General features: G+C 39.0%; 1 protein-coding gene across 3 annotated transcripts; it reads left to right on the forward strand.

Annotated features, from left to right (window-relative positions):
* The first annotated feature begins 618 nt into the window (after window positions 1–618).
* On the forward strand, window positions 619–32,185 carry GPR63 (G protein-coupled receptor 63). Of its 3 annotated transcripts, none has more exons than XM_026666586.2 (3): window positions 619–1,279; window positions 24,201–24,360; window positions 26,176–32,185. In XM_026666586.2, exon 3 carries the CDS (start codon window positions 26,313–26,315, stop codon window positions 27,567–27,569), a length of 1,257 nt encoding a protein of 418 aa, XP_026522371.1. In that variant the 5' UTR covers window positions 619–1,279; window positions 24,201–24,360; window positions 26,176–26,312; the 3' UTR covers window positions 27,570–32,185. The 3 variants fall into 3 exon arrangements, with proteins under 3 accessions (XP_026522371.1, XP_087799269.1, XP_087799264.1); XM_087943143.1 differs by having other exon boundaries at window positions 656–786; XM_087943138.1 differs by lacking the exon at window positions 619–1,279 and having other exon boundaries at window positions 23,600–24,360.
* Window positions 32,186–72,089: the final 39,904 nt, after the last annotated feature.

Consider the following 72,089-nt stretch of genomic DNA (forward strand, 5'->3'; position numbering starts at 1 on the left):
ATAATTCTGTATCTCTGTGCAACGGCAGCTCTTCCATGCTCCAGTGAGAAAGACAGTGGCAGGACTGGCCTAAAACCAGATCGAAAGTGCGGCCATCCCCCATCACATCTTTTCCTATCTGATCCGAAGAGCTTCTGCACTTAGGGACCACAGGCCCTTTTTCATAATTCCAAGTCTTTCCAGTCCTTCAGAGAAGTACCGGCACGTACAAGTCCCCCCCACCCCCACCTATTCACACGAGGAAAAAAAAAAGGGAGCCGGAATCTTCACGCGTTACACCTGTTACACCTGTGTGTACCCGTGGTGTTCTCTTGTGGCTTCTCAGCCCTCCCCCTCGCCGTCGATCTTGCACACAGAAGCTTGACTGGTGTGATCCTAACTCCTCCACTCCACCCCCCTTTTTTTCCCCGCTCTTCCAACTTCCGAAACAGATAATCCGTTTTGCGGGCGAGAGTCACCCACCTCCAAAGAGGAGCAAGGTTGCTCTCTCGGCTCAAATAAGACGCTGGGCCAAGCCAGCTGCATTTTTTCTCTTTCCAGAGGGCTGAAGGCGGCGGCGGCGGCGACAGCTGCAACGCCCCCGCTTCCCATTCTGTTGCGCACGCACGAGCCCGGGTTGCTCTCACCCACATTCCTCGCCACCGGGTACGGAGGCGCGGAGTACTGGGAACGCAGACTGGGCCTCCACAAGCGGGAATCCCGCACCCAACCACCCGCCCCCTCCCTTCCCAAAGACCCTTCCTTCCGTAGCTCTGCCGGCGCCTCTACCCCGAGGCCCTCCGGAAGGTGCGCCCTGGGAGAGCGCTCGCCTTGGCTGGCGCGCACCGTTGGGGGCCGGAGCCCGGAGTCTCCACCTCTTTCGGCCTCGGACTCCGCCCCGAAAGCTGGCGACGGCGAGTTGGGGCTAGCGAAACGACGAGGTTGAAGCGGGCAGGAGGAGGCTGTGGCGGGCAGACGGGTTCCTTCGCCTTCCCCCTTGCCGCGGGGCGATTGTTTCCGTCGGCTCCGAAGCGGGGAGGCTGCGCTGAGGAAAGGGGTGGCAAAGGCGGGCTTGCGCTGCAGCCGGGGAGACCCTCCAGCTTGCAGGCAATGGTCCACCCTCGCTGCCTTGCTCGTCCCCTCTTTCCCCCCCCGGCTTGGAAGCTTTTGTTCTCTCCAGTTCGGGACACAAGAGAGCTACCTGCTGCCGCCGCCGCTCCTGCCTCCCGACGTCAGGAAAGTTCGAGGAGAAAACCCGCCTCGGGTCCGACCTCCTTTGGGCTGCGGCGCCTTCAGTTTGGTGAGGTTTAAACCTCGGGCGGGGCCGGGCTGAAGGGGAAAAAGGAAAAGGCGCGGTGGGTCTCTAGGCAGGAGCGGCAGGACAAGCAAGCGAGCAAGAGGAGCTATGGGAAGACGCGGGGGGGAGGGGGTGTCCAGCAAGAGCTGACTCTGGGCAGGGGATTGAGAGGGGGACACACCGACTTCGCTGTGGGCACTTCGGTATACTTTTCCCCTGAGTTCAGGTCACCTGCTGGCTTTTGAGGGGGGCAGTGTAGATTACTTACTCCTTAAGACTCAAAGAGCTATAAGACACCCACATACACAGAGAGACCCAAGGAAAGTTGAGATTTGAAGCCGTCTGGTGATTTCGAAAAAGGTAATGAAAAAGAAAGGGCTGGATCAGATACAGAATGCGATGTTAGGCGATCGTGTGATTACGATGCCTACGCCGAGTTGCTTTAAAAGCGGGCAGCGCTGTTGTCCGGATTCCTAAATTCCCAACCAGATTTCGAAACGGCGAGGTTTGGGTGAGGCTCCAAGCTCTTGGCATCCTTCGGTCTGCCAAGGACTACCTACCTGTGCCTATACCTGTGTGAAGTTTAAATGCTGTTGTTTGATATGTCCCAGGTTGGCTTCCACAACTAAGCTATGGCTATGGGGGAACCTACCCCGCCTGTAATTAATTCATCTCCAGTGATCGTTTGGTTATCATAAGTAATGAATAAAGTGTGCGTGTGTGCATTCATGCATGCACCTGTGCTTTTTCTAAAAAGCCAATGTTGTTAAAAGGTATTTAAGTAGAAAATACCACTAATATCTGGTTTAAAAAAGTGTTTATTATTTCTGTGCCTATACTGTGCTGGTGTTGTAAACATATAACTGAGAATTGAGGAATGAAATAGTATTAATGTGTTCTGGTAAAAAATGCTTGACTAGTTTTTTTTAAAAAAAGCCTTTCAAATTTCAAGGAGTTGTGCTGACTATACAGAAATCTGCTCTGTCTCTGGAAATAATAGCTGGCTTAATCACATTCTAAAAGTTTTAAAAATTTGTATCTTAATTTCTTTCAAGAATCCTATATTCCAGAAGTCTTGGTAGAAGTATAGGGATGCAACCAGAGCCAACAATTGTTTCATTAATCCTTTCCTCCTTGTTGGCATCTACCTTACTATTAAGAATTGTAGCTACACAATCTGAACAACAAAATATGCTACTTTCCTAATGGCATTCATACAGAAAAAGAAAAATCATCCAGAATCTCAGCTTCATATAGCCTTTCCTAGCTTGATGTTTTCAAGATGCGTTTGCTTATTATTCACACCACAGTTTCTCAACCTCAGTCACTTGTAGGTGTGCAGACTTCAATTCCCAGAATTCCTCAATCAGCATTCCTGGCTGGGGAATTCTGGGAGTTGAAGTTCACACATCTTCAAGTGGCCAAGGTTGAGAAACACTGATTTATATGATCCCTTACACGCAGGACTGTCAAATTCGCGGCCCACGGGATGACTCACGCACTGGTCACGCCCACACCTGGTTTAGCGAAGGGAAAAAAAACCTTGTGATACATCACATGACGATGCTGTGACGCGAGTTTGATGTCCTTGCCTTACAGCATTCCAGTAATACAGGGAATAATTGCTATACCTGAGGAATGTCAGATTGGCAAAAGTCTAGAGTAGAAAGGGCTGCCTGTTATTTTGCCAGCAAGAAAGAATAAAGCAATTTATTCAAATTTTCACCATCTCTTGATTGTTCCTTTTCACAATTTTCTTGTTTTCTTTTTATTCTGAATAAACAGTTCAGCTGAATTATGCATGACCGGAAGTTTATAGTGCTAGCCAGTGTCTATACATACTTGTTTGGAAGTCAGATCACTGCGGCATTTAGGAAGGAGATTGTTTATTTAAGAACACGCCTCTAGGCTGCTATGCGAGGAAACAAATATCTGTGTGTCCCACACCTGTTTCTGGGGTAGAACATTTTTTGCTAGTTTTATCAGAATATATTTAAAGTTTAAAGAATATGAGCTTGGATATGTTTATTGAGGATGGCAGAAGATTGTCAAATTTGATGCTCTAGAGAAGTGAGTGAGATACTAAACACAATTGTTTAGTTTTCTTGTTAGCAATAGCTTTCTTCTTGGGTTTTTAAAAACTCTTCAGTCTAGTCTACAACCCTGAGATTTCCTTTTCCTCAGCGAGATACTGGCCAATCCAGCCTGCCTAGCTTTTCTTAGCTAGCAGATGGCAGAACCTGTGACAAATTGGATCCTAAATGTTAGCTTTTTAAAAGCATCCATATTCATTGTTTAAATAAATTAGTAGTTTTTGTTCATGACGGAATCACACATGCACTTAAAAGTATCTAACTAATGGGTGAAGTTGGTGGAGGAATAAGGTACAAGAATGGATGACTTCAACGGATTAGGAAATATAAAATAATTCACATAATTTTTTAGCATCCGCACAAGACCACCACATATGGTAATATGAGCCAGGTGTCTGATGACATTTCCAACATTTTTCGGATTTATTCTTGAACATTCTTGCTATTCTTGTCGGGGGAAATGCCACCTGTAAAACATCTTATACAAATTTTCTTTATATGCTGTTGACATTGCCATTTTATAATTTTGAGACCACAATTTTTGCCATTTCTCTAAATCAATCCCATATCCAAAATTCTTCCCCCAAGCAATCATAGTTTCTTTAACTTGTTCTTCTTCTAATTTAGTTTCTAATACATACAATTTTTTAATCACCTTTTCATCAGTACCTGTCAAAATCTTATCTAAATCAGTCAATTTATCATAGAAACCTTCTATTTTAGAATCTTTATCATACCTTGAATGTATTTGCACATATGAAAACCAATTCATCTTTATACCTTGTTCCTCTAGTTTTTGTATAGATTTGAGTTCACCCTTTTCATTCAATATTTCACCATATCTAACTGTTTGTTCCTTTTTGTATATTATAGGATAAGAAAATGCTTCAATTGTCGATAACCAGACTGGAATTTTCAAATAACATTGTCTTTTAGTCTTCTCCCAGTTTAACCACAGAGACTCCCGTATATAATGTCTTCTAAAGTACCCCTGTGTTTTAGTTCCTTTATACCATAAAAAAGCATGCCACCCCAACAACAGATCATGTCCTTCTAATGTCAACAATTTAGTATTTCTTAATGTTATCCATTCCTTAACCCACATCAAATTTGTAGCTTGGTAGTACAACTCCCAATTAGGCAAACCAAATCCTCCTCTTATTCTAGCATCTTGCAAAAGTTTTAACTTTATTCTCTCTTTCTTACCTTGCCATATATATTTCAACACAATTTTATTTAAATCTTCAAAGCAATCTTTTCCAAGCCTAATTGGAATTGTTTGGAACAAATATAAAATTCTGGGTAATATATTCATCTTGATTGTTGATATTCTCCCTATTAATGACAGTTCTAAATTTTCCCATTTCGCCAGATCTAGCGCTATCTGCTTCTTAAGTTTGATATAATTATTCTCTTTTAGTGTACTGCATCTTGCTGTCAAATATATCCCCAAGTACTTGATCTTATTCGTGACCTGGATTTTCAATAGATCTGCCAGTTCTTCCTTTTGTCTTGATAACATATTCTTTGTCAAGATCTTTGTCTTATCTTTATTTATTTTCAAGCTAGCCACCTTTCCATATGTCTCTATCTTTTCTATCAATTTTGATGCTGTTTCTAGTGGGTCTTGTAAAATGAAAACCAGATCATCTGCAAATGCTTGCAATTTAAATTCTTCCTTTTTAATTTTCATCCCTTTTATGTTCTTTTCATCTCTAATATTTCTATTTAGCACTTCCAAGGTTAACACAAACAACAGAGATGATAGTGGGTACCCTTGTCTTGTTCCTTTTCTTATATCGATAGTCTGTCAGTTCTCCCTCTATCATTACCTTTGCCGTTTGCTTATGATATATAGCTTCTATTGCTTGAATAAATTTTTTAGCAAAGCCCATCTATTCCAGCAGTAATAACATGAATCGCCAATTCACATTATCAAATGCCTTCTGTGCATCTAAAAATATGAAAGCCATTTGTTTTTCAGGATATGCCTTGTAGTATTCCAAAGTGTCCAAGATTAGTCTCATATTGTCTTTAATTTGTCTCTTTGGCAGAAATCCATTTTGATCAGGATGGATAAATTGTTTAAGTATTTTTTAAGTCTGCCAATATTGAAGCAAAAATTTTATAATCTGCGTTTAGTAAGGAAATAGGTCTATAGTTCTTGATTTGTAATGGATCGGCCTCCTCTTTTGGAATAAGTGTAATATAAGCTTCTGACCATGATTTAGGTATCCTCTTCTTTAACATAACTTCATTCATAACTTCTAGCAATGGAAGGTTCAACAATTCTTGTAATGTTTTGTAAAATTCTGCCAGAAGTCCATCTGGGCCTGGTGCCTTTCCATTATTTTGCTTCTTGAGTGCTTCAGTTAACTCCATCATCGTTATATTGCTTTCTAACATTGTTTCAATCTCTTTAAGTATCTGGGGTAGATTAGCATTCTGTAAATACTGTTTAACTCTTTCCTCATCAATATTCTCTTGTGTGTATAGTTTCCCATAATAGTCTCGTATGATTTCCTTCTTCTCTTTACTACCATAGCAAACTTGGCCTTGGTCGTCTATTAATTGCAATATTTTCCTTGATCCTTTCTCCTTTCTCAATTTATATGCTAACCATCTACCTGGTTTTATTGTCTACAATTCCATTAAAATCTCCCATCATAATTATATTAGCATAGTCCAGTTCAATTATTTTCATATGTAATTTTTAATAAAATTCTTCTTGATTGTCATTCGGGGCATAGATTGCAATAAGTGTTTTTGTATTATTGTCCATTATTTCCACCATTAGTACTCTTCCTTCATCAGTATAAATAAATTTCGCTGGGATAATATCTTTAATGTATAAAACCACTCCTCTTTTCTTGCATTGTGTCAAAGAAGTAAATATTTTCCCTAATTTTGGCTGTATCAACAATTGTTCATATTGCTTTTTAATATGTACTTCTTGTAGGCAAATTATATCAATTTTTAATTTCTCTAATTTATGGAAGGTTTTCCTTCTTTTTAACAGCTGAATTAAGTCCATTTATATTAATTGTAATCAATTTTTTCTCTTCCATGGTTATATTTTGTAGTTAAGTTTAGCAGCTCTCGTAGATCTTGGTTCACGCTGTTCTTTGGCTTCCTCCTTTCCACCTACTGCACCTTCTTCTTTTTCAGTCGTCATTTGGCCAGTCCTCTTGGAATTCAATTAGTGAAATTTCTTTTTCTGCCTCTTCCTCTTTCCCTCTAAAAAATTCTGTGTAAAATGATTCAGCTTTCTCAATTGAGTCAATTCTATATCTCTGTTCTTGCCATGTAAACATTAAACCTCCTGGAATTAGCCATCTATAATTCACCCCCTTTTTAAGTAGCATTTTGGTCAGGAATCGGTATTCTCTTCTCATCTCTCTCACTCTTCTGGGTACTTGTTTCAAGACCAAAATCTCCTTGTCTTTGTATTTCAATGTTTTCTCTCTTGCCACTTGCAATATTTGCGTTTTAATGGCTTTCTTTGTAAATCTGATGTGAACTTCTCTTGGTAAGCTATTTCTCATTGCATATCTTGTGAAGAGTCGATAGACCTCATCTATTCCATCCATCATCTTCTCTTCAGTTATTTCCAAAGCTTCAGCCAATATTTCTATCATTATCTCAGCTAGGTTTTATCTCTTTTCTTCCTCTATGTTTTGGAATCTAAGATAAAATTCTGATCTGTCCATCTCTCATCTCAGCATACCACTTTTATCTTGTTCAACCACAGTTAATCTGTTATCAATATCTCCAACCTTCTTGTCTCTTTGTTTATCTTCTTCAATTTTTTGGAATCTCTCATCGTACTTCATCATCATTTGTTGGATGTTTTCCACCTTTTCATCGGTTTTCCCTGTTCTTTGTTCGACATTCTCTGTTCTCTTTTCAATATTCTCTGTTCTTGTTTGAATATTTTGAATTCCTTGCATAATCATCTGCAGGGTCACAAAAATAACTAAAAGGGAGTCTCTAGCCTAAAATATTATAAAATCAAAAAGGAGAAAAAGAAGAGATAAAAGAAGAGAAAAAACCAGTCCAGTTTCAAAATATAAGATCGTGTGTAAAAAATCCACCAATGAGAAAAAAAAATGAAAATATTACTTTGACATTGCTGTTTAAAATTGCTGCTTAGTCACTTCTGTCAAAACTTTTACAGATTCTTTCTTTTCCTTAGGGTGTCCTTTCAAATCTTAAAATAAAGAAAAAGTTCTCACCAAACCGGCACACTCTCTCTTTCCATTCTCTTTCGTTTCGGAGCTGTCCCAACTTCAGCAGCTTTAATGGCTGCCTCTTTGCCGCTGGCAAAAAGAGCTTCTCCTGGATCTACCAGGAACTTTGTGGTATCCCTGGGATCGACAGGATGCGCTCTTTACTTTCACCATCTCTTCAGGACGGTTTAGATCCGATTGAACCATCCAGGAGCAAAGATATCGGCAGTGATCTCAGACCTCCAAGATCGCATGCCGTATCATCGCGACGCCAGCTCCCTCAGTCAACAATACAACCTTAAAGATGCATCCTTCTATATACTCTGGGCAAGTTGGATTGTTTCATTTTTTGTAAATCAAAGAAATGAAAGCTTCTTGCCATGAGAAAGGATTAATCAGGCACTGCTGAATTTTATTCATTACTTGACCTTTCCAATATGCAAAGGATAATATCAAATATATTTTGAATGCTGTTAATAACATAAATAAGAAAAATACAATGATTTTTCTGGACACAGTCTTTTGTGAAGGAAAGTAGACCTGGCCTTGGGAATGGGGAAGGAATGAGTGACTCATGATGGGAATAGTTTGAGAAGAGATTATTTAGACCTAAGAGCATGACAGAGAAATCCCAAATAACTTCCTATTCCTTGATTGTTTGGAATAAGATGGATTAGAGAGAAATTGTGACAGGCCTTCAAGATTCTGAAATTCTACCCTACAACAGTAAACAGTACTGGAATTCCTGCTGTGACTGTTCCTTGCCCTTGTCTATCTCAAAGACAAACTTTTAAATTTTGGGTGGCCTTTTATATTCACAATTCTGAGGAAGATGAACTGAAGATTGAATTTCTTACCTGAGTATTTATAAAGAATACGAAACTAAAAATAACAGTCAATTGACTTTTTCTTTTTACAAAAATGTATTTGAACAAAGGAGATATCCCCTTCCTTATTTATCTTGGCATTATAGCCTTTCCCAAGAAAGTTATGACAAGAAAATAAAGTGTCAGGAATCAAACAAACAAATAAAAAAATAGAAACTAATGATATAACTAACACTTATTCATCCAAAGGTTTCTTTAGAATCAATAATGGAATGCGTACAGCAACACAGTTTTGTGTGGGAATATTGGACTAATAATAGCAAGACTCAAATACTTCAGTGGAATTTAACTCACGAATATAACAAGTTCAGTATTCCTGTTAAACAAATTAAGTACAGATAGTCCTCGACTTACAACCACAATTGAGCCCAACATTTCTGTTGCTAAGTAAGACATTTGTAAAGTGAGTTTTGCCCCATTTTACTACTTTTCTTGCCGCAGTTAAGTGAATCATTGCAATTGTCAAATTAGTAATGCAGTTGTTAAGTGAATGTGGCTTCCCCACTGACGTTGCTTGTCAGAAGGTCAGAAAAGGTGATGACATGACCCTGGGACACTGCAACTGTCATAAGTATGAATCAGTTGCCAAGCATCTGAATGGGGAAGCCTCATCGGACTAAGTGTGAAAAATAGTCATAAGTCACTTTTTTTAGTGTCATCGTGACTTTGAATGTTGTAAGTTGAGGACTATCTGTATCTGGGAGTGTATACAAATCATTAAAGAGCAATTAAGAAAAAATATTCATAGACTTGGAAAAATACCATGGAAGATATTTTAAAATGGTGAAAATTCCTGGTTACGAAAAATAGCAGCAGTAAAATGAATTTACCATATTCAATTTTCTATTTCAAATGATCCTGATAAGAATTGAAGGCATGGTATTAAATATGTAGCAGAGACAAATAACTATATGCTCAGAGGGAAGAACAAGGACTAACCTTAAGATTTTATAAGACTTAAAAGAATAGGGTAGACTATCAGAATTAAATTTAAACTCTACTATTAGCCCTATAACATAGATCACGGATTGGATTAAATCACATTACAGAGGGTTATTTTTGGTGAGAAAGCAGTATTCCCAGACAGTTTGCATAAATATATTTGTCCTGAGAGAAGCAGAAATGCACAACCAAATAGAAATAATTCAATGATAAGTAGAAATTAAAAATATGGAAAAACACAGAAAAATTAACTCAAAGTGAGCACAACTTGCCTTGGTATTAACATGGCTATTTTCATGAAAATTTCACTCCTTTCCAAAATATTAAAATAATTCATATGGGCTGCTAGACCTAATTCTTAATAAAATGAAGATGACACATTTGAGATTCTTACTTCAGAATTTTAAGAATTACCTTACAGTTTTTAATATCTTAAAATAAACAGTATAGTCCAAAAGAAGTTATAAAATAGAATGGAATAGTTGGCTATCTGACTTGATTTGTAGGACATATAACACAAAATTCAGAACACTTGTATCTTATTTATAAATTGTTATTGAAACACTACTCAGAACTTAAACAAGTTAAAAACTATGATTAAATGGATGCAGAATTTAAACAGGACAATAATACACAACTATGCATATGTCAGTGGAAGACAACTGTTAAATCCCACCAGGATTGTTATATCTAGAGAAAAGTGATATGTTTTAATGTGTGTGTATTTTCTAAGTAATAATTGTCAAAATTCTAAAAATCCTTAGAAATCCAATAATTAGGTATGATCATTAATGTCTGATGGCAGTGTTGTAAAGAAAATTCTTGAAGATGATTTATTATAGAATGAAACAAAAGTTAAACTTTGATTTCTATTTCCTGTCAGCTAAGATTTTGTTAAGCATTAATAAACCTTTCTTCCTACAAATATATATTGAATAAGCTCTGTATATGATAATGGCTGTCAGGACATTTTATCCTTTTTAATGGAAATCACACATCATTTTCTCTTAGAAGAATTACAAATTAAACTGTGGGAGTATATATCAATGTCAAAAAACCTGGTTTGTATTTGAATCATTATATAAGAATGGAATTTTTAGGTTTGATAGAACATTTTCTTAATAGTTCATTTTTATATTGGCCCTTGGGTTAATTATTGAATATTAACTTTATTTTAATAATAGTTTAAAATTTTTAAATTAATACTACAAACTCTTAATATATGGTTTTGCCATATATGCCCCTTGAAATTTTATTTTATTTTATATTGCTTGTAAATATATTTTTTCTGCATGTCTTTTTGATACTTTTTAAAATATCCACTAAAATAAATAACAAAATGAATAAAAAATTGAATAATAAAAGAAAAGACACAGCCTCCAAGAGGTGTGTTCTGAATGGGAGAAATGAAATCTTTAGCTCAGAGATTACCAGCTTTTTTTGGCATTTCTTGTTTTAAAAATAGATTTCTATAGCATATGTAAAAATCTGACCTGCTTTTGGATTCAGATTGAAAGTTTTGATATGTATGGTCTTTCCTTTTTTCTTTGCTTTCTGAGAGGTAGAATGCAAAGTATGATTAAATCTCGAGATTAGATGCCTATTTTGGACATATTTGGGATATTTTGAGGTATGATTTGGAGACACAATATTGCAGATAATATTCACAGTCAGAATATGTCCAAGTTTTGACCATCCCTAGATCAGGCAAGCTTCTAAATTCCTCATAGGGAATCCTGTAAAATCTGCCTTCTTGTAACAATATACCAAAAAATGCTGAGTCCTGTTGTAGCCTGTATTATTTCTGCCAGAAAGCCTTTGGTGTATCTTTTTCTGCGCTTCAGACAATGTTTATAAGGCCCATTCATTTTCAGAACTTCATGAGAACAGCCGACAATGAGCTGGCCTTAATTTTAGGTAGTAATGAGTGATGTATGTGGTTTGTCTGTTTTTTAAACTACCATTCCACTCTTGATTGAATTTGTTACTAGATTTCAATCCATACCAGTATAGCTGTTTTTGTTATTATTAATTAGGAAATCCAGTTTCCTGTGAATCATTCTACTCAAATGGTCCATAACTGAGTTCTATATAGTAGAATAGTTTTTGAAGTGACCAAAAATATTACATCTCCCATCTCAAAATCAAAATAGACTGGAACACAGTCTCACTAAAGTTGTACTACAGCAGAAGCTAAGAGTTAGAATCAGTGAAAGGCAGTTACTTTCCAGGAATATGTATTTCCCTAGATGTCCATCTGTTTTACTAATTTAAGGGAAGCCATGCTGTAAAAAACAGATGAGATTTTATACACTTATGAGCACAAACTTAACCTATTTGCCATTAATGCAAAGTAAATCCTAAGTTATCTATCGTGTCTCAGAAGAAGTGTATGCATACGTAAATAAGTCTTATCTTCAGGAGCTGGAGGAGAAGCTGTGAAATCAGAGTCTTGTCATTTGGTCTCATTCTAGCATTCAATTTTTCACTGATAATGTTGAGTGCTAACCAGTTATCCCTTTTATGCATTGCCAGTTGCACACACATATTTTCTGATAACAAATTCAATGTATTTATTGCGGTCATAAATCTTTCAGCCCAGTAACACAAAGCACGCTACAAACTGGATGCTTTTGGCATAGGAAACAGTTCCAAGAGTGTATTTTAACAAAAATATTTGGAGAATCTTAAGTTCAGGAAGACCCAAGAACAGTCTGCTTCTACTCCAAAATTCAGATAATCCAACAACAGTAAACCAATAGAATAATTTTGGTCAGGAAATGAGAAGAGACGCCTAGACCAGAACCACTTTTATTATGAATTAAGACAATACAGCATTTTATTGACCCCTATACCCTAGGATAGATGGAAGTTATTTTTTTCTCCTGCCTTTTCTAAGGAAAGTCCTTGTTGAGGATTAAACAAAATGTAGAACAGGACATTTCTGCTTTTTCACTGCCTTTGCATCTGTATTGTTTCTTGGAGGGCTAGGGCATGTTCTGTCTGTCTGTCCGTCCATCCATCCATCCATCCATCCATCCTCTAATAATCTCCCACCTTTATTATTTTTTTAAGTAACTCAAATGAACATGCCAATATTCTTTCCTCCTCATCTTTCCCCCGAAACAGCAACTCTGAAAGGTGGGATGGGATGAGCTGAAAGAGAGAGAGTGATTGGTCCAAAGTCATCCAGCAGACTTTCATGGCAAAGTGAGACTGGAACGCATAGTTCTCAGGTTTCTAGCCTGGGACCAGTTTACATGTCAGAAAAGGATAAAGCTATTATATAACAAACATTGGATCACGTTGTGGGTTAAACCACTTATGGGTAACCACAATTTATAATACAGTGCAGATAGGTAATATTGTAAGTATCAGAATCCACAGTCTGACCATGATAGTTTAAAACTGATGACAGAATTCCTAGATCAAGGGTATCTAACGTCATGCAGCTCTGGACAGCTAGTAATATGATCCCACAAGATCATAAACTTTTGACATTATTATATGATTTTTAGCTATATTTTTATGCATTAACTATATTATATATTTTATATGTGAGCCAAAACAATTCCTCTTCTCTCAGTGTAGCCCAAGCAAGCCAAAAGGTTGGACACTCATATCCTTGACATTTTGAGGAGGTATTATATGTAGAATTAGCCCTAATGTAGGCACAGGTTAAAAAAACAAAAGCCCCCGGAAAATTGTGTTAAGTTGAACTGAATGTTTATATGCACGAAGAGGTGGAGAACAGATTTAATAATAAAAACTAATATTCCTCAGCTGGCATGACCACTGGGTTAGATTTGTCGTCACAATATATCTGGAGGATATCAAATCAGAAAATCCTGGTATAGTATAATACCGTCAGTCATTTGTGATAGTGATAGTAGTCTTTTTTAAAAGATATTTAAGAAGTCTTAACCTATAGCAACTTGTTTAAACTGCAGAAGAGTTGCAACTTGCAACTCGCTTTTAAAAGCAACTGGCTTTTAAAATTTCATAGAATGCAAAAACATCCCAAACCATTACATTACAATTTATATGTTATAAATGAATGTAGCCTAAACTCGAAGGTTCAAAGTTTTGTTCCCTAATATTTGTTTCTCATCAAAGCATTTATGGCATTTTCTTATTTCTTTTTCACACAGTTTCACTGTTGGTTTGTTTATTTATTTCCCTATCTTATTTAACATTGCAAAATTTGAGGGATATGCTATGATTATCCAGCATCTTTTTATTCCATTTTAAAAGGAAACTTACATATTTACAGAAGGAGCCCTTTCATAGAGCAAAATCTTTGGATACTACTTAAAATATTTATCATTTGCTTACATTATTATTTGTTGTAATTTGTAACTTTAAGAACAATCAAACTAAATAATTAAGAGAAGGATACTTAGAGAAGGGTGCAAATGCATTAATTGCAGATTATGTGCTTGGAATCTCTCATTTCTGATGAAAATATTTTTATATTGACATATTTCATTTGCATAACCAAAAGTACATCAGGATAGAAATTGCCTTTTTCAGAGCATATGTTCCTTGTACAATATCACTAACATAACAGAGAAGAATGAAAGAACTTGTAAAGACAGACCATACAGTAAAAGATAGAAATAGTTTCACAGAATGAAGAATTTCATTGCATAGCACTTTAAAAAGCCAGACAGTGTATGATTCCTCTCTAACTTTCTGACTTTCATTCAGAGTTAATGTAGATGTTTCTAACTATTAATATTTCAATTAATATGCAATAGTGTTAGAGGGTACAATAGCTGAGAAGGCTGTTTTGATGTGTGATTATTTAGTATTCTAATATGTACAATATTATGGATGTATTACTTTAAGTTCCATGCATCTGAATGTCATATATTTCAAAAGGAGAATTCAACCCTAAATTCAACCCTAAATTCAGAAAGTAGATTACTGATAGGAAAATGTTAAGAGTTGGTGATTAAGTGCAAGTGATGGACACTATAAAATAATCTAATAGCTTTGGTGCATAGCTGCCGTACCCAAAAATGAAAAGATGAAGATACTTGATTGCTTCTTCTCCCTGATTATGATTTTAAGTGCTGAAATCTGCTGGTAAGTTTAAAGTCTTAGTTGGATGGGACAAATTTAAATCAAATATATAGGTAAACTAGAGAAAGGAAAAGTTAAAAAGTTAAGACCCCAAAAGCCATTACTGAAATTGATTCAGGATTTGGATTTATGGTTGGCTAGACAATATTTTGGTATGCAACAGCATCTGCTTTGAACATGCAGAGCAGATTTACAGGCAACATAAAGAAGGAATGTGATGAAGTTGAAGCAGATAAATGGGCAATAAAAATGGGATGTAGTTCATAGAAGAACTCTATAAACCAGGAACCAGAGAACTGTGAAGTAGAATTGTAAAGAGCACCTCAGCGAGTGCTTTTGAAATTGAAAGGTTTTTCTTTTAAAAACTTGTGAAGAAGTAGTTGTTGAAAAACAACCCTTTGCAGTGAGCTGAATAGTTATGTCTATTGTGTCTATAATAATTTATGTGGAGCTGACTTTGAAAGTGATCTTTTATGCTTAGAAAGCTGTCACATCATAGTCTGCTGATGCAAATTTGTGGATTCAGAACAGTTTTGCTCTGTAAAGGCATATTATTCTCAGCTTTTATTTCATAAAAAGTGGGATGCAGTAGCTCAGTGGCCAAGACGCTGAGCTTCTCGATCAGAAAGGTCAGCGGTTCGAATCCCTAGCAGCGTGTAACGGAGTGAGCTCCCGTTACTTGTCCCAGCTTCTACCAACCTAGCAGTTCGAAAGCATGTAAAAATGCAAGTAGAAAAATAGGGACCACTTTGGTGGGAAGGTAACAGCGTTCCGTGTGTCTTCGGCGTTTAGTCATGCCAGCCACATGACCACAGAGATGTCTTCGGACAGCTATGGTTCTTTGGCTTTGTAACAGAGATGAGCACCACTCCCTAGTGCCGGAAACGACTAACACATATGTGTGAGGGGAACCTTTATCTTCATAAAAAACAGGGAATTCACTTTGTTGATTACAATGTGTAGCATATAGTGTTATGTGTTTGGCAGGGATAGATGTGCAACATCTCAAATCATCCTAAAACGTTAGTCAGACTGGCTATGAACTCTCAGATTATGGAGAACTAATTTGTCTATTTATTTTATTAGCACAATTAATTATTTTAGTATATATTATTTTTAGTTGACTTCTAATATAGATAGGAAGGTGGTAGTAAAATTTAAAAGCCTGCAGCCAGATGGATTAAAGTGTTGCTAAGGAAACAGACTTGGAAATGAAGTGTCAGAAGAATATCCACAGAATATCAGGCTGTTTGGAGCTGATATTTTAAACTCACGTAGACAGATAAATCAAAACTGGAAAATAGCTGAGTTTGTAAGCATTTTTTAATTTTTATAATTGTATAATTATGAAAAAATCAGAATTACAACATGTAAGAGATACGAACAAATGCCAAAATCTACTATTACATTCCTGAAGAATGAACATCCAGCTTCGGTTTAAACATACCCAGCCAAGGAAAGTTTGCCACCTCCAAGCCCAAGCCAACCTATTCCACTTTTGAAAAGTTCTTACTATTAGGAATACAGTCTTTATGTCCAACCCAAATTATCTTTCTTCATAATTTAAACTCATTTTTTTGTCCTGTCTTCTGGAACAACTCTAAATAGTTCTGTCCAGTCTTTTATAAGATGGCCATTAAGATATCTAAACCAATTATTACATTTTCCCACAATCTTCTTTTTTTCTTGCAGCTACTTCATATTCCAAGCTCATATTTAGCTCATGATCTGTCGACACCCAGATTCCTTTGTACATATTATTACCTAGTATGATGTCCATTCCCCTCCAGCACTGATTTTCTTAGAACTTCATATTTGCTGCTATTAAAATTAATCTTCTTTATTTCTGTTCATTATATCAGCTTGTCAAGATCCACCAGAACCTTGAGTCTGTCTTTGATGACTGCTCTGCCCCCATTTTTGTGCCATTTGTAAATTTGTTCACATTTTCTGACTCCTCCCTTTATTATCAAAATCTAATGTCAGAATTCTCACACAATCCTCATATTTAGTAGGTCGATCATTCTTATTTTTTTTTCTAAGAAACTTAATAGATTTGCCAGTTTGGCAAGTTGGAAAAATAAAGTTTTAGACAGAAAAAAATACCAATAATATAATAAAATAGATGTATGACTTTAAAGGCCTAGACAAGTTCTCTAGATAAAAAGTCAGGAATAGAAAAATCTATAAGCAAATAAGGCATTGAATCTGCTGCCCTTTGATAGAAAAGATAGGGAACAGTAATGTATTTAATTCTTGCATAAAATAGTTATACTATAATGTTTATAGTTTATGTACAGGGAATTTCAGCGATTGATTCTAGTCGTCTTCTAGCCACAGTTGCAGTATAAAGGGTAACACAGTACCATATGAATACTTTGCAATCTTTGTTTTAAAATAAATGTTTCTCTGGAAGTTTCCTCCTTTTTGCATTTTTACACCGCTCCTTCCCCTCCTTTGTTTTTGGAAACAAAGAACAGGCTGCATCCAAAGTAACAACAACAAGAAAAAGTAAAGTTTACTATTTACTAAAACTATCACTTCTGTTTTTAGCAGAAGTGCTAAATGGGCAATAAATTAGAAGAAAAGTTTCTAGTTTTACACGTTTCACACTTTCCTCCTTTTCTCTTAATGACTCGTGGATTAGCAATGAGAATTAAACAGGGTAGATATATCCTGTGTTTATTACTGTCTTTTTGTGATTTGATCCATTTCAGATAAATTAATATTTGCTAAGTGAATACCTCTAAATTTAAACTCTATAATAATTTTTGACACTTTCTTTAAAAATGGCCTTTTAGTCTAATCAATTAGTCTGCCCTTTTCATTAGATTTCATAGCACAGTGGTTACAATGCAATATTGCTGGCTAATTCTGCCCACAGCCTGGAGTTTGATCCTGATGGGCTCAAGATTGACTCAGTCTTCCATCCTTCCAGGGTTGTATTGGCTTAATAATAATAAAACAATAATTTTGAAAAACCTTACACTTAATTTTGTTCACATATTTTGAATAGATTTTATGAATGTAGGTTTACATTTTTAAGAGAGTCATTTTCAGTTGATTAACTTCTTTTTCTATGTAGAAATATTGAATATGGATTTATTAGATATATATGAAACAGTGGTGAGATTCCATTTTTTTACTACTGGTTCTGTTGTAGTTTTTTTACTACTGGCTTGGTGAGTGTGGCAGGGGAAGGATACTGTAAAATCTCCAGTCAGAGGTGGTATTTGCCAGTTCTCTGAACTGCTCAAAATTTCCGCTACCAGTTCTCCAGAACTGGCCAGAACCTACTGAATACCATCTCTGATATGAAATCTTTGAGATTCAGTTACAATTCAAGTGTTGAAAATTCAAAGTCAGTAAAATTTAATTGGCTGATTTTAAATACAACTTTATCATATTTTTTCTGAAATAGAACCATTAAAACATGTATACATTCTGCTGATACACATATGTATCTTATACCACAGTAAGCCACACAGAAAGTACTATTCTCCATGCTGCTGCGAGAGCCCAGGATGGGTATGACTCCTCCTGATGACATCATCAAGCTGGGTCCATCTAATATAAAAGTAGCAGCCTGTGGGAGAAACCCCCCAACATTGACTCAGCTTCTTTCGATTACCATAAGCTGGTGTCTTTGAAAGCAGTTTAGTTAGCAGCAAAAGCAAAAGCTGTCTTCATCATTGGCATAGCTCCCAGGGAACCGGTGCAGCTGTGCCTTCAGGAGAGTGAGGCTCCACTCTCCTGCAATGGCGAGGATTCGACGTTTTCTTCAACCGAGGGAGACTGTAAGTAGGGAGTAATCCTTGATCCTCCCCCACAGTCTTCCCTCAGCGATTTCGGCCGCCACGATCGTAAAGATCACATCGGCGATAACAGCGCCTCTCAGCTGATCGTAAATTTTCACTTTATTGCCGATTTCGCCATTTGGGGCTGTTTACAGCCTAAGGAATGATTTAACCCCTGCGTAGCCTGTAGCTCTTGCGAGCGGCCAATTTGGAGGCTTCTTCAACTGCATGTGGCAAGCAGCTATTTTGAAAGCTTCTTCTAAAGAAAGTAGCGAGCAGCCATTTTAGGTGGCATCATCCTCCAAAGGCCAGCTTCTACTATTCATAAGCTCCTATTCAGGCTACTGCATAGACAACACATAGTAAGGATCACTTCTAGCACCTTTGTGTCTGTTTATGCATACTATGGATCAAGACAAGGCCCACACAGAGCCTTCAGGCCTAATCTCTCAAGGCCCCCAAGCTGGCAAAAGAAAGAGAAGGAGACAATGCTCCCAGTCTGTTCAAAGGGAGGTGGCGGCCAAGATTAGGGCCAAAGCTTTGGGCCCTAAGAAAACATCCCAGGCTGAATTAAAGGCAGAGAAACGAAGGCATGCAGCCTTAGAAAGGCAGTTCAACAAAACTATTGAGCAAATGAGGGGTCAACTACAACAGACTTCCCAACCAGCCAATCCTCTAGTTGTTCAGCCAGCTACTTCTAGGGAGAGGGAAGATACCTCAGCTCCTCTTAGCCACCTCCAAACCTGGTCCCCAGAACGACCTGAAATCCAACCAAGACCTCAAGACTTTAGCAGGTCAGGTCCCAACTTCGCCCACACTCCTTGGAATCTTTCTTCATCTATCCCATCCGTGGCCCAAAGCAGCTCTCGACCAAGACCAGTCTTCAGCCCCCGGATCCTCCATTGAGTGGCAGATCTTATGACATCAACGAAGTAGTCTCCTTAGCCATCAGACAGGGTCTGGAAAAGGGAGAAATCTGGGATCCCAACCTCTCGGAGGAAGAGGAAGATCTGAGGCCTGATCAGCCTCCTTCGGTTTCTGTATTCAAATCTGCTTTATTCAAGCCTCTGTTACACAAGGCACTGGTAACAGCCCAGTTGTCAGCAGAGGAAATTGCCCCCAAGCCTCAAGTGGTACAATCGGGGCATGGGGATTCCCTCTTCTCCAAATCCATTGTTCATTCGGAGGTCCTTCCTTCCCCCATCATCTTTCTTGACTTAGTCAAGGAACAATTTGCCTTCCCCGCTGCAGGCCCCCGCCCATCGTCCCAAGATAGGCAGTTCTACAACATTGGTCCTTCCTTAGCTACGGCTCTGGCAGTTCCCCCAGTAGACGCCCCAGTTGTGGCCTTCTTCTCCTCAAGCACTCCAACTGAGCCTGAGGACATACTAAAGACAGAGGACAAACACTCCGAACAAACACTGAAACATAACCATCAAGCCTCAGCTTGGGCCATCTGGGCCTCAACTGCTGCATCATTTTTTACAAGGTCTTCCATCCGCTGGCTACGCCAACTTCAAGGCCGCATACCTCCATCAGACTGTAGGTCGCATCAAGACCTCAATAAGATCATAGCAGCAGCAGAGTTCTCGGCGGACCCCACCCTCAACGCCGCCAAGTTCTCTTCCAGGGCCATGGTGTCATCAGTGGCAGCTAGGAGACTGCTATGGCTACGAAATTGGCAAGCGGAGCCACAACAAAAGTGAAAACTAGCTTCTGCCCCATGTACCAGTGAGAAGCTGTTTGGAGATGCCCTTGACCCATTTGTTGTTGAAACAAAAGACAAAAGGAAAATCCTTTCATCAGCAGGAAAGAGGGCAGACTTCCACCCTACCCCATACCGGCCTCCCTCGTTCAGGCCCGAAAACACTTCTCGCTTCTCCAGACCTCAGAGAGCATATTCTCATCGTCAAGATCAACGCCATGAGGCTACCGGCAGACAACAAGCTGCGGGTAAACAGCCCTTTCGTGAGGGAGGGGGTCGCTCCTTCTGTTGCTCTAAATAATCTCTTGTTCTCCCCTCCCATCGGAGGTTGTTTGGCCTCCTTTGCTTCCAGATGGGAGGAGTCAATGACAGACGCCTGGGTACTCAATACAGTAAGGTCGGGGTTACAATTAGAATTTCTATCACCACCCCCAGAAAAATTTCTACTCTGCCCCGTTTCCCAGGACACTTCACGAAGGACACTTATGGAATTGACCATTAGTCACCTGGTCGATATAAGGGCCATTCAACCAGTCCCTGAATTACAACGTTGGATGTGGGCTTTATTCTTGTCTTTTCGTGGTCCCTAAGTCCTCGGGGGGTGGTGGTGAGCCATTCTCGACCTAAAATTTCTAAATGAGTTTATCCCATATAGGTGCTTCAAAATGCAGACTCTGCATTCTCTTCTGGAGAGCGTTCGGGAGGGCGACCTCTCTTCCATTGATCACATGGAAGCTTACCTCCACATTCCCATCTGGCCTCATCATCATCAGTTTCTCCATTTCCAGTATTGGGCCCTTCCTTTCGGGCTCTCGTCTGCCCCAAGAGTCTTCACAAAGTTACTGGCGGCATTGGTGGCTTCACTCCAGTCTGTTTCAGTGAGGATCCAATGCTACTTGGATGACATCTTGATCCTGTCGTTCTCCACCCATTCTGCCCATCAAGATCTTCAAACCACTCTCCATTTCCTCCACGGTTTTTCCATCAACTCCAAGAAAGGCCATCTCTTCCCAACAACCAGATTGCTCCATTTGGGAGCCATCATCGACACAACTCTGTGCCAAGTTTTTCTGTCTCCAACCCGAGGGCAGAACCGTATCGAGATCATTCGACAGGTCCAACGTCAACACACTGTCTCCCTATCGATGTCCAAACTTTTGGGCAAAATGATCTCATGCATAGGCATCATTCCGTGGGCATGGCTACACTCACGGGCTCCACAATGGTTCCTGCTCCCCTTACAACGAGCAGGAACCAGCCTCACATCTGCCAAGGTCCTGCTCTCTCCAGAGGTCTGCCGTTCCTTCAAGTAGTGGCTTTCCCCAGCCCTTTCGAAGGGTCTCCCGTTCAAGGAACTGGACAGACTGATCATCACCACTGATGCAAGTCTCCTGGGTTGGGGAGCCCACATGGAGGGTCTCATGGCTTAAGGGATCTGGTCCCGGTTAGACAGGACTGGGCCCATAAACTGGCTAGAACTCAGAGCCATTTATCTAGTCCTGAAACATTTCAGGGGCAGGATAGTGGGGTCCCATGTGCTAGTGTTGACAGACAACATGGCTGCAAAGGCACACATCAGCTGGCAGGGGGCACAAGGTCCAAGGCTCATGAGGGAAGCCGAAAGGTTGGGGAGGTGGGCAGAGAGACATCTGCTGTCTATCACAGCAGACCACATCTCGGGAGTTGACAACTCCCAGGCCAATTGGCTGAGCAGGAGTCCAGTCGACCACGCAGAATGGTCCCTTCCCCTGTCCATTTTCAGGGATCTCTCCCTCAGGTTTGGGACCCCGGAGGCAGACCTCTTCGCTTCTCCCCAAAATGCTCAAGTAAACAGATTTTTCACCAGGTTTCCTTGTCAGGGAGCGGAGGGGACCAAACCACTTCGGAGCAGATGGCCCACCAGTCTCCTCTACGCCTTTCCCCCTCTTCCCATCATTCCGGCAGTCATTCGGAAGAAGTTGGAGGAACGGGCAGAGCTGATTCTCCTAGCCCCCCCATTGGCCCAGGAGACCCTGGTTTGCAGATCTGGTGAACCTGTCTGTAGCCACTCCCTGGAGGATTCCAGACCACATGTTCTCACTACATCAGGGGACACTGCTCCACCAAGATCCCCAGTGGTTCAAATTGACCGTGTGGCACTTGAGTGGCAACTGTTAAGAGAAGCCAATCTCCCAGACCAGGTCATCCTTACTATCCAGGCATCTCATAAATCTTCTACGACACATATGTGCAATGCCACCTGGAGGGTTTTTTGTCATTGGTGTCACAGGGAAGGTCTCTCTCCTACAGTAGCGGGGGTACCACAGGTCTTCCGTTTCTTCCAGGATGGCCTTGACAAAGACTATCCTAACACTTTACGCCGTCAAGTAGCGGCTCTTGCTTCAGTCATCTCCTGGGATTCCTTTCCTTCCTTGTCCCATCATCCTTCAGTTCAGAGATTCTTAAAAGGGGCTTCCAATCTCCGCCCTCCTGTGGTTCACAGGTTCCCATCCTGGGAATTTCACAAGGTCCTCCAGGCCCTAACAGAACCTCCCTTTGAACCCCTCAGAAAGGTGTCCCTTCAATTCTTGACCTTCAAGGTAGTTTTCTTAATAGCCATCACTTCAGCTAGAAGGGTGTCAGAGTTGGCTGCTCTATCTCTATACGGCAGGTCCTTTGCACTTTTCACAACAATAGAGTTGTTCTTCGTTTAGACCTTTGAACCCCTTTGTACCCAAAATAAATTCTGTATTCCACAGATCCCAAGACATAGTAGTTCCTGATTTTTGTTCCCGTCCACACCACGCCTTAGAGCGCAAGTGGCACACCTTAGATGTTAGAAGGGCTCTTACAATTTATATCAAACACACTTCAACATTTAGGAAGACAGAGGCTATGTTTGTATCCTTTTCCCCTTCCCACTGGGGGAACAAGGCCTCTCCTGCCACCTTAAGCAGGTGGATCAGGGCTTGCATCGCACAGGCCTACAAAGCCAAAGCTCTGCCAGTACCACACGGCTTGACAGCACACTCCACTAGAAGTGCTGCAGCTTCGGCTGCCTGGGCCACCCAGGCACCCCTAGAGGAGATTTGCAGAGTGGCTACATGGACATCACCATCTCCGTTCATCAGACACTACCACCTGGACTCCTATGCCTCAACGAGTGCAGCCTTCAGCAGACAGGTGCTTCAGCGAGTGGTTCCAACTTCAGAGTGAGAGGCCGGATGAGGACCCTCACGAGGACATGAAGGCTTTGGTATGTTCCATCCTGGGTTTTTGCAGCAGCATGGAGGAGAATGGGCGTTGGTAAATTTACCTGAGAACGCCCTTTCTATCTATGCTGCTAGAGAGACCAGCCCCTCCCTTGTTGCGTCTGAATTGTGGTGAGGTATGTTATGGTTCTGCTTTGGCTTTCAGAGACACTCACTAAAGTCTGTCAAGTATCTTGGACAAAGCTGGGGGGGGGGGTTCCCACAGGCTGCTACTTTTATACTAGACGGACCCAGCTTGATGATGTCATCAGGAGGAGTCATACCCATCCTGGGCTCTCTAGCAGCATATATAGAAAGGGCGTTCTCAGGTAAATTTACCAACGCCCACTTCAGGTTCAGTGACTTTCATTACAAAGAGCATTCTATTATTTATATATATCGAGTGCTCTTCTACCAGCATTTATATTCCATTATATTTGTAAATGCAAATATACCTGGTTGTAAAAAAGAAGAAGCATGACTGTTCCTTAATAAACATGTGGAATGAGTATCTTTTTCCCAAACATATTCAGAATAATTTATGTAGTTTTTATTTGACAGTCCTGTATACTTTCTATGTGGCTTACTGTGGTATAAGATACATATGTGTATCAGCAGAATGTGTACATGTGCATAAAAATCAATAGCTTTGTAATAAAAGTCTACTTTTATTTTAGTATTATTTATATTTGGTAGCCTTAAAAATACTACCAAAATTCTGTTGTATTAATTGATTTTCTTTCTGGATGGATCTTGAATATTTTTAACATGTGGGTCCACTTCTAAAAAGCAGGGAACAGATAAATGAAGCTAAAAGGGGGACCAGCGTTGACAATCACTTCATAACTTAATTCTGTGAAATAATTTATAATATAATATATAAAGGTTCTCTCAGAATCTTGATCCTCAACAACTGCTTTGTTTCTCCAATATTCTTACCCTACCTTCCCAAGTTTCCTGCAGTCCAAGATTCTTCCTCTCTCGTCCAGGTGAACATCAATCTAGCACCTGCACCCAGCACCACCTGTAACCTGCCCTGCTGATTTGTTTGTATGCATTTGGAAAGTCAACTTTATCATGTGGTTTCCTCAACTGATGCTCTAAGAATTATGGGTACTGTATCATATAATTCCTTATTCTCTAGGTCTGCATGCACGTGTTGTGTGTATGACCCATATGCTTGTTCTCATGAAAGCAGAAGTACTTCCTTCCATTGAGTCCTCTAGTTTTATAAATGAACCAATGATGTTTAGATCTGATCTTCTCTATTTTTTTCTATAATGAGTCTGATGATGCTTTTTTTTCTGAAATGAGTCTGTTCAAAAATACAGCTAACACACTTATGTCCCTAACTTAAGCTCTATTGCCCAAAGGCAGACAGGCAGACATGCAATTTTCCTCTTAGACATGTGCATGAAAAAGAAGTTTGACTGTAGCAGTATAACCAGAAGTCACATAGAGTAAGATGGGCAGCTATCTAAATGTTTTAAATAAATAAACTGATCTTGTGAACTTCGTGCCTGATCAGATTAAGGCAGGTTAAGATACGCAAAAAAACACGTTATGAGAGCTACATGAATACAATGAACTGGGAATGATCAGAAATAAAGAAAATAAATTAATTGGAATAAATTTGCATTCACAGTATGCACAGTATTCCTTTTTTTTTAGACCCATTCTCATCACATGGGCATCTGCCTCTTTCTGGATCACAGCCAGAGGTAGTATTCAGCCAGTTCGGACCGGTTCTGGCATATCGGTAGCAAAAATTTTGACAGGTTCAGAGAACTGGCAAATACCACCTCTGGCTGGCCACGCCCATCCGCCCCCGCTCTTACCTCTCACCTCTTCTATATTCTGTGTTTATTAGCTCAGCCGATTTGCGGATTGCCGCACCTCAACTGAGCTAAGAAACAGCTGTAGGTCGGTTTCAGACTCATTTGTGCACGCTCAAATCACACATTTGGTGCACCCCAGTGGAGGCAAGAAGCAGCTGTTTGTTGACCTTAGACTCATTTGCCTTTGGTGCATCTCAGCTGAGCTTTCAGGAAAGCATGTCTGTGCTAGGCAAAGTGCATTCGCAGAGAACCAGTGGGAAAAAATTTGGAAATCCACCACTGATCACAGCCTAAATTCATCTTTTTCCCCCTAAACAACAGCAACAACACATATTTACATGCATATCTATTGCCAGAAATGCAACACACATACATGCATATGCTGTTACCTTTCACATAAATGCCCTTCTCTTCATCACCTTCTTCCTCAGGCCTCTGAGTGCGCTGCCCAGATTCGGCCATAGTTGCTTCCCACAGGCTGACCAGGACTGATAGGAAAAGGGTTTCGTTTTAATTAAAAGTTTAGTGGTAAGATTAATGGGCATTAGTTTCTCATGTCGAGAGATATTTTGGGGAAAGTATGGCAGCAAGCTGCTGCAATCCAGTTTTTTTAAAAAAATTATGTACAGGTACAACAGCGCTGGAGAAAGTGACTTATGACTGTTTTTCACATTTATGACCATTGTTGCAGCATCCCCATGGTCATGTGATCAAAATTCAGGTGCTTGGTCATATTTGTGAAAGTCACGTGATCCTCTTTTGTGACCTGACAAGCAAAGTCAATGGGGAAGCCAGATTCACTTAACAACCGTGTTACTATCTTAACAACTGCATCAATTCATTTAATAACTGTAGCAAGAAAGGTCATAAAATTGGACAAAACTCACTTAACAACTGTCTCACTTAGGAACAGAAATTTTGGACTCAATTGTGGCCGTACATTGAGGAGTACCTGTACACCCAATTAAATATTTGATAGTGCTGGATAATGCAGGAAGTGTTGAGCACAGTTTTTGTCCCCAGCAATATCCGTCCATTCAGTAATACAGTATTTTGTTTTAACACTTTAACTTCCTATTTGATTTTTCAGACCAAAGCACTGCAATGAAGAGTACAAATCAACCTTCCTTCTTCTGGATATGTCACTATTTTTCCAAGGGCCCTAAATCATGACACCATCTTGTTTATTAAAATGCCTTGAAATCGCTTTCTCTCTCTGCTGAAGTGATGGTTTTTCCCGCAACGCTGACACCAGCTCATCCTGTGTCATTAAACGCAACTTTTATTGTCTATGAACATGCCCATGCCAATATTACCACTCCGTTGATCTTGGTCCATAAGGGCACAGCTCCGCTACTGAAATACCATTTGGGTGCCATGGTTACTACTGAGATAGCTCCTTTGACAATCAATAGTACACCTGCTCTCCTGTTACAAAGCTTCACAAGCTTGAGTCTACCACTCCAGATCATCCTTTCTGCTGCCATGATATTTATTTTCCTTATTTCTTTTGTTGGTAACCTGGTCGTCTGCCTTATGGTTTATCAGAAGACTGCGATGCGATCCGCCATTAACATTCTTCTAGCTAGTTTGGCTTTTGCAGACATGCTGCTCGCTGTGCTGAACATGCCTTTTGCTCTGATAACCATCATTACTACCCAGTGGATTTTCGGGGATGTCTTCTGCAGAGTCTCTGCCATGTTCTTCTGGCTGTTTGTCATTGAAGGAGTTGCCATACTACTCATCATCAGCATTGACAGATTCCTTATAATAGTTCAAAGGCAGGACAAGCTGAATCCTTACCGAGCAAAAGTCCTCATCGCTGCTTCGTGGCTGGTGGCCTTTGTTGTGGCTTTTCCACTCTCTGTGGGGAACCCCAGCCTACAGATACCTTCCAAAGCACCTCAGTGTGTATTTGGCTACACAACAAACCCAGGTTACCGTGCCTATGTAGTAGTGGTGGTTTTGGTCTCCTTTTTCATTCCATTCCTCGTAATGTTATATTCTTTTATGGGCATCCTCAACACCGTACGGCACAATGCGGTTCGTATCCATAGCCACCCAGACAGCATATGCCTCAGTCAAGCTAGCAAACTTGGTCTCATGAGCCTCCAGAGACCCTTTCAAATGAATATTGATATGAGCTTTAAAACTCGTGCCTTCACCACCATATTGATTTTGTTCATTGTCTTCATCATTTGCTGGGCCCCCTTCACCACCTACAGCCTTATTGCCACATTTAACAGCCACTTTTATCACAAGCACAACTTTTTTGAGATAAGCACCTGGCTCCTTTGGCTCTGCTACCTCAAGTCTGCTGTGAACCCACTCATCTACTACTGGAGAATCAAGAAATTTCATGATGCGTGTTTAGACTTAGTGCCCAAGTACTTCAAGTTTTTGCCACAGCTACCTGGTCAAGCTAGAAGACGTATCCGACCTAGTGCTGTTTATGTATGCGGGGAGCACCGGTCAGTAGTGTAAGCCTCACAGCAAATGGACATTTTCTCTTTTTCTGATATATGCCTGTTTTAGTGGGTTTTCTTTTTTTTTTTAATGGCTTCTTTAGCTGTCAGATTTATAATTTTTAGAATTCACATTCAGCGTTTAAGGAGGAGATATTTGTTGAGCTTTTCTACCAGAATATACCCATACTATGTTCTTGACCACCTACTAAAGAAGTTCTGTATACATGGGGGAGGAATTGTGTGTATAGGGCAGAGCTTTCTGCTGCAATGGCTTTTGCTGCAGAAAGAGACCAATTGAAACACCATTTTTCTCTTCCACAGACAGAGCTGCAAAAATGTAAGTATGTAAAAATGTAAGCTGCAAAAATGTAAGAATCCCTGTACCATTTGCACAGTTATTCCCCCCCATGTATATATGTAGCTCTTTATGGATTGTATGCTACTGCCTCCCCGGTTCTGTGGTAGAAAGGAAAACTCATTTTGGATGTACGCCAGGTGATCTTAAGCACTGCTAATTATTTCATTTCATTGTAGATGTTAATGCTGCTATTTTATGGTACATTTAGATGAATACGTAATAGGCTTTTTTTTCAAATAATGTTGCTGCATAGATGAGCCAAAATGTTTGCATTTAATTAATTATTTGCAAGAATTGCAGTGACATTAAAGGGGGGAAAATCACATTCATGCACTTTAAATAGAACTGGGTGGAGCGGAGTAAGTCGGGATGAAGAAAGGTTCAGTGACTTTTTACGTTTTTGTTTTTTTCTGCAAGGTTTTTAATTCTTCCACCAGTTTTGCAGTGTTTTGGAATGATGCTATAACATACTTTGTTCTCAGAACTATTTTATAGTCCTTTTTGAGTTTACTTGAATGTCAGAAGTATGTAGTGCAAATTCATTTAGATGAAGACACTTAAAGAATTATTACAATTCAGAGGAAGTGCTTTAAATCCTTCTAAAGCCAAAAGGAATTAAACCAAATTCCAGTTACTTAAAAACACATGAGATTTGTCTTTAATTATTATTTCAATGGGAGGTACATGCTTATTCAAATTCAATGTCATGACTATAGCCCCAATGAAAGAATAACTGATACTGCATTTAAAAAGCATATAGTCATTAATTGTATGTAAACATACCATGGAAATATGGATTCCCTTTGAATATCAAACTCTTACTGCGAACTGTGTTGTATCAATATTTAATTAGAAGAGAAACTTGAAACATAGTTAATGTTCAAATGTTTTTTTAATTTAAAAATTGGAGTCGTACATAGTGTGCAATTCTTTTGACGGAGAAGTATTTTTAAAGATTTTTTTTAAACTAAACTGGGAAAATAAAAATTTCCACATTTTCTCTCCAAATGCTTACAAATTGATGTTATTTTGCTTGAAATATGAAAATGATTTATGTTTACTTTTACTTTTTTTTCCTGTCAAGACAAACTATATTATGAGGTTGCATGACCAGCTAAGTTTCTCTTGCAATATCCTGAAATTTTTACAAAAAGCTGAAAAAAAGAGTAAACATTTTTCTCAGGAGTATTTATCTTAATCTTTTAAATACATTTGACCAATGTACATATATTAAAACTTGTGTCAGTTCTGCTATATGTGCACTTTTCTAAAAACACCTTGTCGTTCTTTACATAACCGAAATAACTACTTACACAGGAATAATTTCTTAATTTAAATCCTGCTTTTAAAAAGTTGCATTAGGGCAAAAAAGGTCATGGTCAGAAGTAGATTTATTAATTTGGAACTGTTGGTTCATGTGACCTAACTTTATAGCACACTAAATTTGTTTCATGTCTAAAAGACGACCTCGTTTCTTATCCAGCTTGATGAATTACCATTGCTGTCAGCAACCATGAACATTGTTTTGTCTTCCCAAAGAAAGCATTTATTGAATATCTTAAACACATGACAAAATTCCCAGGGTGGGAGGAATAGGGATGGGAACGCACTATGGGCCTTACTCTTCACATTTGTACTATTTCCTCTCCTATCATTCCCATAATCTGACTTCTGAATTGTACCTATACATTATACATAGAGAATTTTGATATCCTTTATGCATAAACTTCCTGGCTTATAATTCCAGTTTCATTGTGTGGGCGTTAGTTGGTAGGACAAAACAGGTCAGATGGCATGGTGCGGTTGGCTTTACAACTGAACCCTCTTCATGTAAATAAAGAATGCAAGGGAAATAGTTGCAAGATGAGATAATGCACTGATAGACATCATCAGGAACAGATAAAATAATATTTAGAACTGTGGGCATTCTTACATTTTTGAAAATTAAAACTTTGGAAGAGACAAAAATAACTTGGCTATTATTTCAACTGTATAGAAATTGGGATATGTTTTCTATAGAGCTGGAATAATCAGGATTTTCATCTGTTTGGCTATGGTATCATGTCAGTTGTCCACCCCTTCCATTATAGGGTTTATTTTAGAAGTGCTACTTTTAGCAGTAGATCAATAAAATTTTCATACCCAGAGATGTTTGGAACAGCGTATTCCTTAAGCAATGGAAAGATTCTTGACTTTAAATGGCAACCTACGGTACGCTCTACTATAAATGAGTACTACTTTTACCTTATAGCGAAATGAAAAACATTGGTTATAATAGTTAACCAAATTGTTACTTTGCTTACTACAATTCAATACTAATTGATCACATTGATCCAAAGCAGTCTGGATGACAAACATTGACACTATTCCTGAAAATACGCGATATCCCCTTGGACTTTGTGTAGACCTAAAAGGACAATGTTGACTTGAAAATAAATCCCACTGCAGTGTGTCTCATTCCCAGGTAAGTGTGCCCATGGTGCAGCTCTATGAATAGTAAACCAGTTCTGGATTCTCGATCAAATCAGAGTTGTGTTGCTCACATCTCTGGATTTATATCTAATGCAAATATGCTTACTGAGAAAATTAAGCTTTCATTTTGAATAGCTTGAAAACGAGGAAATGTTTGCTCCTAATTAACATGTCAAAATCAGAAGAGCCGAGGCAAAATTTCCAAATTTCTCACAATACCTCATAATCTGTTTCCTCTGTTGCTTCTAGTCTTTGTTTTTTACCATTTTGTCATTGGAATGGCCAGGTATAAAGGATTCAAGAACTGTTGTCAAGAAACATTTAACAGAAAGAAGTGTAATCATGTATAATGTTTACATTTTAAACCATTTCAGCTTACACTATTATCGCCATTGGCTCTTTTAATATACTGTTGTTTTAGAACAGTGCCTTTTCATTTTGATATTGATTTTTATATCCTCTTAAACTTGAAAATCCTTCAGTTCAGCTGGTAATCAGCCTCTTCATGTGTCCATATGTTCTACCGATTACACCCATGCTTAAAGAAAAAACATATAGGAAGCTTTCAGAAGGCAACAATACCTTAAAATATATCTCAAACGATTTTATTAAAGCATTCTAGGTAAAAATATTTGTTTTTGTTCCTCCTTTTAAAATACATATTTTTGCTCAAACTTGGAAACGAAAGGCAGGGTGCTGAAGTAAGTAAGATATATTTTTAAATACATATATATTTGTATTTAAGCAGATTTATCAAGCAGTCACATTTGATATAAAAATCTGTTGCTAAAAAGTTTCATGAGATGTTTTATACTCTGAAGGGATGTCTTATTTTACGGAAGCATTTATGTTTGTATACTGAATAAAAGTAGTGTCCTCCCTCTCCTCCTCAGTGTGGTATTTTTATAAAATTGTTTTTAATGAGCTTTATATAAGTTGCTGTCAGTTTAGTTCTCTTTCTCTCATGCCATTATGCAACATTATCCTTGTAAACAAATGTATTCATTTATTTTTGCCATATAAAAACAAACCACCACAACATACTGTGGCTGCAAAAGAAAAAGTAATGACTTCCTTAACTCTTATTTCTTTCTAGAGTTATTATTAGCCATTGATGAAATGTTTCTTTTGTTGAAATCAGACCTCAGTTTTTAAATTTTAAAGTTAAACTTGATCTGTATGTGATGTATATATATTTCCATGAAAATAATTACAGTAAATAATTATTAAGACAAACTTTCTGTAACGGTTTATAGGGAAATGGCTATTATTAAGTAGCTAGATTTATTCATTAAAATGTTCTAAAAATTAGTTTTGGTGTATTGGTTGAAAAATCAGAAGCACCATTTTAAAGTCTCTTCATATTATGAAAACGAATTCTCAGACTTGAGAGTTTTTTTTTGTAGACCTTCAAAATAGCAATTAAAAGCTTCAGATAAGATCACGTTATATCAGATGGGTGGAAGAATGTGAGAGTGCATAAAAGAATTTCTGATCAAGGCAGCAAGATATTTGAAAGAACTGATTCATTCCAGTTTTCATTTCTAATGTGAATTTCTGTGCAAATAATTAATGAATTGTCTTGTTTACACTAGACTGACAATGTGGAGTTGTCCATGTTGTTCAGTTGGGCACTTTTGTCTAAAAGGGGCATACAACTTTTTCTTGACTGAGGGCCTTATGTGGTCTTTAAGTGATGTGATATACAAACAGGCTACATTCCAAGAAGCGGTGGGAGAGGCCACAAGGAAAATCAAATTTGTCATCATTTGCATTTTAATTAAAATTAATTATAATTAGTCTGATTGTTCTCCTGTCCTTATTTATCATTTTTACCTCTCATTAAAATTACAGGTTGGTAACAATATCCAGAGATCTTGGATTAACTTCATACCCTTTAAACAAATATGAACACTCAAAATTGCTTTATATTTACAAGCTGGAAAAAAAATCCAACTGTTGCTCTCTATATCCACAAAATTCAATTCATATGTAGAAGCTCAGAAATCTTTGAAGTTTTAATATTGTAATGTAGCAAAGAACACTCTAATAATAATATTATAGAGAGAGAGATTCAAGACAACTCAATATCCCATGCTAAAGATCAATTCCATTGTCATTCTACCTTAACTCTTTCTGCTATGGTTGGCCGTTTTAGAAAGTTCTTCCTTAAGCTGAAGAAATAACTCAGGTTGACTTATTTTCTATTCCTTACTGATTCTTTCTTTTGTGTGATCTGTTTGTAAACCTATGGACAAGGGCTAGCCTACTTGGATTGATCTTACGGGATTCTTTTTGAAACTTAGGAGATGTGATTTGAATGCAACTACCTGATACCATGACCTGCTCTGTGATGATTAAATCACATTGTTGTCTTCCATCCAACTTATTTCTATATCCAAAGCACCATTTCCCATCTTTAACCATAAATGTGTATCCTGTTTCTATTAGGTTATGATAGTTTCATGCCAAGTAAGGAGGAAGATTGGGTGAGAATAGGTTTTTTTAATGAAAGCCTTATTAAAGAAAAATCATTTATTTGTATTTTTTGTTATTTTACAAATAAGGCATCACCATCCTGCCTTCCTCATACTTTGCTCACAACAACAACCCTGTGAGGTGAGTTGGGCTAAGAGAGAGTGACTGGCCTAAAGTCATCCAGCTGGCTTTCGTGGCCAAGGAAGGACTTGAACTCATGATCTCCCACTTTCTGGCCTTAAACCGCTAGACCAAACTGGCTCTCTGATTTTATCAATCAGTATTTGTTACCGTTCAAAGTGGAATCTGCCTGCCAGTTTTTAAGAAGAGGTAATTTATCCTGTAATTTATCCTAAAATGGTCATGTAAGACACCAAACGTGACACACATTCAGCAAGGTTAGACTGTCTTAATGCAGTTGATTTGGAATCCAAATCTTTGTTGTAATTATGTAGAATGTACCCTTGCTTTCTCATAAGGTTGGGTTATGTTTCTGAGATGTCTATTTTTCAAACTAGGGCAATGGTTCTCAACTTGCAGTCCACGAACCCCTGGAGGGCCGTGATAGGCTTGAAGAAATAAGATTTAAATGTTAAATTGTGGGGGGTTGTAGCGATAGCCCATGCCCACAAAAAGTATGAACTAGGGTTTTCCAGATAATGCTGAACTGCAAATCCACCATGCTTCTTAACACTAGCAGAGTGTGACTCAAAGATGTTCACCAACATCCAGAGCATCACATACTGCTACAGGTAGTCCACAACAGTTCGCTTAGTGACCAAAGTTACAATGGCACTGAAAAAAGTTAGTTACGACCATTTTTCACACTTATGACCTTTGCAGCATCCCCATGGTCATGTGATCAAAATTCAGATGCTTGGCAACTGGTTTATATTTATGACCATTGCTGTGTCTTGGGGTTATGTGATCAAGCTTCTGCAACCTTCTGCCAAGTAAAGTCAATGAGGAAACCAGTTTCACTTAACATCCGGGTTACTAATTTAACAACTGCAGTGATCCACTTAACAAATGGGGCAAGAAATGGGCAAGACTCACTTAACAAATTTCTCACTTAACATAAATTTTGGGCTCAATTGTGATCATAAGCTGAGGAGTACCTGTATTTCTAAGTCCTTTTTAAAATTATCTTGTTAACTTATATGAATAATTTTGAATTTCCTTCGTATGAATTGGGCATGCCACATCATGCACGGAAAGCATTTCAGTAAATGTATTGGTAAAGAGAATCTAAAGATGTCTTGTTGGTATTGCTCCTAGAAGGTTGATTCTACACTGATCCTAATAAGCATTCTCAGAGGAATTCATTATTTTGAAACCCATTCCTAATGTGAAATGTTTTGTGCATTTGAAGTTCATGCTAATTTCCACAAAGGCTTACACTGCTAAGCAACATACTATGTTATCTCTGGAGGCCAAAGGCTATACTACCTATATCTTAATTAAAGCTAAAAGAAATATACACTGCTCAAAAAAATAAAGGGAACACTTAAACAACACAATGTAACTCCAAGTCAATCACACTTCTGTGAAATCAAACTGTCCACTTAGGTAGCAACACTGATTGACAATCAATTTCACATGCTGTTGTGCAAATGGAATAGACAACAGGTGGAAAGCATAGGCAGTTAGCAAGACATCCCCAATAAAGGAGTGGTTCTGCAGGTGGTGACCACAGACCAATTCTCAGTTCCTATGCTTTCTGGCTGATGGTTTGGTCACTTCTGAATGCTGGCGGTGCTTTCACTCTAGTAGTAGCATGAGACGGAGTCTACAACCCACACAAGTGGCTCAGGTAGTGCAGCTCATCCAGGATGGCACATCAATGCGAGCTGTGGCAAGAAGGTTTGCTGTGCCTGTCAGCGTAGTGTCCAGAGCATGGAGGCGCCATCAGGAGAGGTGGAGGAGGCCGTAGGAGGGCAACAACCCAGCATCAGGACCGCTACCTCCACCTTTGTGCAAGGAGGGACAGGAGGAGCGCTGCCAGAGCCCTGCAAAATGACCTCCAGCAAGCCACAAATGTGCATGTGGCTGCTCAAATGGTCAGAAACAGACTCCATGAGGGCCCAATGTCCACAGGTGGGGGTTGTGCTTACAGCCCAACACCGTGCAGGATGTTTGGCATTTGCCAGAGAACACCAAGATTGGCAAATTCACCACTGGCACCCTGTGCTCTTCACAGATGAAAGCAGGTTCACACTGAGCACATGTGACAGACGTGACAGGGTCTGGAGATGCCATGGAGAACATTCTGATGCCTGCAACATCCTCCAGCATGACCGGTTTGGCAGTGGATCAGTAATGGTGTGGGATGGCATTTCTTTAGGGGGCCGCACAGCCCTCCATGTGCTCGCCAGAGGTAGCCTGACTGCCATTAGGTACCGAGATGAGATCCTCAGCCCCCTTGTGAGACCATATGCTGGTGCGGTTGGCCCTGGGTTCCTCCTAATGCAAGACAATGCTAGACCTCATGTGGCTAGAGTGTGTCAGCAGTTCCTGCAAGACGAAGCCATTGATGCTATGGACTGGCCCGCCCATTCTCCAGACCTGAATGCAATTGAGCACATCTGGGACATCATGTCTCGCTCCATTCACCAACGCCACTTTGCACCACAGACTGTCCAGGAGTTGGGGGATGCTTTAATCCAGGTGTGGGAGGAGATCCCTCAGGAGATCATCAGCCACCTCATCAGGAGCATGCCCAGGCGTTGTAGGGAGGTCATACAGGCACGTGGAGGCCACACACACTACTGAGCCTCATTTTGACTTGTTTTAAGGACATTACATCAAAGTTGGATCAGCCTGTAGTGTTTTTTTCCACTTTAATTTTGAGTGTAACTCCAAATCCAGACCTCCATGAGTTGCTAAATTTGATTTCCATTGATAATTTTTGTGTGATTTTGTTGTCAGCACATTCAACTATGTAATGAACAAAGTATTTAATGAGAATATTTCATTCATTCAGATCTAGGATGTCTTATTTTTGTGTTCCCTTTATTTTTTGAGCAGTGTATTATCCCTCTTCAATGCAGTTAAAGCATTCAAGAATGTTCTCTACTTTAACCAAATTTTTAACCTTTTTTTTCTATGACAAGCAGAACCGCCAGTTTAAAAACAAGACTTTCTTTTTAATCTACTATTGGACAATCCCTGTTAAGTTCTCCAACAAATAGATTTTTTTTTTAAATTCTTCAGTTGGAAAGCCCAGCAACAAATAATGTGCACATATTCTCTGACCAAACTGGAGATAGATTTCAGAGCAAAATGAAAAAGAAGTCTGTTTGAATGCTAGAAGAAAGGCAATGAAACAAAATAGAAATGATGAAAGAATGTGAAAGAACATGGTGGAAAACTCAAAATCATCAACAACTGGAGAAGATACCTCCCAATTTTTTCTTCTAACTAGAGCTAACAAGTTACAGCAAATCACTTGTCTCTTGCAGCCAGAAGCCAAGATCTAGAGTCTCAGAGTTACATAGATCTTGTATAAAACATTGATCAAAGACAGTTCAAGGATGCACACATTCTATAAAGATCTCAAATACGAAGGATAAAGGAAAGAACAGGATAAAAATGCATGATTACAAGAAGGAACATCAATCATCCAAAGTATGAAAACATTGTCTGTTGTTACATCATTCGAAACATGACATCAATATATCAAAATCTTTGATGTATGAGAAGTGCAAAGACCTTAATTGTTACCTTACTTCCCTGTACTGAGGAAAGAACAGACATAAGGAGGCAATCCATACACATCCTTGAATCTACACATTTTGTAGGTATTTGTAGTTCTTGGTAGTACATTAGCGCAACTATGTAAATAATGATAAAATGAATAGAAAAATTAATGTATAGCACTTTGGTTACATATCAAGTTAGCTTTAAAACAAATATAACGAATGTTTTCTTTTTTCTTTTTATTCCATCCCTCCATATTTTCTTCTGTTCATATTTGTTTCCTAAAATTCATATGGAGGACGAGTTGGATAATGCCAGGATGCTGCTCATATCTTCTACTACAAGTACAGACTAGCTATGAGGAGGAGAAGAAACTAACCTTGAAATAGGATGAGCAATAAATAAAACATACAAAAAGATCAAAACTCTTTGTATAGGAACAAATATAAAGAAAATAACATTTTTTCAGTAGCTGAGATCATCAAGGAAGTTCAGGTAAAAATAACTGAACCCAATTCTGAAAATAACCAATGTCTGCTTCCTTATGAATTGGATGCTGGAGGGTGAAAAATATTTCATTGGTGAAAAATAAGTTTTCACCCTCGGTAGGCACAGTTAACCAATTTGCAAGCCAGGAGGTAATCTGAGGCCAGGCCATTATTGAGGCTAGTAGGACCGCATCATGCATGTACATATAACATCAGCAGATATAGAAAGCCTCTTATTCTGCTGATAGATTGCAATAGTAATAAAAGAATTGTATTCGATTAAAGGTTTGTTCCAAGTGTAAAATGATGTTTATAAGAGGTACATATAAAAAGAGCGGACAAAATATTGTTAAATGCAGGGGAGCAACTGCTCCCACATTTTCCAGGTGGTATTTTGGAGACCCTCAAACCACACATCTAAGAATGCCTTGCTCTGGTCAGATAAGAATGGAGGTACACACTCTTTTATTATTGGGAGTTGTAATTTCAGCAGTGCAATTTGATTTAGGCCACAATTCTTGGGCTAAAATATACTCTAGTGTTTGAATAAACCAAAGCTATTACTAGTTGACTGATACTATGATGGTCTATCCTCAGGTGGAGGGAGGGGATGAATTAGTACCATTTACTTTAGTGTGATCTTGGTATGACACCCATCAAGGAGATTATTTTTGCCATTTCAAAAACTTTGAGGAAAGAAGGAGTCGAAAGCTTTTAAAATGATGCATGAGCATGTATCAAGCATGGGAAAGGAAATCAATAGGGTTTTGGCCTCCTATTAAAAAAAACAACAACAACATGCCACCATGAAATCACCCTTTGTATATGGCAACCAATGTGGATTTGAGCTGTGGTGGTATAGTGGTTAGAATGCAATATTGCAGGCTAATTGTGCTGACTGCCAGCCGTTCGATTCTCATCAGCTCAAGGTTGACTCAGCCTTCCATCCTTCTGAGGTTGGTAAAATGAGGATCCAGATTGTTGAGGGCAATACGCTGACTCAATAAACCATTTAGAAAGGGCTGTAAATCACTGTGAACCAGTATATAAATTGTAAGTACTGAGTTTACAGTCTGAACTTGAGGGCACTCAGGTAACTGGATGCCCTCTCAAGGGAGAATAAAGTTCTCTGAATTGTTGGCTTTCTCTCTGCTAGTAAATCCTGCTCTAGAGAATTGTTTCTATCTGGGGTCTGGAATTAATGAGTTAGCTGCTTGCTCATTAGATATCAATCCAATTGGATGAAATTGCATGTGTTCTGAGACCCAAAGTGTGCATGCTGACTCTTCTTCCTTTTTTTCCCTATTTTCCAGTCCAGTCCAATCTGATTGGTTAACAGCAGCCTTATTCAAGTAGCTAGAAACTTTACGATTTTTACTTAAAACACATTTTTTTTTAACTACACGCTAAAATAAGGTAAAATAAAATAATAAAAGCAAGTAATATTAAATAAAGGTTTATGAAATGTGTGAAATTCTGAGGAATTTTCTACCAGATTATTATCTTGTCAGATGCCCCTCCAAGTAAAAGAGGCAAAATTAGGTATGATGAAGGGACTGGGGGTGAAATTAGGTATGATGTAAGGACTGGAGGTAGTAGTGTTTTTGTGTGTATTATGCCAAGACAAGATGATTTTGTGGATGGAACTCTGCTTCATATCCAACCAGATGTTGGAAGTTACAATTCTCCCCTCTTCTAGAGAAACAGCCCCCCGCCCTTTGTCAATTAGGGCTATTAAAATAGCTGGAGCCAGCTTACTTTTCATAACAAAGGAAGGAGAAAATTACAGGCATGAGATACAGAGAAAAAAACCCCTACAAACTAGCTAAGATCCTTTCCTAGAAATCAAATAGATGGCGAGTTATAAAAACTCGGGTGAAAAGCAAACCAAAAGGCATGGCAGGAAGGAAACATGATAGCAAACCAGCAACCACAAAGGATCAGGACCATAAAACCAAGATCCCAGGAAGAGATCCCAAAGAGAGGAATTCAACACACACACACGAATCAAAGTCTTCAAAGATTCACACCTACAAATCAAAGAACCTGAAGTATATAAAAGAGAGGTTTTTCTACTCACTTATTAGAATAATCCTAGAGATTTCTTCTTCTCTGCCTTCCTATTAATAAACTGTTTCTGACTTTCAACGCAGTTGACCAAATCATTTTGCATTTCTCCCAGCCAGGAAGTTTGAATCTACAAAAGAAAGAACTTTGCCTATTAACAAAAGGGCAAGGCTTCTTTTTTCCTTTCCTCAATGAGTTCCATAAGTCACATGTTTTTGTTATCTGAGTTCTGTCTAAAACTGCTCCACCCTAAACACCTTACATGGCATAAGCAATATATATTTATTTAAAGCAAAACATCGTGGAATGCTTACAGTAGTAGCTCTTTATCTTGTACAAAAGAGGTTATGCTTGCTCAATGACAGCTACTGGGTGCAACATGAATTACTTTTTATCTACTAAATATCCTAAGAGAGAGGTAAGCAGGTGTTGCATTTGGGAGCAAGTAGCAAGCAGATTCCCAAAGGGTTCATAATGCAAAACATCTGGCTATGCTAGCAGGGCTGCTGAACATCTGCAGGCCAGCTAATTGAATGTCAGCCTTGCAAAGTAGACCAGACAGGAAACACGGTCAGGTGAGCTAATTCTACTTTACTGTAGGGTATATGAACAGAATCCTGCTAGTCTGAAAATACATTTCTCCTCCCATCCCCTTTATAGCCCAAGAAATTAGAGAGAGTCCTTTCTGCACTTCTTCCCCACATACGTTCCTGCTGCATGCTAAGATGCCTTTTATCTGACTAGTCTCTTGGCTGCATCTCTTCTCCCTGTCTCCTAAGGTCATTCTCTCAAATTTGACAGGAATCTACATTCCTGTGCAAAGAGAGAGAGAGAGAGAGAGAGAGAGACCCTACCCTAGGGCATATTGCTTTTCTATTTCCCTTTCCTTTCATCTTGCTCTGGACTGACAAGGAATTTTGAGTTTATGATGATATTTCAAAATAAATAAAGTCAAGTCAAAATGTGTTTACAGGATAGATTCAAATCATGCATTAAGCCATAAACCATGGCTTATAAGACTTGATGATTGCACACAGCTGCAGTGCTAAAGCCAGTGAAGTGTTTGTTTATCAGGATAATCTGATCTACTCAATTATGGCATGGAGCATACTGTTCCGCTTTCACCTTTCAGCCCCAATCCAGGAGCCTTCACAGGCAGTTGCTTTCACAACCAATTATTTTTGTGTTGAATTTAAGTTTTACTAACAAAGTTTGACCTTGTTGGTAAAACATAAATTCAACACTAAAGCCAGGTAAACCACACATGATGGTTTATAGAATGGCATATACCAGGACTGTCAAACTTGTGTCCCACGGGTTGGATGCATCACATGCTGGCCATGCCCAGTTTAATGAAGGAGAAAAAAGTCATGATACATCACACGATACCACTGTGACGATGCGAGTTTGACACCTCTGATATATACTAGGTCATAGAATGGATAATAGCTCTCATTCATATGTATGAACTATCCATCAAATAGTCTCTCAAAGGTGCTTTTTCAAAAGGCAACTGCATTATTATTTTTTTCCTGAGAAAGATGTTTTGCTTCTCATCCAAGAAGCTTCATCTATCATATAGTAATCTGCCAAAGGAGTAGAGTTAAGAGTTTAATCTAGAGGTAACAAATCAGCAAAAGATAGGCCCAAATGTAACATTCACTTGGCATTATTGTGAGTTTCACATTCCAAATTATGACCAATCGTGGTTTTTTTTTCCTGTTGGAGTCAGCAAACCAGTCATACAGAGACTTGTCCCCACAATTTGCTGGCTGTATGAATGAACCTTCTGCAATCAGACATTGTACATAAGGGAACTAAATATAGTCCATGCTGTAGAACACTGTGCGCCTGAAATACTCTCAAATCAGCTATTTGTACCTAGTGCTGTGCTAAATAAGGTAGAAGCAATGCTGACAAATCTAACTGAAGAATTATTCATATCCAGCTGATTTCAATGGAGAACAGGAAAGATGAATGAATGGACGACCTTTTATCAATATAACACACCATGATCAAAACAGGCACTAATTGAATTTGTATCAGGCCAACCTGTCTGAGATCAATATGCAACAATCTGATTAGCTGAGATCACAAAGCAACATAAAAGTATGCTGATATGGACACTCTAAGGATTTTGAATGAATCTTTGTCTATTGCCTTTGCTTATTCAGTTACAGCCACAAAAGAAACAATTGGAGAAATAGAAATAGAGCATGTGAGAAAAAAAAATACTTGTCAGTCATTAACCAGCTTATATTTTGCAGTTGTGTGGTGACAGGAAATATTGGGCAAGTGCAGAGATGGATTCAAATAAACTTCAACCCCACAGTCACTGAAGAAACTGAAGTTGAAAAGATGTTAATATTTTAACAAGATCCAACACATACCTTGAAGTTAATCATGAAGTACTCACACAAACAAAAAGGTAAAGATTCTGGAATACTCTACACCAGGGCTGTCAAACTCCTGGCCCACGAGCCAGATGCATCACATGCTGGCCATACCCACACCTGGTTTAGAAAAGGGGGGGGGAAAGTCCTGATATGTCACGTGACACTACTGTGATTATTTGAGTTTGACACCCTTGGTCTACACAATCCATAGACCTGAATTTCATTGAAAAGCTAAGGGGAACATCTCATACAAGTAGATTTACTAATACAGGACGCTAAAAGAGATATTGGTGAATGTATTGATGACCAGAGTGCTCCATAGTTTATTTTAAATTTAAGTCATATACCCGTGATGGTGAACCTATGGCACTTACCTGGAGCTAAAATGGGCTCAGGTGGCATGCAGAGCCATTTGTGCTGGCACATGAGCTGCAGGCAAACCTCATAGCGCGTGCCTCATAGCTGATTTTTGGCAGGTTTGAGGCCTTTTTAGGCCTCCCAGAGCTTGAGGAAGGCTTCTGCAGGCTTTGCTGGCCGAAAACTAGCCCCGTTTCATCACTTCCTGTTTTTCCGACAATACCGGAAGTGATGAAACAGGGCTAGTTTTTGGCCTGCAAAGCCTGCAGAAGCCTTCCTCAAGCCTCTGGGAGGCAGAAAAAGGCCTCGCACCAGCCGAAAATCAGCTCTGAAGTGCAGTGCAGGTAAGGGTGGTGGTGGAGGTGGGTGGGTGGGGATTGTGTGCGCATGAGTAGGGGTTTGGGGGAGGTGCGGTGCAAATTGCCTTCTGGGCAGCATGCGAGTGTGAGCGTGCAAGCGCACACACAATTTTTGGCACAGGAGCCCAAAAAGGTTAGCCATCACTGTCATATACTATTCATATAAATCTATTTGATAAATCCGATAAAGGGTGGTAGACTGCCCACATGTGCTGTGTAGACAAACACAGAATATGGATGCCTATCATAAAGGCACAAAATCAGTTACACATAAAAAAGCAGGACATTAATTTTGTGAAATTATTTATACATAATTGGGCACTCTATTTGTCCCCTGTGCAAGTCAAAATAATACATGAAAATTTCTGCTCAGATTCCAGTCTGTTTCAGTATTCAAACTAAACTAAAACATAATTAAGACATCATTCTTAGCATCAGAAAAGATATTCTTGTGAGGAAGAACAACTAAGCATTCTGTTTTTGGACTCATTTCCAAGAATATATCTAGTTTAAAACAGGGGTAGGCTGCTGGGGGTTTGCAGGGGTTCGCAGGGGTTCAGGAGACTCTCTAGCTAAGATTCTGCAGAGTTCGGAGAACCCCCAAATCCACTCCTGGCTGGGCCCACCCACCCCTCCCCTCCCAGGAGTCCCCACACGGCCCATTTTAGCTCCAGGTAAGTGCAGGGAACGCTCAGAGGCTCGGGGAGGGCAAAAAACGGGCCTCCCAGAAGTTCGGGAAGGCCAGAAATGGGCCCATTTCCAGCTTCCAGAGAGCCTCCGGAGCCCGGGGAGGCCATTTTTGCCCTTCCGGAGGCTCAAGGAAAGCTTTCCGAGCCTGGGGAGGGCAAAAACACCCCCTTGCCATGGTGCAGGAGGCCAACTAGGCCATGGCCACCATGGCCATGCTGACCCAACAACCGGGCAGAGAACCCATTGCTAAAAAAATTTAAGCCTACCCCCTGGTTTAAACTCCAAAAATTAATCTGAATTTTTAGAAGTGTCTTTTTCCCCCTGTGCTTTCATTACCTGTGAGGTTCCTGTTTGAGAAAACTGGTGCACTAATGTGGGATGATGAAGCTTGATTGTAATGCAGAGATATAGATACTTTGAAGATCTGCATCAATTAGACTCTGAGCATTTCTGAAGTAAAGGATGTATACATATGAATATTTATCACAAGCTGGTGCTTTTTCTCATTTCATGTGGAATTCACATTTTCATGAGGGAAGAATGATAATTTGAAGAAATCATGGTTTCTGGCATTAGGTATTGGTGAGCAGGGTGAAAAAAACACTTCCTGTTAGAGCATGAGGAGATTTGTCCAGGTTTTTCTAGCATTTTTTCAAATTTATCAGGAGGAACTTGATTTGCAATTGCTAAAATGCCACTGAAGAAGGCGAGTTAAATATATACATATAAAAAAGTCAGTTACATTTAATGATTTATAAAATAGTCTATATTGCACAGTATCTTTGATGTACTTACATAACAACAAGTTGGGGATGACTAATTCATTTGTACAATATTTTCTATACTTTCTGTGGAGCTCTGGCTATTCATTTTTTTATATATTCTTGACTGTTCATTGTTTTGTAACAATATTTTCCCTGACTTATTGCCAGTCTACTAAAACTTATTTCATGCAGAGATTAAAGAAAGGGCAAGAGGCTTCTATTGTCTATGACTTAAAATATGCCATCATTTTATAGATTTTTAGGCTGGAAAGATACATGCTCAGCATTACAGGACAAGATAGAAAGACCTGCACGAGAGCGGACCCAACCTTTTACTGACCCCCCCCCCCCCCCCCCCCCCCGGTACCGGCACACGGTGCCGCTATTGCCTCCCCCGTGACCCCACCCGAAGCACTTCAAAAATATGCCATCAGGTTTTGGGGTAGAATGGCTTTTAGCTGGAAAGCTGCATCGCCCGCCCCCCCCCTCTACCGGAAAGCTCCTACAGGACTTTTCCAAAAAGAGCAACGGCCCCTGCTACGATGGATTAGAGAACAAACAAAAGTATACAATATCATCAAGAGAGCAAAAGGATGCAAATGGAAATAGTCTGGTCACATAGCAAGAAGAACTGATGGCAGGTGGCCCAAAGGCAGTCATAGAATGGATCCCACTGGATAAAAAGCATCCACGAAAAAGACCTAAAACAAGATGGATCAACAACATCAGCAAGCATTGCATGTCCAATTGGCAAAAGAAAGTTCAGGACCGTATTGGTTGGAAACATGCAAAAGAGGCCTTCATCCTGAGTGGATATGCCATTTTTAAGATGATGATGATGATGATGATGATGATGATGATGATGATGATGATACTCTTCTAGTATATCCACACTGTGAAATTTCAATATATTGAAAAAAGTATATAACTTCTTTATAGAAATTCATAACCAGACAAAGTTAGCACATTTGTTAGTGGAATTTCATTAGAGTTTCAAATATTTGATTTGCCAAGATGAAATCCACTCCATCGGTGAATTAGGACAACTGTTTTTCCCAGGGAACAGGCTGAGCCAAAAGGGTGGCAAGGAATTAATACGCCACTCTGTGTGGGCGTCCAATGCAAATAGGTTTGTCACTCTGCCAAATTCAGTGTGGTTGCTAATACATACCAAGTAATTATTTTTTAAGTACATTTAAAAATCCATTTAATTATAAACCTGCTGAAGCATGATTTCCATTTAGAGAATCCAAATAACTGGTTAATCAATCCATATTTCAGTATGGATTGATTTTGCCTTCACATCTCAACTCTGGCTATCACTCCACATGGGCTAGGTTTTAGACATAAAAGATAATCCTAAAGGCAATCATATCACCTGCAGGTAAAATTTAAAAACAAACTACATAACAGGAATATCAGAAAGCATGGTGATGTTAAAGACCATAATAAGGGTTATTCAAAATAATCCTGGAAAAAAAATCCTTCTCAAACGACGTGACTCAAGTTGAATTGAACTAAACTTAATTGATCTTTATTATGGCCAAAGTACAGAATTTATACAAATAAAGTTATCCACCAAACATGATAGTAGCTAATGTCCAATAACTCCTCAATAGGCGATATTTGTTGATTACTTTAGTCCAGTGGTTCTTAAACTATTTGACCCAATGACCTCTTTTCCTGAACTTGAATAATGTCATAATCTTGTCAACAAACCAACCAACCCAGATTCTGTTCTTTTATACAAGCATCCTGGCGGTGGCAGTCCCAAACTGGATTCTCAATGCACAAACAAGCAATTACAAATTGTTCCATTGCCCCCAGGACAGGTCTAAATTACCCTCTTGTGGGTAATTACCCCTAGCTTAGGAACCACTGTTTTAGTTCATGCCTTTAATAAATACTGCGCTGATATAAGTTCATGTTGCTAGATTGCAGAATTTTGCAATTGAATAAATCACACTTGTGTTTGTTTCAGACGTCACAAACTCATCCAAACAGCCTGTCCTTCCGTAAGTAACATCAATAATCACCTTGTATAAAGCTTTCAATTTTTGCTATAAATCTTGTGTCTTAAGATAATGCATTTGATTGATTCTTCTTCTTCAGATTTTGCCCTTGAAGTCTGCTGATGTGAGTGTCAAAATGGTCTCAGGAAAATGTCCATCAATATCTTGGATACATAAATTAACTTAGGCAGTCTGCAGGACACTTACTTTGATTTGTTCTTATGGAACATAATAGTCTTATAGTTTCACGCACTTCATGTTGAAATCTGTGATGCTCTGCTTAATCACTTCTTTAGCTTTATCTTGACAGAATGAAATAGGGACCTTACTTTCCATTATGTAAATCTATAACTATTTATTATTATTAAAACAGTCTCATTGGAATGATATGTATCCTGAAACAGATGAAAATAATATTTGTCAGATCTTTGTCTCCAGTGTTAGAAAAGCTTGACTTAGTATTGCATTAGGAATACATCTAGATGCTTTAATGTGACACCTTAAAAAAAACTAATAATGGAATTGGGTACGTCTAATGTAGCGAAAAAGAGTGGAGGTGATATGATAGCATTTTCCAATATTTCAGGGACTGCCATAAAGAAGTGAAGTCAACATATTTTTCAAATCACCTGAAGTGCAGGACAAAAAGCAATTGATGAACACTAATCAAGGACAGAAGCAACCTAGAACTAAGGAGAAATTTCCTGACAGTGAGAAGAAATAACCAGTGGAACAGCTTGCCTCCAGAAGTTGTGGGTGCTCTTATCACTGGAAAATTTTAAGAAGAAGTTGGACAGCCATTGTCTGAAATGATATAAAGTCTCATGCTTGGGTGGAGGATTGGACTGGAGGACCTCTGGCATCTCTTCCAACTCCATTATTCTGTTCTGCTATTTTGTTATTCTTTCTATGATCGCATGTATCAATCCCATCAAGCTCAAAGAGAGTTCAGAATGGTATAGGATCACCTGCCACTGATGGGGGATAGGACTAGAAGACCTCCAAGGTCCCTTCCAACCCTATTATTCTATGTTCTATTTGGGAAAACAGACACAGCACGTAGAAACACATCCCCAAAAGCCCATAGAAGTTTACAGCCTCAGAATTATGAGGGAAGGTGGGCTCATTTACACCCCACCACCATGGTTTGCTGAGAGTAATGACATAATCTCACTCACAGGCATCCACAATGGCATCCCACTTGTCTGGCTAATTGAGCTGCACCCTGGCACTTTGAGAAATGTGCTGTGTCCGCAGCCACCTCTCCTCACTCATGTTCTTAGTCTACAAATGGGAAACACAGAGCATGTGTGGGTGTGTAGGAGATGGGGAGAAAACAGCAAGCAGACAAGGAAGCAATATTGGGCAATTACAGCCATTACAGGCAGCAAAAAGGTGGCCAGCACCACAAGATACAGTGATACAGTGAGCAGCATATCTTGGTATGATCCCTGCTAGGAGCTTGCCTTGACAGTTCAGCTGGAGTGCTCAGTAGCAACACTGCTTAAGAGCAGATTTTGCAGCTCAGCAGCAATCATAAAAAAAAAGGCAGCCATGCTGAGATACCTAATCCCAACAAACACCAGAACCTTTGGAGTGAAGCAAAGGCTGTATGACACTTTACAAACTTTAAGACTTTAACGTACAGTAAGGACTGAGCATCAAAGATCTGCTTATTATTACTGTTGTCAAATTTATTTGCTGTCCATCTCACGGTTCAAGACAACTCTGAGTGGCTTATAGTAAGATAATATTCAAATATCTGATAATCATAAATATAAAAAACAAATTAAAATTACAAAAATTAAAACAAACTAAAAAAAAAAAGCCATGGGTTTGGGGGGAAGAGGTGGGTGTGCCTTCTCTATTCGTGCACCCACCACCTCCAGCCAACAGCTTCTTTATTTGGCTATATCAACTTGTAAAACCTGGGAGGATGTCAAAAATGTGGTAACAGTATAATGTTGGTGAAAGAGTGTGGTATAATAAAGCATTGCATATAGTTATTTTCTATGCTGTGGGATGCCACATCTTTGGAAAACATACAACTGCTACACTGTATAAGGCTTGAAAATATGGCTCTCATGCTGTTATAGGAGGTTTAACAGAAAATTAGTGTAACTTGCCTCTGGCTACAAGAAAAAAATAGTGTAGCAACTATGGGACAAATAAAATGCATTTTAATAATCTGTATTCTTATATCGTTAGCAACTTAATTACTACAAAGTTAACAACGTTTTACAAACTCATTCCAACATGTTAAGGATTGACTATTTCTTGACATGTCCAGCAACAAATGGAAAAATAGTTGGCTGATGTGTTTCTTTCAAAAAAACAAGGTTGCACTGGTGTGGAACAGTTATACTATACTGGTGAAATAATTGTACTGATGTAGAGTAGGTGAATTTATTCATTATACATCTAGAATAGAGATGAGGTTAGCAACCTGCATCCATCTATCAACCCAGCAGGAGCAATTTGCCAGCCTGTCACAAAACATCTCAACAGCTTATAGTAGAATATAATACAACTAGTGCAGGGATCTTCAAACTTGACAGCTTTAAGACTTGTGGACTTCAACTCCCAGAATTCCTCCTCCAGTTATGTTAGCTCGGGAATTCTGGGAGTTGAAGTCCACAAGTCTTAAACTTGCCAAGTTTGAAGACCCTTGAACTAGTGCTTTAAACTTTTAAAAAACTGATTTTAACAAACTCAGAGAGAGCCTAAGAAAAATTCCATGGATAAAAATACTAAAGCAGAAAAAAAAAAACCTGGGAAACTGAAAAATATTATCATAAAAGCCCAGTCCAGCACAATACCACTGGAAAAGAAAAACAAGAAATCCAAGAAGAAACTAACTTGACTGCATAAAGATCTCTCTGATAAACTGAAAGACAAAAAGAATAAGTACAAAAAAATGGAAAGAAGGACACATAACTAAGGCAGGATATCAGCAGATAGCCCAAATTTGCAAAGATGAAGTCAGGAAAGCAAAGGCTCAGAATGAACAAGACTTGCAATAAAAGTCAAAGGTAATTTAAAAAAAGTTTCTTTCAACATATAAATAACAAGAAAAAATGTCAAGGAAACAATCTGTAAAAGACGACTACAAATAAAAATAAAAATAAGCAAGAAAATGGCAAGAGAACACCTGTCTGATCTTGATGAATATAAATCACTGGGACCTGATGGATTGGATCCCAAAGTTCTTTACCCAAAGAAAAAAGGAAAAAAGAAATAAGACCCAGGAAACTACAGACCAATCAGTCTAACATCAATACCTGGGAAGATACTGGAAAACATAATAAAAATAGATCTGTGAACATCTAGAAACAAAGTTATAAATAGTAGTCAGAATAGGTTTGTTAAAACAGATTATGTCAAATCAACCTTATTTCATTCTTTGACAGAGTGACTAAATTAGTAGACCAGTGAAATGTGGACATTTGTGGACACAGTATACAGACTTCAGCAAAGCATTTAAAAAAGTAGACCATAACCTACTTCTTGGTAAACTGGAAAAATGTGGGATAGACAGCATCACTACCAGATGGATTTGTAACTGGCTGACAAACCATACTCAATGAGTAGTAGTCCTTAATGGTACTACATCTACTTGTAAGGAAGTAACCAGTAGGATACCACAAGGTTCTGTCTTAGGCCCAGTACTCTTCAATTTCTACATAAATGACTTAGATAAGGGAATAGAAGGGAAACTCATCAAATTTGCAGGTGACACTAAGCTGGCAGGAATAACCAACACCCCAGAAGACAAGCTCAGGATCCAAAAAGATATTAACAGACTGGAATAATGGGCTCTATCTAACCTCATGAAATTTAGTGTGAAGAAAAGCAAGGTTTTCCCCGTAGGCAAGAAAAAACAAAGATATAGATTAGGTGAAACTGGGGTCAAAAACAGTAATTGTGAGAGGGACCTTGGAGTCCTAGTGGACAATCACCAAAACATGAGCCAGCAGTGTGTAGCAGCAGCCAAAAAGGCTAATACAATCCTTGGTTGTATAAACAGAGGCATAGAATCAAAAGCACGTGAAGTATTAGTACTGCTTTATAAAGCCTTAGTAAGACCACTTCTGGAATATGCATCCAGTTTTGGTGACCAAATTACAAAAAGGATATTGAGACTTTGGGAAAAGTGCAAAGAGCAACTAAGATGATTAAAGGCTTGGAGACTAAAACATACAAAGAATTTATTTATTTTTTATGTATTTATTTGGTTTGTCAATTGCTTACAAGATAATAGGTATAAGTAAAAACATAGTTATTAATACATGGATACATATAAGAAAAATAAAAAAATAAAAGAAACAATAGGACAGGGATGGTAGGCACGTTGGTGCACTTATGCATGCCCCCTACAGACCTCTTAGGAAAGGGGTGAGGTCAATAGTAGACAGTCTAAGGTTAAAGTTTTTGGGGTTTGGGGAAGAAACCACAGAGTCAGGTAGAGTATTCCAGACATTGACCACTCTGTTGCTGAAGTCGTATTTCCTGCAATCAAGTTTGGTGCAATTAACCTTGAGTTTGTATCTATTGTTTGCTCTTGTATTGTTATGGTTGAAGCTGAAGTATTCATTGACAGGTATGACATTGCAATATATAATTTTATGTACTATACTTAGATCGGACCGGAGGCGGTGTAGTTCTAGGTTTTCTGGGTCTAGAATTTCAAGTCTGGTGGCATAAGGTATTCTGCAACGAGTAGGGGAGTGGAGAACTCTTCTTGTGAAATATTTCTGGACTTTCTCAACTGTGTTAATATCAGATACGTAATGTGGGTTCCAGACTGATGAGCTGTATTCAAGTATTGGTCTAGCAAATGTTTTGTATGCTCTGGTTAGTAATGTAATATTACCAGAGAAAAAGCTACATAAGATTAGGTTAACAACTCTTAACGCCTTTTTGGCTATGTAGTTACAGTGGGCTCTAGCCTTAGGTCATTTGAGATGAGTACTCCAAGATCCTTGACAGAGTTTGGATCATCAACAAGGTCTTGACTATTCAACCTGTATTTTATTTTCTGATTTTTTTTGCCAATATGTAAGACAGAGCATTTATTTGTTGAAATTTGAAGTTGCCATTTGTTTGACCATTCTGATACAAAGTCGAGGTCTTTTTGAAGGGTAGCAGGATTGTCTGTGGTATTGAACAGCTTTACATCATCAGCAAAGAGAACGCAGTTGCTCTTAATATGATCACAGAGGTCATTTATGTAGAGTATGAAGAGAGTTGGTCCTAGAACACTGCCTTGGGGGACACCACTGTTAACAGGTACAGAATTTGATAGGACGCTCCCAATTTTGACCATTTGTTATCTGTTTGACAGGAATGCATCTATCCAGTTATGCAGTTGTGCAGAGATACCATAAGATTTTAGTTTTAGGAGTAGTTTGTTGTGTACCACTGAATCAAAGGCTTTACAGAAGTCTATGTAGATTGCGTCTATTGCTTTGCCCTAATCGAGTTGTGTAGTCCATATGTTTTTGCAGTGTAAGACTTGCAGATTACAGGATAGTTTTTTTCTGAAACCAAATTGTTTATTAGAGAGTAGGTTGTTTATTTCTAAGTGGAGGATGATGGATTGGTTAATAATTGATTCCATGACTTTACAGGTGATGCAGCATAAAGAGATTAGTCTGTAATTTTCAACTAGGCTGGGGTCTCCCTTTTTGAAGATGGGGATGACCATGGCTTGTGACCATAGTTTTGGCAAGGAGCTGGTCCTGAAAGATTTTTCAGAGATTATGCTTAGAGGTTCAGCTATGGCAGTGGATAGCTTTTTTAAGAAATAGGCACATATTCCATCTGGTCCAATAGATAGAGATGGTTTTAGATTGCATAGTGCTTTTTCAACATTATCTTCTGTAAAATTGATAGGTATTAGATCATTGTAGTTTTCTGTGGTTTGGCTAGGAAATACTGGGCATGATTCATTACTGTTTACAAATACTGAGCCAAATAATGTGTTAAAGATGTTGGCTTTAATGGTGTCGTCATTGCAGTCTTTACCATTAGGTCCTTTCAGGGGTGTGATGGACCTTGAGTCTTTTAGTTTGTTGTTTACAAAATTGTAGAAAACGTGGGTGGAACTGGTGTGTAGAAGGTTTTCCTCTTGCTTAATGTAATAATTGGTGCATTCAGTCTTTATCTGGTAGAATAAATTTTTGTATCGGCTTTTGAAGTTGGCGACGTCACCAGATTTGTTTTTCCGCCAAACTGCTTTCTTTTTGGATTGAAGCTTCCTTATTGTTATGGGTAATTTGTTTTTTTCTGGTTTTGGGATTTGTTAATGGTACATATAGTTTGGTGACTCTTTTGAGTTCAAGTAAAAATATGTTGTAATGGTCTTCTACAGTACTGCATCCAGTGAATAGTGAATTTCAAGAATTGGGTATGGCCAGTCTAGAGAAAAGAAGGACTAGGGGTGACATGATAGCAGTATTCCAGTATTTGAGAGCTGTCGGAAAGAAGAGGAGGGTCAGCTTATTTTCCAAAGCACCAGACGGTAAGACAAGAAACAACAGATGAAAACTAATCAAGGAGGGAAGCAACCTGAAATTAAGGAGAAATTTCCTAACAGTAAGAACAATTAACCAATGGAACAGCTTGCCTTCAGAAGTTTTGGGTGCTTCATCATCGGAGGTTTTTAAGAAAAGACTGGACAGTCACTTGTTTGAAATGGTATAGGATCTCCCGCTTGAGCTAGACTAAAGTTGGGCTAGAAGACCTCCAATGTCCCTTCCAGCTCTGTTCTGATTGATTGATTGATTATCAACCATTCATATCTGTTTTTAGGGCTGTGAAACACAATCTTTTTGAAACATGAAATAATGCTTCATGCAGATTGTGTTAATAATTTAAAACTTTTTAAACAAGTCAATTCTATCATCAACCCGATACCAGACAGCCATTTTGATGCAAGAAACCTGTACTGGTTGCTAAGCAACCAACTTAGAAGTAATTGGTAAGCTTGCGCTATATTAGAGAAGATAATCTCAGTTTTTTTTCCCCCTGGTATTCCCCATACCACCTAGAAAAGTGAAATTGATAAAACATCATGCTAGAATAACATTAGTAGGGACTTGATTGTATCCTGCGTAACTGACTACTTGCTTCAAAGCATTCATTTGCAATTCAGTGTCTTTGTATTGTTTATGTCATCAGCCAACCATAAGAAAAAAAAAATTGTCAAGAGAAATTAAATGTCCCTAGAAAGAGAGGTTGGATAACTGTATTGGCAAGAAAATTTAAAGCAGATGGCAAATTTAAATATTGTAATTTCTGATTTCCTGTTCCATGCTAAGCATTTTAAATTACAAAGCAGTAAGGGTATAGATTTGTTTATGTGGCAAGCTCACGCAAACGAAATATAAGTATGTCTACAAGTGCTAGGGTGTATCTTAGTCAAAACAACACAACAAATTTTATGATCCTATTTGTTAAAATTAGCAGCAAAACTATGGTAGTGCCTATGAGGGAAGATCTCTTTTCAGTAAGAGGGCTTGATATGTATATTTGTAGAAGGAAAAAATATACTCCTATGCTGTGAAACTTTCATCCAAAATGAAGATTAAATTCAGCAGAGGATTTATCTAATTCTGATACTGGTTTTTCTTTTTAAATATATCTACTGTAGGCCCAATATTAATTTTTTAATTAATTTATTAGAATACAAAATACAAAGAAAATGAAAATAATGAAAAAGGGAAAGGGAAGGGAAGGAAAAGGGGGAAAGGAAAAAGTATGGGGTAGAAGGGAAAAAAAGAAAAAAAAGGCATTGACTTCTGATTCTTTTTAGTGTGGGAGAAGATACCTAATACCACTACACTCTCAATTTTTTACTTCTACACAATCATAAATACTAGCAATTTCTATGATGGGAAACCCATCTAATCAGCAAATGCAAAACTTCGGGTTTTTTTTATCACAAGCACAAAACCTAGAAGTGATTTCTAAATAGGAACAAGATTATATATTGTCCACCAAGGGTCCAAATTGTTTTATGATCTAATCTTGCTTCCAGTCAGATCAACAGAGGGTTTCTCTCTTTTTTTTGGAAATGTAGCATCAGATACCCAGGAATTCTTCTACCCAGAATTTCTCCCCTTACCAAGCCCCTGCTGATTCTTAAGTTATCTGTATTAACTTTTTTAAGCTCTCGCTTCAATTTCTCCTCCTGAAGATCTTGGAGCAGTGATGATGAACTACTGGATCACAGCAGTACTAATACAGAACTGTATCTGCTGATTAGGAATGGTTAAAAATGAAATCTGCCTAGCACAGTGGCAGCACAGCACTGAAATGACAATTCAGAAATAAAATGAGAAGGTGAAGATGTTCTGCAAAAAATCTTGTACACTATTGTTCATTTGTTCAAACTGGCAGAACATATCCAGCAGACCCCCCCACCCACCCAAAAGTAAATCCCAGTTATTTATGAATTCTTCAGCTGCCTACATAGAAAAATGAGGTATTAATAGCTAGGAGCCCTTTTCATTTTAGAACAGACAAAATGGCTTTAAGTATATTTAATTCTCATGGGGACACTGTTTTTTGTGTTGTTGTTGCTCGCATTTAAAGTTATTAATAGCTAGGAGTCTTTTTCATTTTAGAACAGACAAAATGGCTTTAAGTATATTTAATTCTCATGGGGACACTGTTTTTTGTGTTGTTGTTGCTCGCATTTACTTCTAAAATGTTGTTTTCTTTTCATGTTTTCAGGCTATGTCATTGATTGATAAAGAAATGATGGATTCTTTTAGGAATTATATACTCCACTATCTCACCTGATATTGGAAAAAATACATTTACAAAAAAATCTATCCCTAAAGTTAAAGGTAAAGGCTTCCCCTGTCTGTGGTGGCATGGTGGCACAGTGGTTAGAATGCAGTATTGCAGGATAACTCTGCATTCCTCTGCCAGGAGTTCGATTCTTACTGGCTCAAGGTTGACTCAGCCTTCCATCCTTTCAAGATTGGTAAAATGAGGATCCAGATTGTTGGGGACAATATGCTGACTCTGTAAACTGCTCAGAGTGGGCTGTAAAGCACTATGAAGTGGTATATAAGTCTAAGTGCTATTGCTATTTCTACTCTTGGGGGCGGTGTTCATCTCTGTTTCTTATCCAAGGGAGTTAGCATTGTTGGAGGACATTTTCAACTTATTGCTGATGCTTTCATTGAGTTATCTCCACAGTCGGATGGTAAGTTGCCTTGTAGTGAAAAAGCCGGTGCCTGAAGAAAACCATTACTTTTAGTAGGGCTGCCTATTAAAGTTGCCACCTACAGTATCACTGAACATTGTATCTCCAACTCAAAATAAGTATGCAACCATGATAGGCTGACAACAGGCATGCCAGTAGCTACCCATTTAGATAGATGATAGATCGTCATTTTCCTTATTTATAAACATCTGTTTTGGAACATTATACATATATATCCCATTGCTATTATAATTGCTCAACTCAAAGAACAATGTTATTTCTGTTCTATGTATGGTCAGGAGTGAGAGCTAAAGGCAAGCCTTATAATTTATGCACAATTAATTTTCAGCCCCAAATTTCAGTCACAGATGTATTTGCTTTTGTTTTAACATGAGATATTTGTCTCTTAAGCTGTTTATAGTAACTGTGCTAGTCAAGACCGGGGAAAAACAAAATAATGTGTCCTCCTTTTGGAGACAATTTTTGACCATGTGAAAACTACACCCAGCTAAGTTTTGCATCATAAATATTGAACAAATATAGTAGTCCGATTCATATAATACCAAGCTATAATCCGTATTTTTTCAACCCAGTGGCTGGGTTTTATGCTTTACACAACGTCTAAAGCAAATAATGTTATAATTCATCATAATGTCTGAACTGAGCCATATCTAGCAATCAAACAAAAATAATTATAAAATATCTTTGATACAAGGATCAGTGGAATTGTTGGATTTTTGAAGGAGTATGTATTTTTTTCTTACTGGACATACTGTATTTATATGATATGTGATGGTATGAGTCTGGATTTTTATAGTCTTCGTGTGAAAATCTTCCTAAACCACTATAAAGCCAAGTCACTGGAACCCAATCTCTGAGTACGGTGTTATTTAAACTGCAGTGCCACATGGATTTAGCTAAACAGTTCAGACATTGGACTGATCCCAAGAGTCTTTTGTTTGTATTCTCTCATAAGAAAGCCTTATGTTTTATTGAAGTGTATTACTTTGTAGAAAGAAAAACTGTTCTTATATTGGTTTTAGCTACTGAGTTCAACACATTCTCCAAATAATAATAATTTTCACTGACTTATCTCCACAGTCACAACAGTAAGTTCCCTTGCAATGAAAAGCTGGTGTCTGTTTCCTCAGTTTCCCTTTTAATAATCTGCTGCAGACATAATGCACCTAAAACAGAGACAGGTACAGGGAAGCAATGAACAAATCAATAAGTTGACTCATGTAAGTTTGCCGAAATTTATCCAAGGAAGATGTAGAGATTATAGAAATAGATTGTAATAATTGAATTAGAATACTGTTTCCCCCCTCTCTCCCTCCCTCTCCCCCCCCGAATCTTCAAAAATATGTTTCACCGTACTAACAGTTCTAACATTCTAGTCATGGTAATGAAAGAGTTTTTATCACAAAATCAGTACAAGCAAGTAGTTAGGACTTTGCTCTGAATGTATGTCTCAATCTTAAAAGCATTTCCAACAAAATCAGGCCCATAATTTCAACAAATATGTCTACTTAGAAAAGAATGGTAGACTGCTTCACCATCCAAATATATGGATAGAAAATGCTGCGGTGTGAATAGCAGCTTTCCCCTACCAAAGACAAAATCATACATTTAACTTTTATTTGAACAGTTCTTCTGTTTACTTTTCATGCAAATAAATACAATTTTTGTTCTGTTTTTATTTCCCCACTATCTATTTAGTAGAAATGTGTACATCAGTTCTTTGAGATATTTCAGTGCAGTTCCAAGCAATTCAGACTATTATCTTGAAAGGCTAGGACAAGCATGAAAATGTTGGTTCCACCAATATGGGAAGCTCGGAGTACATAGTCCTCTTAGAATTCCTACTGACAAGATGAAGGCCCCCAAACCAAGCATCTCAAGCAGGATGGGGCAGGGGACATATCCACTTTTCTGCTTTCTAACCTTGAACTGTGTTAGTACTAGAGAATACATAGGGAAGAAAGCAAATAGCAAACCATCCTAGATAGTGTGGGCAGATAGTTAAAAACAGTAATCCACCAGCCATTTTATTCTCTACCTGCTCTAATGTCATCTAGAATCAGGTCTCATTTAGACTGGGTGACATTTTATCTTTCTGTCCTAAAATGTGGGGTCTTTGAGCTTGATTGTTTTCTTGCATACATTTCATTAACTGAGTTACCTATTCTAGTTTGGTATCTATTCTATTCACACAGCAGATAATCAAATTATAGAACATGCTACAAGATATGTCTACTAGCTTTGGGGAAAAAAATAGATTCACACAGTACAATTGCATCATGATTAGCTTTCTTGGCAGCCACTATCTCCTATATCAATCTGGTTTGAATCCAATTGCGGAGGAACATAAACAGGAAAGTATCAGAGTGTTTGTGTCCTGTTTGTGACTTCCCCAAAGCATCTGAGCGGGAACAAAAGGCTGGACAAGATGAATGTTAATTTGATTCAGTGTGGCCCTTCTGTTTCTTAGTCATTGGATCATTGTCTCTATTTTTTACAGCAATTAGCCCATCAAATTTCTAATAAGGATGTTGCCCCAAGACTTGAATAGCTGTCAGACTCATCAATGCTTTTGTTATAGTCCAGTCAATAGTAAAATAGAATACTTAGAATACTTAATTGTCACTTAAAATGAACACTAATCAGCATACATTAAAATGAAATTCCATTGCCTACAGGGTTATCACTCCAATATACACTACATAAACATTACAAAATAAATAAATAAATAACTATGCATATATTCACATACCCAGGGGTGGGATTCTACCAGTTCACACCTATTTGCTAGAACCAGTTGTTAACATTCTAAGCAGTTTGGAGAACTGGTTGTTAGAAGAAATTACTGGCCTAATCCTGTAAGGAAGGCAGGAAGGAAACATTCTGCTGTTGCTTACAGAAACTGCCTCTCCGTTAACCCTTATTAAATTCTTGGCAGGACTAGACTTCCTGTCTCAGGAACTTCTCCAGAGTTTTCCCCCCCTCCTTTGCTGGTACTTTGCTTGTGTGGAGTGACCATTCAAAGTTACAATGGCACTGAAAAAAGTGACTTATGACCATTTTTCACACTTACAACTGTTGCAGCATCCCCACAGTCATGAGAGGCCAAGCGAGGAGATGCATGCCTCGATGTGAGTGACATTGAGTTGGCCATGCCCAGCCAATAACATGACCACCAAGCCATGGCCACCACATAAGCCATGCTCACAGAACTGGTTGTTAAAAAATTTGAATCCCACCCCTGCACATACCCACATATATTATATGACACAGTGTAACAACACAATCTAGTTCGGATCTATACATGTACATGGTGAGAAAAACGATCCTTGCAAGTTTACCAGATGGATGGCATAGGGAACAAAGCTGTTATAGAGTCTGGTAGTCGTGCTAGAAATACTTCAAAACCTCCTTCCAGAGGGGAGCAACAGAAACAGACTGTAAAGTGACCGTGTGGGTTTTCTAACAATGCGTTGAGCTCTAAGCACATAGCGCGGGGATTTCAAATTGGCGGCCCATGGGCCGGATGTATCATGCCTACCCCAGCTCCACAAAGGGAAAAAAACATTGTGATACATCACGTGATGGCAACGTGCTGTGGCGAGTTTGATACCCATGACATAGCGCTTATAAGCAGTATCCTGAATAACAGGAAGCAAGCTTCCTATAGTCTTCTCAGCTGTCCTTACCACTCTCTGTATGGACTTTCTATCTGAGGCACTGCTGCCACCAAACCAAACAGTAATGCAGTTTGTTAAAATGTTCTCAATCATGCCTCTATAAAAAGTGGCCAGGACAGAAGGAGAAAGATGTGCTCTCTCAATTATGCAAGCTTTCTAGCTGTGACTTTCAGAACCAGAGTTCATTTTATAATTAGGGAATGCAAGCTGAATGCAAGCTCTGTATGGATAATACAGAGCTCAGTTCCATCTGCATATTTATGCAATCTATTTCCTGATTTACCATGAAGGTCTTCCTTGTCTATGTAACTCCTTGTATAGATGCTATATATACACAGAAAAGTGTCATCTTCCTTGTGTTGTTCTAATTATGGGAGCAATCTAATGCCCAACCATAAGGCTTTAGACCTTATATGTTGGTTCTACTGAAATCACATCATTTCATTACCTCATGAGAATCCAGGCATATTGTTGAAATAAAAATGAAAATCAGGATGAAAAATCTAGCTGACTAAAAGCACTGAGAATGAAATAATGAAAAAGCTCAGGACACGCATATGATTAAGCCTGAAAAAAATATTTCAAAAGACTTCCATAGACCCGTCAGAATGAAAAGATAAAAAGAAGCTTTGATTATTTTTTTCCTTTTGCTTTGTTATGGAAGATAGCATGTAAGCAATCTACCAGATTAAGCATTTTTCTAGAAAATTACTTTTCTTCAGAACAATCAGTGGTCATTTTGTTCCTTTATGTTCTTTAAATAATTTTCTGGTTACAACAATACATTTCCAAAGCATGTCAGAAAGCAAATGTTTTGCAGCTAAACTTTTCAATAAACAATCAGAAAAATAATTAGAATGAGTCTACAGAATATACTTTTATGGCCCTGTAGATTCTTTATATGGACAGGTTCTTTAAAATACTGAGTTGCTATGGTGCATATTTTTTGTATTTGGAAGCTCATTTAGAGATTATTATGTACTATACCATAATTACCTCTCGTTAAACTTTTTTTGGAAGGGTCCAAGAACAACCCAAATCCAAGAATAATCATCAGCATGTGAAAAAGAAGAAATTAATAGCTATTAAATTATCCATTAAAGCCCTCCTAGGATCTAAATCAAAGTCAATTTGGTGTCATGTTTAAGACACCAGACTAGAGACAGCAATACTGTGAATGGTTAGTCTTGTCTGTGGCACAAAAACAGCTTAGTAACCTTGGGCCAGTCACTTTCTTTAAGCCCTAGGAATCAGGCATTGCCAAACTAAAAAATCTCACCCAAAAGCTATAGAATCTAGTCCAGGCACTTTTCATGAAGTCCTTTACTGACTTGAAGACACGCACACACAACCTCCTCCCCCTCACTAAATCGAGGTTCATTGCTCAGCTGAAAGCTTGGATACCATATGTAATAATCTCAATATGGTTATTATCCATTTTTAATGTGTCAGAAGGGAAAAATTCTGAAATACATGCCTGGAAAGCAACTGTACCAGTGGTGGGATTCAAATTTTTTTTCCTACTGGTTCTGTGGGCATGGCTTGGTGGGCGTGGCAGGGGAAGAATACTGTAAAATCTCCAGTCAGAGGTGGCATTTTCTGGTTTTCCGAACTACTCAAAATTTCCGCTACCCGTTCTCCAGAACTGGTCAGAACCTGCTGAATGCCACCTCTGAACAGTGCATTTAAAGTATATTTAACTGAACTCAAATGTGTTAAAAAATGGGATTAATTTTATTTTTGTTGTCTCCTTGTGTGCTACTTTTTGAGTGTGGTCTCCAGCGTACAACTGAAATGTCAGATGCATTTCTCAGTCCAGAGGTGGCACATTTCTGATTGCCAAGAAGAAAAGATTCTTTCAGCTATTTTTATTTTTTATCCCACAGGGCTCTGAAAAGATAAAGGCATCAACATCAAGGAAGCTTTATTGAAGTGAGGGGGACAGGAACCTCTCATTTATGGCCCACTGTCTCTCATTTGGCAACGATGTGCAATGATAATACAGGTTATCATTTCTCAGATGTTCTATGGAGGCTTGCCCTAATTTTTACATAAACCTATTCCTCAATTAGCAAATGGTGGCTGGATTACCAGAATGTTAAACTATCATGTGACATGGTCCAATCTGGATTGATCATCAGGACCAGAGGTTTAGTCTTCTGAGTTTTCAGTCTCATGCTGGAGCCATCTTCAGGGAACTTCTCTCTAGCAAAGTGCGTGCTTTGGACTTTTTTCTGCGTGGTATTTTTTTTTTTTATGATGTCTGTTGCAGAAGTGGTATTCAGCAGATTCTGACCAGTTCTGGAGAACTGGTAGTGGAAATTTTGAGTAATTCAGAGAACCGGCAAATACCACCTCTGACTGGCCCCGTCCCCATCTATTCTCTGCCTCCCGAGGCCCAGATGATTGGCTGGGTTTTCTATTGTTGCCCTGCACAGGAGAACAGAACTGGAAAGCAGGTTAGTGGGGTGGAGAGGGAATGGGATTTTGCAGTAACCTTTCCCCAGGAGTAGTGAGGGAATGGGGATTTTACAGGTTCCCCTGTCACATCCTTCCCCTGCCACATCCACCAAGCCACACCCACAGAATTGGTAGTAAAAACTTTTGAATCCCACCATTGGTCTGTTGTATGTGGCTTTTTATATGTTGATTGGGGTGTTGGTGGCTGGCTATTAAGTCATTGGCTGTTGTTTGTGCTGCCAAGTCCTTGTCTCCTTGATAAGTTGGTGGTAAATCAGCACTTCTGTTAATTGACAAGGGGCCTCTTTTTTTCCAGGCTTCAATCATTTCCCTGGCTGTTTTTATGCCTGCTCGCCCAACAATTTTAGTAGCTGCAAAATGGGACACATATATTCCTGGGACATATATATTCATCTTCATTCATATAAGGTGACTTGCCTGAACTTGATTCAGTGTCTTGGATCACCTGCAACCTCACTGAGACTTAGTAAAGAAGCATCCATAACTTAACATAGCATATGAATCCAGTTAGTATCTGCTAGCATTTTTACAGTGGGTTTCATTGTAATGCACCACTCTTGGCTAGTGCCAAACTAAAAAGTCATTTCATAGGGATGGTTCAAATAAATAGAAAATACAGATTATACTATTTTAAATCAATACTGCCAACATATCATAGGAACTGGTTCGGAAAGCCCTCCATCAAACCTTAGGCACTTAAAAGGGAAATATAACAGTGGCTTGAATTTCAAATAGCTTAAGCCAACACACAGTCTTCTGTTCATCTCCCTTTACCCTCCAGAAGGTATAATTAAAGATGCAAAAAATATAACAGAGCACTAGCCTCAGGCGATGGAAGTTAACCCTACTTTAATTAGAAATAGCTTCTGGGTGTCTGAGCTCTGAAAATACACCACATGAATGTTGATGTTGGTATATTTTCAGCTTTATTTGAACAGCTGGTATGCTTAAAACCTCTACGTTTTTATATGAAGAGTCTTAAATACTGGACCTGAGAGAAAGATGACACATCCTCTTGATGTTTTATTGGAGAAGAAAAGAATTAATCTTCAAAAGCTGGGAAGAAGAGGAAATTAAAACAAGTCTACTGTGTCCAGCAGGACTCAAAGACACCCTAAACACTGTATCTGCTGAAATTCATTCTTCTCTGCAACTGTTAATTGCAAAGGAACCTTTGCATTCAATTATCTGCAACTCAGACAACATTGGAAGGAAAACCAGATGGCAGCCTTCCCTTTTCAGTTACAGGGCTGCTCTCAGTATAAGGCTATCCTATAGCCTGAAATCCCTTCTACAGGAAAAAAAATGATGGTAAAAGAGGGGAAAATCGAAGTTTAAAAGCTGAACAAATATTAGATAGCGGTTTTTCAACAAAGCTGTATGGTTCTGTTTGATTTTGGTTGATCTTATTTTTTCTTAATTGTTCATGAATTGTTTGTCAGCTGCCTCCAGTGCCTTTGACAGATGGGATAAAATTTGATTTAAATAAACAAGCAGGAATGTCCATGATAAGGCAGCACATAAGACGAAAAACAAACTGTCAATTAATCAACTTCTTGCCAAGGGTTCCCAGATTTTGCTTGACAGATGCAACCGAACCTTTGCAACACTAACATACAAAAAGCGAATAAATAAATTGTAAGAGGCTGTCTTGAAGTAGCATTGTTCTGACAGCAAGGGGCTGTGTGGATTTGTTTTAATTATGAAGTACCAGGGACACAGTTTACTCTGCTTCTCGGGTAGGGTCACTCCTCCTGTGCTGACAATATTTGAAGTGCTCATTGAACCCCAGCATTACAATGGGCATACTTATGAGTGTGAGAGAGTTTGGGTCCACACATGTTCTTGGAAAATGCAGTTTAATTAAATACATGTTGCTTTCTCCTACTGCTTGGTTCTTTGAGTTCCCTAGGAAACCACTCACATAGAAGAGAGAGAATGTTCTGCTTAAAAAAAAATAGGAAAAAAGGGAAAAAAATAAGCTTCAATATACTGACTTTTTCTTTCTCTCTCATTTTAAATTATAATTTTATTAAACTTATCAAAGTATGCAATGCAAGTACAAATGAAAATAGTGGGAAAATAGGAGAGGGAAAAGGGAAGTGTAGGGAGTCAGCAATGTCCACCACCACCCCAAATGTAATATTTGGGGAATATTACAAATAATATTTTTTCCTAAAGGAGAAATGAAAAAATCTTAAGGGAGGTAGAAACCCAGCACCAGTATTTCTACCCCAAGCAGAAACCGAGGAGGCAGCTTTTAGAAATGCAGATTTGGTAATCCATTCAAGACAGGATATTTTGAAACAAAGGCAGAATGGTAGGATTAGAAGCAGCCTCACTCAAGATCCAAAACAGGACAAAAGCCACTAAGCCACAATAGGAATTGCCAGCACCCTTTCAGAACATAAGCCCCTTCATTGCACCATCCCAGAACAATCCAAACCTGGGAACTCAGATAAGCAACAAACAAAAGGTTGACAAATTAGCTCCAAGAAACACCTAGGATTTGTATTTCCTCTTTGCCTATGGAGCCAATTATGACCCCTTCATAACCCCTGCATGACCCCATAGGAATCTGACAACAGCCAATAGAATACACGTTCATGCACAGGAAGAGGAAACTCAAATACAAAGCCCAAAGAAGGTATAAAACCCACCCAACTCTCAAATCCATTTTGTCAGCTGCCCAGAACCACAAACCCATGTGGTTCTGCTTCATCAATAAACCCTCTTTCCAATCAGCCTCCATGTTTCTGGTGTCTTTCTCCCAGTTTGGAACTGAACCAGATGGATATTTCTTTTCACAGAAAGAAAACAATGAAGAAAAGAGGGCGGGGGGGCTTCTTCTCATTGGCTTCTTATTCCTTTTAGCACAGTAGAATAACAGAACATGACAAGCTTCCAGCTTTTTACTTTCACATGCTTAATATGTACTAGCCATTTCTGTAACAACAAACTTATCAATCAGGAAAACCCAAAGCTTAATTTTTTTCCATCTCAAGCACAAAATCCAGAAGTAGTTTCCAAGTAGAAACAAAATTGGATGTATTCTTTTCTTTGATTAGAGCCCTTAATTTAGCCATCTCTGCTAGTTTTTTTTTTTAGTTTTTCCAGCCATTCATCCATTGTGAGAATTTTCGTGTATGTGCATATTCTTGTTGCTGTCAAAATATATAACAGCAAGGTTCCAGATTTTTTTTTAAGTGGTTTGTCCATTAAACTGTGGAAAGGGAACTTCATGAGGACAGTGGTGACACCCAAGCAGGAAAAGCCCAAAGGGAACATCAGGCCAGCCATAAAACAAACTTGCATAGGAAAAGAGATTTAATAAAAGGTATTAAAAGAAGCCCCCTAGACAAAAGCCAAGTAATTAAGAAAGCTAAGGAAACAAGAAAAGAAAACCCTTACAAACACAAGACATGCCAAATCAGCTAAACAAACAGACAAAAGACACGAAATAAATTCCATAGCAGACAGGAGATTGCCACAAAACAAATATAAGAAAACATTAGGAAACTGATAATCCAATCAAACTGCCCTGCAAAGTTTGCCTTCTGCACCCCACGGAGTTTACCCTCCGGCGGAAATGAAGACAACCCAATACTCAGCTTTTACCCTCAACCACAACCCTACCTCAACCGATCCACCATCACCCAAGACTAGGCACGCACGCCCCCAACTACCTCAATTCCAACTACTGCCGGCCTTAAATGCAAACTACTCAATGCAAGAAGCCTCGTGAATAAAATACCTGAATTTCTCATCCTCCTAAATATGGCTAACTTCGACATTATATTTGTCTGTGAAACATGGCTCAATGCATCTCTCCCCGACTCCATTACCACAGTAAGAGACTATCATGTTTACTGATCAGATCGTGAAAATCGTCGAGGAGGTGGTGTTGCTATCTTCTATAAAAAATCCTTACATCTAAAAAATATCCAAGTTACCCAGGAGCTTGCTCTTCCTGAGACCATCATCTGTGAACTATCCTTAAATATCACAATTCGATTCTTACTATGTTACAGAGCACCTGATTATGACATCGAACATGTAAACAAGCTAAATACATTACTAACATGGGCTGCATCCTGCCCATACCCTTTTATCTTTCTTGGTGATTTCAATCTACCTCATATTGACTGGACCCTAAATGATTGTACAACTGAAATCATACACACAACCTTCTACAATGCTATTACAAATCTGGGACTGGAACAACTAGTAACCAACAACACTAGACTAAACAACTGCCTCGATCTCATCTTCTGCAATAGTTTGAATTTAATTTATGGAATACAAACTAAAGAACCCTTTTCCAGCAGTGACCACAATATGATTGACTTTTGTCTCAACATACGTCCACACAAAAATCACCACAATGATGTAATCCCCAATTGTAACTTCAAAAAGGCAACTATGATCTTATACACAACGATCTCTCATCCCTTGATTGGCAATCTCTATTCAATGGATGCAATACTGTTGAAGACCATTACAACATATTTTTACTTGAAGTCAAAAGAGTCATCAAACTATATGTACCAACAACAACTCCCAAAACAAAACAAAAAGCAGATTACCCATATCAATAAGGAAACTTCAATCCAAAAAGAGATCACTCTGGCGGAAAAACAAATCTGGTCACGTTGCCAATTTCAAAAACCGATACAACAATTTATGCCACCAGATAAAGACCGAATGCACCAATTATCACATTAAACAAGAGGAAAACCTTCTAAGCACCAATTCCACCCGTGCTTTTTACAATTTTGTAAACAACAAACTAAAAGACTCAAGGTCCATCCCTCCCTTGATAGGACCTGATGGTAAAGACTGCAACGACGACACCATTAAAGCCAACATCTTTAACACATTCTTCGGCTCAGTATTTGTAAACAGCAATGGATCATGCCCAGTATTTCCTAGCCGTACCACAGATAACAACAATGATCTAATACATATCGATTTCACAGAAGACAATGTTGAAAAAGCACTACGCAATCTAAAACCATCTCTATCTATTGGACCGGATGGAATATGTGCCTACTTCTTAAGAAAGCTATCCACTGTCATAGCCAAACCTCTAAGCATAATCTTTGAAAAATCTTTCAGAACCAGCTCCTTGCCTAACCTATGGTCACAAGCCACAGTCATCCCCATCTTCAAAAAGGGAGACCCAAGCCTAGTTGAAAATTACAGGCCAATCTCCTTATGCTGCGTCACCTGTAAAGTCATGGAATCAATTATTAACCAATCCATCATCCTCCACTTAGAGACAAATAACCTACTCTCCAATAAACAATTTGGTTTCAGAAAAAAACTATCCTGTAATCTGCAACTCCTACACTGCAAAAACATATGGACGACACAACTCGACCAGGGCAAAGCAATAGACGCAATCTACATAGACTTCTGTAAAGCCTTTGATTCAGTGGTACACGACAAACTACTCCTAAAAATAAAATCCTATGGTATCTCTGGACAACTGAATAACTGGATAGAAGCATTCCTGTCAAACAGACAACAAATGGTCAAAATCGGGAGCGTCCTATCAAATCCAGTACCTGTCAATAGTGGTGTTCCCCAAGGCAGTGTCCTAGGACCAACTCTCTTCATACTCTACATAAACGACCTCTGTGATCATATTAAGAGCAATTGCGCCCTCTTCGCTGATGATGTAAAGTTGTTCAATACCACAGACAATACTGCTACCCTACAAAAGATCTTGACTATGTATCAGAATGGTCAAACAAATGGCAACTTCAAATCTCAACAAATAAATGCTCTGTCTTACATATTGGCAAAAAAAATCAGAAAATAAAATACAAGCTGAATAGTCAAGATCTTGTTGATGACCCATGCTCTGTAAAGGACCTTGGAATACTCACCTCTAATGATCTAAGTGCTAGAGCCCACTGCAACTACATAGCCAAAAAGGCATTAAGAGTTGTTAACCTAATCCTACGTAGCTTTTTCTCTGGTAATATCACACTACTAACCAGAGCATACAAAACATTTGCTAGACCAATACTTGAATACAGTTCATCAGTCTGGAACCCACATTATGTATCTGATATTAGCACAATTGAGAAAGTCCAGAAATATTTCACAAGAAGAGTTCTCCACTCCTCTACTCGTTGCAGAATACCTTATGCCACCAGACTTGAAATTCTAGAACTAGAAAACCTTGAATTACGCCGTCTTCGGTCTGACTTAAGCATGGTATATAAAATCATACATTGCAATGTCCTACCTGTCAATGAATACTTCAGCTTCAACCATAACAACACAAGAGCACACAATAGATACAAACTCAAAGTAAATCGCACCAAACTTGATTGCAGGAAATACGACTTCAGCAATAGAGTGGTCAATGTCTGGAATACTCTACCCGACTCTGTAGTTTCTTCCCCAAACCCCAAAAACTTTAACCTTAGACTGTCTACTATTGACCTCACCCCTTTCCTAAGAGGCCTGTAGGGGGCGTGCATAAGCGCACCAATGTGCCTACCGTCCCTGTCCTATTGTTTCTCTTATTCTTTTATTTTTCTTATATGTACCCATTTCATGTATTCACAACTATGTATACATTTATACTTATTATCTTGTAAACAATTGGCAAATCAAATAAATAAAATAAATAAATAAATAAATAAATAAATAAATAAACAACCCCTGACAGGATTTAAAACATTAAGAAATACAAACACAAGCACTCACACACAAAAGGAGAAAAAAGGTATAAAAATCAGGGTTTTTATTATACAAGGAGAGCTAGCTCCAGGAACGCAGACTTCTTGCTATCTCTCGCCTTCCTGAAAAATAAAAAGAACCGGCTTCCAAGTAGTTGTCTGAATCCTTGCACTGGAGTTCTCCCAGCAGGAAAACCGAACCCTCAGAAGAAAGGCATTTTCCAGCCTTTCAACAATTGGCAACCATGAAGGTTTTCCAGCCAACCCTGCCACCGGACCGGGCCCGCGGATCCAAACCCAGCCGGCATGGACCTTCTTTGTCCAGGGACAACATCCACGGACCCAGCCCGGAAGGCATAAGGGTAGTAAAGGAGTCCTTGGGCTTTTCTGCTCAACAGCTGCTTGAAAGCAGGTGAGTACCGCTTCAAATTTATAATCTTACTAGGGAGGGGAGTGGAAGCTTGAGTGTACCAGGTGTGTGATTGTGGGTTTTCTCTGCGGAAACAGTGGGATCTCACCTCCTCTGTGATTACCAGCCGCACCCCAGCCAGCTGCTAGCTCCAACAAGCCGTGACCGGCTGGATTTGGGAACGCAAGGGGTGATCACAGAGTATGAGTCCTTCTGAAGGACGTAAGAAAACCGAGTGGGCTGAGAAAGGAACTGGTGTTGGGAAATAAATAGAAAGCAGAATAAATAGTCCTGGTGCATCTCGCAAGCAAAGCCCTGTGCATTTAGAAGGGGCCCGTACCGCTGCTGGCAAACAAAATTGGAAATAGTTTGCCTTACAAAGCAGAGCAGGTCCTTCCAGATCCCCACCTTTAAGGGAGATCTGAAAACTGACGGCGGAGTGTGAGGAGGGGCCCGTACTGGGCTGCTAGGGGGCAGACGGTCCTCCAAGATCCCCATTTTTAGGGGGGTCTTAAAACTGACGGCGGAGTTTCCCTACGAGAAAGGGGCCCGTACTCCATGTGTAGGGAAACCGGAGTCCTTTCCAGACCTTTTTTGTCTGAAAACTGACGGCGGTAGCCCGGCTAAACCAAAGTAATCCCCACATCAGGTAGGGAATATGGGAAGTTGTAGCTCGAGGGCAATGGAAGAGACCCCCTTAGATAAATTACTTGAGGCTTGGGACGAAAGGCTAGTGCCTGTCCTGCCTGGAATGAATAAAAAAAGATGCAAAAAGAATTTGCAAAAAAATGGGCTTTATTGAGAGATGACACAGGTAGACAAATTTGGCCTGATAGCGGTACTTTAGATTATAAAACCCTGAAAGCACTTAGAACATGCATTAAGCCCAGCCAAATACCCTATTGGTACTGCTGGGCTAAAATTGTTAGGAGCAAAGACCTGACCGAGAGAAAAATAATAATAATAAGGAAAAGCCTGAAACCCATTTCAGGGAAGGGAATACTGAGGCACGGATTATGGCTCCCCTTTTAAGCAAGCCAGTGCCAGGCAGAAATAGGGGACAACTAGAATATGTTTTTACCCACACTCCCTTCTCTGCCACTGACCTAGTCATATGAAAAAAGGATACCCCAGCTTTCAGGGCTGATCCTCAAACAGTTATTAAAACCCTGAAATCTATCATAGACAGCCATAATCCATCCTGGGGTGACATGACTCAGCTGTTACAAGTCTTTCTAAGGAAAGACGAACTATTAAAACTGTTTGGAAAAAAAAACAAAACAAAAAAAACAGATCAAATAGCCAAACTACCAACTATCCCTGGTCAGGCAGCCCCAGCTCACATCGCATGGCCAGTACATCACCCTGACCGGGACTATAATGATACCAATCAATGGGATGAACACTAGAGCAAAAGATAATTTACTAGAAGCTCTAGAGGAAATAAGAAAAAAGAAAAAAAAAACCTTTAAACTAGTCTGAATTTAAAACAACAACAACAACAACAACACAAAGGGAAAAGGAAAACCCTGATGCCTTTTGGGTCCGCCTGACAGAAGCAGCTATTACATATGCCCACCTAGACCTTAGCTGCCTGAAGGACCAAAGGATTTTAGCTTCAGCCTTCGTGGATCAGTCCACCTTAGATATTAAAGAACATTTCCACTGCTTTGTCTCTAACTGGCCAACCTTAGATATAGCAGAGTTGCGCAGGATTGCTAACTTTGTCTATGATCAAAGAGACAAGCTGAAAGAGGAAGAGAAAGATAGAAAGAGACGAATAGAAAGACAGGAAGACTTAAAAATGTTTGCTGTAATGAAACATGATGCCAGACAAACGCCAGGTAAAACCCCCTATAATTCAAGGAAATGCTGGCATTGCGATAAAGCAGGATGGTCGCAAGGCAAATGTCAGCATTGTTATAGGTGCAGATAGGAAGGTCATTTCAGCAGGCAATGTAGGCAACACCCTCTTGCAACCGGTATCACCCACCACCTAGGAACATGAGGCCAGCCAATAATCCAGTCCATTACACTGAGCAACAAAGTTTCAGTCACCAGGCACCACCCAGCGCTCCCTTTCCTCCAATAAATAATAACAATAGACATCAATGGGAGCAAAGAAGAGAACATGATTTACCCTTTCTTGACTAGAGCATGACAATGAAAGCACTGAATTCATGGCTACCTTTAATGGGCTGGCTATCCCCTAGAAAATGGCCCAGAAGGGGAACCCATTGTCACCATTCTTATAGGAGGAAAGAAATACAATTGCTTAGTTGATACTGGAGCCACCTCCTCATTACTGAACCACCATATAAAGCTTCAGTGGCTGAAGGGGCTCAGGATAGCATAATGGGAATGGGGGAATAATCCCTGTAAAACTTACCCACAACGTACCAGTAGAACTAGGACCTTTCACAGTAGACCATGCATTTACTATTTGCCCCAGTCCCCACTGTCTCTACTAGGAAGGATCTCCTATGTAAAATGGGAGCTACCATAACATGAGGCAAACAGGGGCTGCAATTGGAAATCCCAGGAAAAGGCACACACAAGACAATCATGCTGATAACCAGCAACACAGGGCTTCATGAAGATTTTAAAAGCCTGCCACCCTCCTTATGGGGCTGGGATACATCAGAAGTGGGACTACTTAAAGGAGACACACCTCTCCTGGCCACAAGTGCTCCCAATTGCCCTCTTTTATATCAGAACCAGACCAAGACAAGATATAGGTATTTCCCCCTTTGAGATCCTTTTTGGTCACCCCCCCCCCATACCCTACAAAGCCTAGATCCTCATTCCCTTTGCTTAGATAGGGGGGGATAGGGTTCTCTCTTCTTATCTTACAGCCCTGCAAAAGAGACTACAGACCCTCTGGACCCAGAGTGTGCTGACACAGACCTTACCCCTGGAAGAAGCCCTGCATCCATATGAGCCAGGAGATTGGGTGTGGATCAAGCTCTTCACCAGAACCTCCCCTCTACAACCCAGGTGGAAAGGACCCTACCAAGTTTTACTGACTACACATACCGCCATAAAGGTTGCAGAACGAGACTCTTGGCTACATTGGACACATGCAAAGCCAGCAGTCATAGACCATAGCCAAACTCCACCACAATCAATCCCACCCATCAAACTCAAGAAAGATTGGGACACAGATCAATGGACGCTTGCAGCATTCTTCAACACCGTTGAACCACACCACTGTGATGAACCAAGTGCAAACGTTGCATTACACAAAACTGGACTCCCAGGTGCTGAGTTATAGACTATTTTTTTATTATTATTTTTTCTCTCACCTTCTCCATTTTTTCTTTTTTTTAAACCTTTTTTCATCAAAATTTTTTTTAACAAAAAGGACTTTAACCAAACCTTTCTCATAATTTTTTGATACTTGACCTTTTACATTTTTTTTACATTGCTATTTAAAAAAAAAAAAAAAGAGGGGGGGAGGAAGGGAAGAAAAGGAATCTAGCAATGGGGAACATGAAATGCAATATATACTATGTATTATTATCTGTAACAATTGTAACATTTGTAACACAAACAACTGCGTTCCTGGAACCAAAGCTTATCCCAGAGAAAGGAAACATATGGGAATATTTAGCAAGAGAAATACTCAACACCACTAACTTTTGCTTAGCAGGAGGGAAATCATAATGTCACTGGGTGCAGCTCACCTAGGGTCACAGAATGCACCAGTCTTAGCAACACAGAACTAAAATGCAACTATACAGAGACCATATCATTTTCATATAGTTACCTGAAGTTCCCACCAGGATGGTTTTTCCTTTGTGGCTTAAAAGCCTACTCATACCTTCCTGCAAATGCCTCAAATGGTCCCTGCACCTTGGGAAGGTTAACCATGCTTATGCCATCCT

The sequence above is a fragment of the Notechis scutatus genome, chromosome 1 (assembly GCF_049901735.1).
Source record: "Notechis scutatus isolate UNSWTSFEM ecotype Mainland chromosome 1, rNotScu1.2, whole genome shotgun sequence".
In the NCBI taxonomy this organism is placed as follows: domain Eukaryota; kingdom Metazoa; phylum Chordata; class Lepidosauria; order Squamata; family Elapidae; genus Notechis; species Notechis scutatus.

Coding starts and splice junctions, on each gene's coding strand:
- GPR63 (XM_026666586.2), top strand. CDS start 26,313: ATGGTTTTTCCCGCAACGCTGACACCAGCTCATCCTGTGTCATTAAAC.